The sequence below is a fragment of the Molossus molossus genome, unplaced genomic scaffold (genome assembly GCF_014108415.1).
Source record: "Molossus molossus isolate mMolMol1 unplaced genomic scaffold, mMolMol1.p scaffold_m16_p_20, whole genome shotgun sequence".
NCBI classification, from domain to species: domain Eukaryota; kingdom Metazoa; phylum Chordata; class Mammalia; order Chiroptera; family Molossidae; genus Molossus; species Molossus molossus.
The window spans coordinates 43,099,111-43,170,054 of NW_023425356.1; the positions used below are offsets into that span (position 1 = coordinate 43,099,111).

General features: G+C 46.2%; 3 protein-coding genes and 1 pseudogene across 4 annotated transcripts; 3 read left to right on the plus strand and 1 right to left on the minus strand.

Annotated features, from left to right (window-relative positions):
- The first annotated feature begins 4,020 nt into the window (after positions 1-4,020).
- Positions 4,021-4,926, plus strand: LOC118637957 (transmembrane epididymal protein 1-like). Its single transcript, XM_036273660.1, has one exon. The coding sequence runs from the start codon at positions 4,021-4,023 to the stop codon at positions 4,924-4,926; it is 906 nt and encodes a 301-aa protein (XP_036129553.1).
- Positions 4,927-12,130: 7,204 nt separating this feature from the next.
- TEDDM1 (transmembrane epididymal protein 1) lies at positions 12,131-13,036 on the plus strand. Its single transcript, XM_036273658.1, has one exon. The coding sequence runs from the start codon at positions 12,131-12,133 to the stop codon at positions 13,034-13,036; it is 906 nt and encodes a 301-aa protein (XP_036129551.1).
- Positions 13,037-21,226: 8,190 nt separating this feature from the next.
- GLUL (glutamate-ammonia ligase) lies at positions 21,227-30,229 on the plus strand. 2 transcript variants are annotated; one of them, XM_036272130.1, is made up of 7 exons: positions 21,227-21,356; positions 23,815-23,993; positions 25,450-25,611; positions 27,004-27,150; positions 27,510-27,637; positions 27,837-28,036; positions 28,588-30,229. In XM_036272130.1, the coding sequence occupies exons 2-7, from the start codon at positions 23,828-23,830 to the stop codon at positions 28,904-28,906; spliced, it is 1,122 nt and encodes a 373-aa protein (XP_036128023.1). In that variant the 5' UTR covers positions 21,227-21,356; positions 23,815-23,827; the 3' UTR covers positions 28,907-30,229. The 2 variants fall into 2 exon arrangements, with proteins under 2 accessions (XP_036128023.1, XP_036128024.1); XM_036272131.1 differs by lacking the exon at positions 21,227-21,356 and adding an exon at positions 22,331-22,438.
- A 19,153-nt stretch (positions 30,230-49,382) lies between these two features.
- Positions 49,383-50,461, minus strand: LOC118637786 (annotated as a pseudogene).
- Between the last annotated feature and the right edge of the window lie 20,483 nt (positions 50,462-70,944).

Consider the following 70,944-nt stretch of genomic DNA (forward strand, 5'->3'; position numbering starts at 1 on the left):
GATAGCATGAGTCTTCAAGGATTTCCACTGCTCTCCTTCTGGAAACAACCATTTGTGTGCAAATAGTCTTGTCCGGAGTCCTGGGTGTGGACTAAGATCGTTATTAACAATATCAGCTACCATTTCCTGAGTTCCCACTGTATGCCAAGGATTGCACTGCTTTTACATGGGTTACTCTTCGAATCCTCACAGTAAGCCTCTGAGGTAATACTACTATTGACCCTATACTACTTATGGGAAAATGGGGCTTGGAGATATTAAGTTACTGGACTGAGATCTTACAAGTATTGAATGGCAGAGAAGCTGACAAGGCTGAGATTCTGCCCACAGCTGAGTATTCCGAGAGCCCATATTACTCACCACCTCATCCTGTTGTTTCTCAGGATACCTCAACATGTCCTAGTCTTTCTTAGCAGGAAGAAGACACACTGACCACTGACTGCTGCACTAGATGGTTCTGGTCTGAATGAGGTAGCAGTGATTTTTATTAACTTTACATATATAAAAATTCATTTATTTGAGGAACAAAATAGAGGTCGTCACATAAACCGTTGGAGCTATGAGAACCCAAGGACAGCCTGGCCTATGTGACATGCCTACATGGATGTCAACGTTCCAAGATTTAGCAGGATGGTTTCTGAAGTTCTACAAAGCTAGAGCCAGAGGGGTAAGGAAAGTTGGAGAACACAGAAACACGGTAATGGGTCACCAATCTCAAGTTCCTATAAACTTCAACTCTAGCAGACATTTCTTTGTTCCAGTGGAAATTTTAATTCTAGTCAATCTAAGTTACTCATTCCTATAAAAATATGTTAAAAGGAGAAACTAGAGTCAGGACCAAAAAGGGAACATGGAAGTCTAAACTAAAATGTTAAAAATAAGTCCAGATGAATCAACGGTTACAATAAATTTAAGCATCATACATTTCCCCTGTCAAAATAACACAGATTTTCCAAACAGGTTAAAATACAAAGTCAAGCTATATGCTGATTCTAAGGCATATGCTTAAACAACTGAACACAGAAAGGTTGAAAACACATCTTCCCAGGAACTCAGTGCCCACAGACTCAAGACTGTCTGCCAGTTCTGCTAATCATTCACCCCGTTTGGCTTCCTTCTTGGCTACTTTGGGGTGGGTGATTCCTATCTTCAAAGTCAAGATCAGGATGTCCATATTTCAATGAACAACATGTAGCGCTGATGTCTGGCCAAGGTGGGGGCTTGAGTATCCCAGATGGGACCTTAAGTGCAGCCACTTGTCCTCATCTGTGCAACTTTCAACCTGGCATTGCTGTTGGGTCAGTGCTACTGTACTCTCTCCTCCTACAGCCACTAGCTCACAGATGCCCAGAATGGTCAAGAGGTGGAGATCAATGTGGTGTCAGGAGGTAAACACTATTTGCTTGCCCCTTAGACCCACAGCTATGACATCTGAAGGAAACATTGCTAGTGACCCAAAACAGCCACTATGACTCCTCCAGTCCATTCTAGGTAGAATGGGGCTACTCAGAAACATGCACAGGCTCTTTGTGATGGTAAATACTTAGTGGAGCAATGGACTTTGCTGTACCAAGGGCCACCTCCCCTCGGAGCGGCTCAGCGATTTCCTAGAACAAAGGCAAGGGCCAAAGAGAGTACCGGAGCTTTTTCCTCCATGGTTAACTCCATCACAGGGTTGTACTCATGGCTTCCCTTTGTACCTGCCGTCCTGTGAGCATTCAACTCTAAAAGTTTCTGTTTTGGCCACTAGCTAAAAAGGAAAAAATTGGGGGTAACAAAATCACTCCTTTCTAAGCAATAACCCCCATGTTTTCTTCCCTTCCTCCTCTCCTCCCCCACTCTTTCTCTTCCTTTCCTTCTCCTCTCCTCCATCTCTTTAGAGAACACAGATGCCAAAACTCTTTCTTTTCTCTAATAGAGAAATGGAATCTCTGCTAATCTCTAGGGAGATATTGGACTGGATTCCTGGTCTCTCAATTGCCAGTCATTTTCCCCATTTCCCAGCCATGCCTTCCTAAAGCTGAAGTTCTACAGCAGAATGTTAACAGCGATTAACGTCAGGTTTGAATTATAGGTGCTTATTTTTCTCTAATTTTTGCCTGCGGATTTTTCCAAATTTTTCTGCAAAGGCTATGTACTGATTTTGCATTAGCTCAGGTGAACTAGCTGCTATAATAAATAAATGTAAAATTTTCTGTTGCTTAACCAAAAAACGTTTATTTCTTGACCATATGTAGTCCAAAATGAGTGTTCCTGAAGAGTGTATGCACCTTCTAGAAGGAGCAATCCAGGAAACCTGTTCCTTCCATTATGGGCTCCTCTATCTTCAACAACATATGACTTTCAGATAAGTTGTGAAGTTCTGTGTAAAGCCAAAGGAAAGGAAAATAGAAGAGAGTACATGGGGGACAATTATATGACGTAATATATGTATATCACTTCCATTCATACTCCATTAGCTAGAATTCAGTTGCAAGGCTACATCTTCACTGTAGGCATGGTGGGGAATGTAGTTGATCAGCACGCAGAAGAAGGAAAGGAAATGAATACAGAAAATTGCTAGTCAATCTATGCCACACTTGTGTAAGAAAAAGAAAATACAGTTGAAGTTAAAATGGAATAAGGAAGGCAAGTCTTTCTTTAAAGCTATCTTAAGCTCTCTCTCTTACAGCATTTTCATACTCAAATCCCCACTGTCCCACTGATAAGAGGTGGCCTTCATCCTCAAGGGTATGAATAGATTGGGTTTTTTAGACATAAGTGGGTGTAGGAAAGGGAGATGCATGGATAAGCCTGAAGGCTCAGAGGCAGTGCAGTGACCTGGGTGTAAACACTCCTCCTCCCCACTGGGGGCACTATCAGCATATGGGTGCTGCCTCTCGGTCCCACAGCATTGCTTGTACAATGAGGACGGAGGAGTATAAAGACTGAGTGATGTCACCATGGTTCATGTTGAGTGATGAACTTCCTCTCCGCTGAGCACAGTTATCAGATCCAGAGAAACTCCTATTTCATGTACTTCCTACAATATACCCAGAACCTTTTGTGTGCAGAGAGCATACTTCAAATTCCCTGTACCTTGTTCTCTACCATCCCCTCTAAATGAAAACTCTTGCCTTAGATACAGTCCCTCGGACGCAGCGGGCTGTCATATAGTGCTTAGAACACTTTCTACAAGGGCAAACGATACTTAAGGAGAAAATAAAGCTGATGAGCTAATTCACATTAAATATAAGTAACCTACTAAATCTACTTGTCTCAACATTTCTGCATTTTAATAAGAAATTATACTTTAACATCCCATAATTGATCTCAAAGGCGACTTTTCAGGCTCACCTATTGTCCAGTAGAGAGAGAGAGATTTGGAGGCAGGAGTAGGGCTTTCTTGGCGGTGCCCCAAATCTGTCTGTTACAGAAAAATGAAAAGGTCAGGTAGGTACTTAAGATGTGTATGTGTGAGCTCATCCCAAACGTTTATAAACTTTTATGTTCAGGAAGAATATATTTGCTTACACTTTGTGAACAGAGATATGAGTAAGGATTCTTAACAGATACATAAATGTTTGTGAGTAACCCAGGTCTTTTCTGGTTAATCTCCATGTTCATGCACCTCTCCATGCTCCACTGAGCACTGGAGCAGAGCAGATGAGCCCAAGCCATGGAAGTGAGGGACAACTGCAACTAGAAACATCTCAAAGGCTCAAACACTGAGCTCATGAGAACACACATTCTCACAGGTACATACCAGGAAATATTCATCTTCCTTCTTTGGCAGAAGTCACTTAGTTCCCAGTGTAACAGAATGGAATGTAACAATGAGACTACCTCATCAAAAGCGTAGGCTCCTCTCCAGAACTTTCCATTCTGTCTGGGAGCAGTGGGCAGAGAGAGATGATAAAAGTAGGTAGAACTTAGCTCTTTATATACAACCCAAAACTTGATAGGGTCCTCAAAAGCGAGGAGGGCAGAGAGGTTCTAAGTTCTGTTCTTCACTCCTTAATCAGAAAAATTTGTAATTTCATGGGAAAGTTCAATGGTCATTTATACCCAGGGCTATATCTTTTCTCCTATGGACTATATCAGGCAACAGTGGTCTTTAAGGCCATTATAGTCAATGACTCTCTCCTGTGTCCTTCATGTCCTTTCAAGAATAAGGGAATGTGGGCCAGGCTGTGGGGAATATCCTATGGAGGTTGGGTGAAGGTGGTGACTGGCTCTATCCTAACGGTTTATGTGGTCATCTGTCTTGACGACGGGATGGTGCTGATGAACAGGAAGCAGCTATCAAGATTTATGTACCCCAAAGAGTGGCAGCATCTCACCATGTTCATCCTCCTCACCCTCAATGGCTGCGTGGATGTCACGAGCAAGAACTTGCTGCGTCAGAGGTGTGTGATCCTAGAAAAAGGTACCCTGCTCCTGATCTACTGCGTGCTCCTGATGCTCTTGGTGTCACATGTTCAAGGTTCAACAGGGGTGGAGCAGCGGGTTCATTCTCTACTCATCGTGGTGGTGTTCCAGTTGATGCTGGTGTTGGCTGTTGAGCTGTGGGCTCCTAACGCATTTCTCCTCTCGCTGATCGAGACCTTTCTGTTTCTGATGATGGGCTCCTGGCTGATGCAGGCGGGCTTTATTCTGTACAGACCAGTCACCGGCTACCCATGGCAGGATGACGACGTCCGTGACATCGTGTTTGTCACTGTCTTCTTCTGCTGGCATGTGATGATCAATGCTTTGTGCCTGTTGGGAATCTATGGCATCTCTTCCTTTTGGCATCGTTGTTACAGTCCCAGCTTGAAGATGACGGGCTCCAAAGAAGCTCCATATCACGCAAGCCCTGAAGGCCCCGTCTACAAATTGCTGCCGAAAGTGGAGCGCTCAGAGAAAGATGAGCAGGTTCCTCTCCTTCCAGAGAGCTCACCTTGACACAGGGCCTAGGATGCCTGGCACTTGTCCATCCCCTCTTCCTCCTTGTGGGTTCTCAGACATGTACATTGTACCCTCTTTGTCCCCAGTGAAGGTAACGGCCATGAAGAGAGCAGTCGGTTTCCATCAGTGGGACATCTCCTGTCTTTGAACCTCTAATCACTGAGGAGATGAGGAGAGAGGGGGCTGAGAAAGGGATGCTGATAGGACTGGTGTGGTGGGGAAAGAGGACCAGGGGAATAGATAAGAGCGGGGGGGAGTCATGGGAGCCAGGGAAGCGATCCAAATCGGCCTGTGAATGGAGGAAAGTAGAGTCCGGCAGTCACGCAGTCGCCAGCTTCGTCGCCGGGCTTCTACTCAAGGAATAAAGACTTCTTTCTCACACGTCAAAACTGCGATAATAGGTGTTTTTGTTTGCCCACTAGAGGAACACCACCTTATGCAAACAGAGATGCTATAATTCTCCCACCTGGTTACAGCAGGTGCCCCATGCTGCCGATACATTCTCTGTCCTGTTCCTGTTGTCTCCCAGGGAGTTTTGCCTTCCCCACTAAATGCAGTCTCCTTAAGAGGAGAGAACCTGTCATAGCCTAGTCACCCCATTTGCTCTGCATGTTCCAGAGGAATATAACACTGTCCTCTACACATAAGGATTAAATTGTTTTACCAACTTTCATAATACACTATAAATAATCAATAATTAAAACTGTGGTATAGGAGCAAGCAAGTACCACTGGCCCATAAATCAACATGGTGCCATGTAATAGACACTTCAGAAACAGAAATATAGTGTAGAATTAAAAACATGTTAAGAAAGGGCTTCTCCCAATCAGAAAGAATATATATACCCCTATGTTCATAACAGCATTATTTACAATTACTAAGATCTGGAAACAGCCCAAGTGTCCATCAGTAGATGAGTGGATAAAAAAGCTGTGGTACATATGCACAATGGAGTACTATGCAGCTGTAAGAAAAAAAGATCTCTTATCCTTTGAGATGACATGGAGGGACCTGGAGAGTTTTATGCTAAGCAAAATAAGCCAGTCAGAGAAAGACAAGTATCACATGATCTCACTTATTTGTGGAATATAACGAACAAAATAAAGTGATGTACAAAATAGACCCAGAGACATAGAAGTAGGGTTCAGACTGACAAACTTTAGAGGAAGGGGTGGGGGAGATGGGGGAGGGAAGAGATAAACCAAAGAATTTATGCATATAAGCATAACCAATGGACAGAGGCAACAATGCTGGGGGGGGGGTGTCAATGAGGGGAAAAAGGAAAAACATCTGTAACAAAAATAAATTAATAAAATAAAATAAATAAGTAAATAAATAAGTGCATATATCCTTCAAGCAAACAACTCCACGTCTTGCTACCTGCAGTGGATATGTGTCATGTGAGCCTAACTACATCTTAAACAGCCTCCCAACATTTCGATCAGTTTCCGTATTACCAGGCGTTGCCTTCCTGGTAGATTTTTGTTTTTAAGCTCCGGCCTCCCTTGGAGCTAGCTGGGTACAGGCATGTTACCAATTAGACACACCCACTCAGGACTTCAACTCAGAAGAGAGCAACGCAAAGAAATGAGCTCTGCCTGGGGTTTCTATTCTGCCTCAAGAGTCCTGGCAGTGATGTCAACCTCTGTTTCTCATCATCAACCTGGTCTGCCCCACAGTTCTGGGGTCAGTGCCAGAAGCAGCAGCGAAGCCCATTTGACAGTAAAGTTCTGGGCATTGGTCCTTCAAATTTAAGCTGGAATCTTTTTCTCCAGCCCCTAATGATGCTGTGAACTAACCCATTTAGTTTAATAAATTCCTTTCTCTTCAAGTAGCCAGAATGGAGTCTTGTTGTCTGTAGCTGAGAACTCAAATATATTATCCATTCTGGAAGTACTCGCGCTCCTACACAAAGCGTGTACAAGAATGGTCACCGAAGCATTGCTTCCATAAAGAACTCTCCATAATACCTGTTTGCCGATAGGGGAATGGTTGAATAAATTATGGAGTACTAGGCAGGAATTGAAAAGACAAGGGAGGTCGGTATGTCCTGACGTAAAAAGATCTCCAAGAGGAAGTGGAAAAAGCTAAATGCAGAAAATACGGGCATATAGGATCCAGGGTTCAGAGGTAGGCGTGTTCTTGTTAGTTTCCTAAGGCCTTGTGTTTTCTCCTCACACCTGTCAAGGATGCTTAGGGCTGTAGGGCAACCAGGAGACAGGGTATATTGATGAGTGCAGAGACTTATTGGGGGTGGAGGGATTGAGCAAAAGAGAAAAGAAAGTTCTCACGGACATGGACCCCAGTGTGGTGATTTCAAGGGGAGAGGGGTGGTGGAGGTGGAAGAGGGGATAGAGGAGAGAAAGGATGATGGGGAAAAAATTAAATAAATGAAACATTTTAACCCACAACTAATGTGACCGTATCATTTAGCATTCGAACCTGGACACTTGAAAGGGAAAAGAGGCAAAATGAATTCTTTTACCTCAACGAGAGGTGAAAACCAAACCCCTTATGGTTGGTTACACGACCTGTAGCTGAAAAAGAGACATGCTGTACAGCTTTAGTTTGTCCCCCAAACCCATCTTTCGCCTCCTTGCTGCTCTCTCTCCCAGGAGACTACCCTGGTCTGCAGCTCATCACTGGGCTCCTCAGTCCTCTGGCTCCAGGTACTGCTGAGCCCCAGCAGAAGGATGGAGTAGAGAGTGAATTTAGGGTTTTTATTCTCTTAGCCCCCGTCTCTGGGGTCACCCTAGGCTGGCCGTTCCCCAACACCATGACACCATCAGTTTTAGTTTCCTAGGCTGTCATAACAAGTCACCACAGACTCGATGGCTTAAAACAACAGACATTTGTTCTCTCGCAGCATGGAAGCCAGCATTCCAGAACCAAGGTGTGAGCAGTGTTGGTCCCTTCACGCGGCTCTCAGGTGGGAGCGCCCGTGTTTCTCTCCCGGTGTCTGATCACTGCGGGCCCTCCGCAGCATTGCCTGGCTGACGGATGCATCACTCCGGCCTCTGCCTCCACCCTCCACTGTCCTCCCCTCTGCGTGCCTCCGTGTCTCAAACCCCCGCTGCCTCCCTCTTATAAAGTCACGTCGTTGGACGTAGGGCCCACTCTAAATCCAAAATGACCTCATCTCGAGGTCCTTAGCTTAATGATGTCTGCAAAGACCCTTGTGCCAAATAAGGTCACATTCACAGGTTTCAGGGTTAAGACTTGAAAATATCTTTTTAGAGACCATCACTCATCCCACTACACGGTCCTTGCCCACACCAGGAACTTCTGTCCCATGTCCCTTGGGGTCTAGAGGCGGTTACAGCTCCAACTGTGACTCAACTGTCCCTTGTGGTCACTTTACATCCAGCCCACGTCAACGTAAAAAGTGCCTTTTTAAGCTATCCTTGAATGATCCCAATTTGAGTTGCCAACTATTTCCTATTGGGACCGTCTCTGAAACACTAGTAATTGCACAGGAGGCCAGAGATTTAAACAGAATTTACCCCCCGATTCTTGGAACAATGACAAGAAAAAACTTTTATAATTGAATTCCACAAAAGTGGACACACAGTATAAGAGACTAATTTGTAAACAGGTGGGTAATAAATCAAGGGGTTCTTTCAAATTCAACGAAGATGACCAAAGGAGTGATTCATTCATTCAAAAATCCTAAACAGCTACTTTTTTCCAGGTACCGTATAGGGATTAGCAATACATTCATGAGAAACACACAAAGACATACAAAATTATACTGCAACTTATAGTAATGAATGAATGAAAAGGAAAATCGTAAGGTCTTTGGGGATAAGAACTATGTGATATAATTTTTATAGGCTCTGCTGCATTCAGAATTCATAGAATTTGGTAAATTCGTGTGTACTAAGTTCCCGAGGACCTTCTTGATATTCTAGAATATCAAGCCAGAGAGGTGGCGAGGGGGTAGGTCTGAAGGGAGCCTCGCTGGGGAACAGCCAGCTCACGGAGGACCTCCATGGGCTCCTGTGGTTACGTTTTCCCTCCGAAACAGCTTCCCAGGCGCTCAGTGCCCACAGACTCAGGACTGTCTGCCAGCTCTGCTAATCATTCACCCCCTTTGGCTTCCTTCTTGGCTACTTGTGGGCAGCGTCTGGTTGGGGGTGGGTGATTCCTATCTTCAAAGTTGAGATCAGGATGTTCATGTTTCAGTGAACATGTAGCATTGGTGTCTGGCCAAGGTGAGGGCCTGAGCATCCCAGATGGAACCTTAAGTGGGGCTATTTGTCCTCAGCCGTGCGACTTCCAACCTGGCATCGCTGTTGGGTCAGTGTTGCTGTACTCTCCTCCCCTGGCCACTGGTAACCAACTCGTGGCTACCAGGAACAACTGGGGAGGTGAGTGGGGGGCTAGAGTAAGTTCTGCTGCCCCCACTTCACTTGGACCACAACCTCAAAGTGCCAGAGGCAACATCAGGGGTGAGCACATGTAGCCCTTCTTGAGGCCTACAGACCACATGCTCTCTAGCCCAGCCCTGCTGATACCTAAGGAGCAATGGATCAGACCCTATGCTTCTCCTATAGCAAATCTTAGAACAAGAGAGAATCCCTGGGGTTCTCTCCTCCCAACTCACAAAAATCTGCCAGTTTACCCTGGCTGGTTTGGTTCAGCAGTTAGAGCATCGGCCTGTGGACCAAAGGTTCATGGGTTCGATTCCCGGTCAAGGGCACATACCTGGGTTTGATCCCTGGCCCGTCAGGGTTGTGCAGAAGGCAACCAATTGATGTGTCTCTCTCACATCAATGTTTCTCTTTGTCTCTTTCTCTCCTTCCTTCCCTTCTACTCCATCTAAAAATCAGTGGAAAAATATCCTCAGATGAAGATTCACAAACAGACAAACAAATCTGTCACTTTGAATCTCCTTTCTCTAAGCATTGGGCTTTATAGTGCACTCCAAGTGTTTTGAAAGTTCACCAAAAGGGAAAAACAGACAGGAGAAAAATATGCTCACTTCTGTACAACAGTATGCATGGCCTTTTAGTTTCACCTTAACAGAAAGTTCAACACTCCTTTTTTTCAGATAAGGGGTGTGCCATTCAGCAAATCAAGGGAGCACTGGGGTTAGCACCCAGGTTCCCGACTTGCAGTCAACGCCTTTGCCTCCCTCACGCTGTCTTCACAAACTTTGTTCTGTACCCCAGTGGTGACCACAGTCACCTCCAGACTGTAGGATCACGAATGATTTTTATGTTCTTCTCGTGCCTAGATATTCTCTCTGGTTTTTCTACAATGACTACACATTGACTAAAACACTTAAAATTCCATTTTAAAATGAAGTAAATTCCTTCAGAAAGCAGAATTAAGCGTTGTCTTTTTTACTTGCCTTCACACTCAAATCCCCAGCCCCACCAAACCTCTCAGTAGCAAGAAACAATCTCAATCATTGCCATCCTCAAGGGCAGAGAGATTTAATTTTTCTGGAATGAAGTGGAAGAGCAGGTATTTGCGCCGTAAGCGCTGTGTGACGGGTGTGAATTCTCCTCCACTCCACCAGGGGCGCTGTCAGCATACAGGTGCTACCTGTCTGCTGCACAGCGTTGCTTATACTGTGAGGATAGATGCTTTTGCAGGAGGCCGTGATGTCAGCGTGGTTCATGTTGAGGGATAACTTTCTCTCCCCTCAGCACTCCCAGAGAAACTCCCATTCTTTGTACTTCCTGTAATACAGCCAGAACCGTTTGTGGGCCCAGGGCATGTCTCGTATTCCCTGTACTCTGTTCTCTACCATCCTCTGCTGTAGACTCATCTGGCTGTTACCCAATACCTAGGACTCTGTCTTCCAAGGAACATCAGACACTAGTAATGAATAAATGAAGCTGATGGGCTAATTCACATCAAAATGCAAATGGCCAACACCAGGTCCCTGCAGTCATCCCTCTTAACAGTATCTGCACTGTAAGAGTTACACCTTAATACCTCGTGCCAGTTAGGGAGGCGTCGTGGCAGCAGAGGGACATGGAATATGAATGTCTCTGGTTATTAGACCTTACACATCTGTAGTGAAGAAGTCTCTGGAATTGTTGCTTACCTGCTGTATGATGGGCCTGAGGTCATTTCAGGTCAGTGTGGCAGCAGCCAGGAAGAAGCATGTGACATAAAGGAAGGGAAGTGCAGGGACAAACCCAAACCCATGAGGACCCGTGTCTGCCTCTCACCACCTCATTCTTCAGTGGCGGTGACCCACAGATGAAGCCGGTGCCCTTCACACTAAGAGAAGCAAAGGGAGCCACAGGCCTGGCTGGTGGCCATGCCAAGGAGGCGCGCCAGCAGATGAGCAACCGAATGCATGAGCTACAGTGGTACTGGCACCTGTATCTTCGAAGTGTGCTTCGGTTGCGGCCTCACTCCCATCTTCAGATTCTTGGGTAAATTTCTCCTGTAGCCAGCTCAACCTGGAACCACGTAGGGGAGGGAATTCTGGAAGACATGGCCCAAGCTCAGGTTTATGTACTACAAAACCACCGCTGTCCCTAACATCATACCAAAAGGTCGCTTCTTAGATCCGGTAGAGAAGTTGAGGTGGGAGCAGGGGGTGGGGCAAAGATGCGAAGAGGTAAGGGGAGGAAGTAAAGGGAGCTTTCTTGGTCATTTTCAAGGAAATGTCTATAAGAGAACAGAAAAACCAGGTAGATGATACGTTTGTATTATGTGGTTATGTATATCCAAATGTTTATAAATATATGTGTCCAGAAAGAAAACCTGACAATTGCACCCAAGTTATGTCAGAAGGGTGCTGAGGAATACTCAAGGGTTTGTGAGTGTCAGACTTCCTACTGTCCACCCCACTGTCCTCTCTCCTGCTGCTGCGCGAGCTGGGCAGCACAAGGGGAAGGAAGCCATGGGAGAAAGGAACAGCATGACCTCAAGCGTGCTCCTCCAGGGCCATAGAAGGGAGCCCCTAAAAACACATTCATTAACTTTCCTCTTTGGCAGAAGCCAGTTCCCAATGTACCAGAATGGAATGGAACAATGAGGCTTTACGCCACCAAAGGTGTAGGCTTGATTCAAGAAGTATTTCCTCTCTGTGGGAGTGCGGTGAGTGGGGTAAGATGATAAAAGTTGGTGGAAGGCAATTCTTCCCAAAGCCCAGACCTTGGGGTGGCCCCAGAAGGTGTGGACGTGCCTGAGTTTTGTTCTTCTCTCCTTTGTTAGAGAGATCTGCAGTTCAATGGGAAACTTTATCGGTCACATGTACCCAGGACTGTTTCTATTATCGTATGGGCTGTACCAGGCAATAGTGGTATCCAAAGCAGTGATATTCAGTGACTCTCTCCGGAATCCTTCATGTCCTCCAAGAAATAAGGGAAGATGTGCCAAGCTGTGGGAAATACCCTATGGAGGTCTGTTGAAAATAGTGATGGGCTCCATCTTGATAGCTTATGAGATCAACTGCGTTAAAGACGGGTTGATACTGATGAACAGGGAATTTCCACCAAGGTTTATGCATCCTAAAGAGTGGCAGCATCTCACCATGTTCATCCTCCTCACCCTCAATGGCTGCGTGGATGTCACGAGCAAGAACTTGCTGCCTCAGAGGTGTGTGATCCTAGAGAAAGGTACCCTGGTCCTGAGCTTCTATGTGCTCCTGATGCTCCTGGTGTCACACGTTCAAGGTTCGGCAGGGGTGGAGCTGGAGATTCATCTGCTATTCATCTTGGTGGTGTTCCTGCTGATGCTGGTGTTGGCTGCCGAGCTGTGGGCTCCTAACGCACTTCTCCTCTCAATGATCGAGACCTTTCTGTTTCTGATGATGGGCTCCTGGCTGATGCAGGCGGGCTTTATTCTGTACAGACCAGTCACCGGCTACCCATGGCAGGATGATGACATCAGCGACATCATGTTTATTACTACCTTCTTCTGCTGGCATGTGATGATCAATGCTTTATGCCTGTTGGGAATCTATGGCATCTCTTCCTTTTGGCATCGTTGTTACAGTCCCAGCTTGAAGATGACGGGCTCCAAAGAAGCTTCATATCACGCAAGCACTGAAGGCCCCGTCTACAAATTGCTGCCGAAAGTGGAGCGCTCAGAGAAAGATGAGCAGGTTCCTCTCCTTCCAGAGAGCTCACCTTGACACAGGGCCTAGGATGCCTGGCACTTGTCCATCCCCTCTTCCTCCTTGTGGGTTCTCAGACATGTACATTGTACCCTCTTTGGTCCCCAGTGAAGGTAACGGCCATGAAGGAGAGTAGCTGGTCTCCACCTGCTGATACATCTCTAATTGCTGCGGAAACGAGAGCGGCTGAGAAAGAGATGCTGAACGGATTGGGGTGGTGCAGGGTAGAGGACCCAGGGAACAGATCAAAGTGGGAACAGATCAAAGTGGGAGACAAGCCATGGGGTGAGAGAAGGCAGTAGAAGCGAGGCCTTTGGAGGGAAGCGAGGAAAGTCCAGCAGTCATTCTATTTACCAGCTACTTCTGCAGGCGCACGTGACTGCCTTTTGCCTGAGGGAAGAATGATTTCTTACTATTCGAAACTAGAATCATTCAAGTCTCATCCTGATAACGAGTGGGTACCTGCTTGTTCACCACCATGTGGCACTAGTATAAACAGAAATTAGCACTGAATTATACAGGTTGAAAATGTGCTCTTTTTGCCGCTCGCCCCCCCAAAAAAAATTTTAAGGGTTGGCTTAATCTCAAATTCAAGTTAATAAAGTGAGACTTTATTAATGCTTTAATATAGTAACATTTCAGACAACACTTAGCCAGTTCACCATCACTACCTTGGCACATGCAATTTACTAGATCCTATCCAAGAGTCTTGTCCCCCCCAGAAAACCATCCCCCAATCACATGGGCATCACGTATCTGGTACCCTGCCTTAGACCCACCTGCACCCTCATTCCATTGAGCACCCTCAAGGAGGCCTTCTCCACTCTCACTGACTCCTCGTTCTGGAACTCTTAGGCACGTATACTAAACCCACCTTGTTAGTTTGTTCACACAGCTGATACACTTGGTTTTCTGTTTCTGAAATCCTTCCCCTTGGGGAGGCCCTTCCTCACCACGTAAAGTACAGGCTTCTGTAGGCCATGTTAAGTGACATACTTTCCTATGTGCGAGCCAACGGTGTGCATAGGCAATGTTTAATAAAGGTGTGTCTGCTTCCAGCATCTCCGCCTCCCCATTCTTTCGGAAACTATTGCCAGGCAGGCCTGAAGTTCCGGGAAAGTTTGGAAAACACCACTCATCCTAAAGCCTAGGTCATCCCCTTAGTAATAGGTCCACTCTCTTCCTCATGCTTGGGATAACAAGACCCACCATCCTGTTTCTGAAATGTTTACTGTGTTCATTGTTCTTTAATTCTCCAAGCATTTCTACAAGGAACCTCCGGAGAACAGACTCAACAGGTTGACTTGCCCAAGTCTCACAGCTAATAGAGGCAAGACAAGTGCAGGTGTGTCTGACCCACGCCAGTGACTGTGCCCTCTCGGTCACAGTGATTTTGTTGATGGCAATGCAGAAGGGAGTGATCCTCAAAATGAAACTGTTGAGAGAAAAGAGAAAATTAGAGCGAGCAGCACAGTGTAAATCAGCAGTTCTCAACCTTCCTGATGCCGCGACCCTTTGAGACAGTTCCTCAGATTGTTTGTGGGTGGATCTGCATGTGGGCGGACCCCCTGGAGACGGGTAGAGACGCCGTGTCTTGGTTCCTAAGACCATTGGAAATATGTGTTTTCCGATGGTCTTAGGCGACCCCTGTGAAAGGGTCGTTCGACCCCCAAAGGGGTCGCAACCCACAGGTTGAGAACCGCTGGTGTAAATACTCTAGATCTCCCTAAAAGGCATGTCTGTGTCACACTTTCTGTCCACCACCCAGCCTTGCCCCCCAGGGTGCCCTTGAGAGAGAGAGAGTCTGGCTGACTCTCCGCTTCTGGCTGGATCTCAAACTTCTGGGCTCAGATCTGAGTGAGGACTGATGGTAAGGCTTTTTGTGACCGAGTTTTCTGATCCTTGCCATTTCCCCTTAACTGTGGTTACTGGACTTTCCTCAATGACCTGTCTTGGCAGGGACCTCCTCCCTCTTCACTTCTCCACATTGATGGGAGAAGGCGAAAAACCACGTGTTGCTTGCTGCCTATTTCTAGTCATTTGAGGCCTAATTTAAAAAATAAATAAACAAACTTCTGGTAATCAATTGATACCCCCATGATAATACCTCTTAAATATCCAATACAGGCAATAAATTTACCTGTTATTTACTATATTTGAGATGTAAGAGAGAGGCCTTCCCCTGAAGGCCAGTCAAGAAAACAACTTCGCACTCTTCAGCTTGAAGGGAGACGTGTAATTCTCACGCAATGCCACCAGAGGGCACTACATCCACACCACCCCAGCTAAGCCTTGCGCTCTCCAACCCGGTAAACAAGTCTCTAAAGAACCGTGTAAAAGTGGGGGGAGAGTAAAAGAGGTCAGGAAAAATACAGAACCAGTCTAAGTATTAATAGTCCAGGCATCCAAAAAACATACCCCAAGGCTGTTTGTTTCCCATGAAAATTTGGCATGTGAATGTAAAACACACAGGGATTCAAAGTGACTAAAGGGATGGGGATGAGGGAGAAAGGACCTTGGACCCAGTTGAGGATATCTTTGTGAAAAGTACCCACTAAAAAGGGCATGCTGTGATCCAAGTAATGTTTTGACCATAATGCTAAATCTCCTAAACTTTCTCATAAGCTTCAACAACGCTCCCATCAATCTAGAGAACAAAGAGATAGACCCAGTGAGAATAAGAAACCAATGTGGCCCTGGCCAGTTTGGCTCAGCGGTTAGAGCGTCGGCCTGCGGTCCAGAGAGACCCGGGTTCGGTTCCCGCTAAGGGTTCCCGCTAAGAGCACGTACCTCGGTTGCAGTTTGTCCCCGGCCCTGGTTGGTCGTGCGGGTGGCAGCCACTCGATGTGTCCCTTCCACATCGATGTTTCCCTCTCTCTCTCTTCCTCTCTCTCCCTCCCACTCTATCTGTACAAAAAAAAGGAAAAATGTCCTCGGGTGAGGATAAAAAAAAGAGAAAAAAAAGAAACCAATGTGACCTGTGAATAACCCATCTTCACAAAACAGTAAAACTAGGGGCCGATTATTGAATATGAAGTATGATTTCCAAAGATTCTTTTAAATAGAACCTGCCATGAAGCATTTGTGTTTCTGGTAACCTAATTGTTCACAAAGAATATATTGAATGTCCACTAAAACTCACAGTATAGAATTTATTTTATTTTTAATATTTTTAATTGATTTTAGAGAGAGAGGAAGGGAGAGGGAGAGAGAAATAGAAACATCCATGAGGGAGAACAGCTACTGGCCGCCCCCCACAGGCCCTCCACTGGGGATCGGGCCCACAACCTGGGCATGTGCCCTGACCGGGAATTGAACCAGCGATTTCTTGGGGCATGGGTCGATGCTCAACTACTGAGCCACACCAGCTGGGCACACCGTGTATGGGTAAACTGGTTGGTCCCTGACTCGGGATTTTCCTACAGTAGATTTCAGTGTTTTAGAGGTCGTGGTCCAGTGATGCATTGTCCACAGCCTGACATTTAGAAAGGGAAAGAGTGAGACTCTCAGCGGGTAACACACTGGAAGCACACAGGCGTGAAGTGTTGCACTGAGCTGAGTTCAGCAAGCTACTGCGAGTTATCGAGGCCTCATCTTGAAGACAGAATAATGGGAAGATCTAATTTCAGAATTGCACAGCTTTAATTTTCTCAGTAGGACTTATTTTCTCATGTTGTTAGCGAAAATGAACCTAATTCTTACCAACTCTTCAAGCAGTTTCCTAATGGAGACAAGATTCGGGGTAGAGCTCAAGCAGACCCAAACCTTCAGCCAGGATGTGCAGTTTGGGAAAGGGAGTTTTTCCCTCCATTCGAATGATTTCAAGGGGCCTTCAACAAAACTCAAATAGGCCCCTGTGTCAAATAGACACAGCTGAGATTTGAACTTCTTATTTCCTAACCTGAGCTTAAGAATGCCAAACGATCAGAGAGAATACAAAGAACAATTTCTCTGTGTTCGGTGTTAGGCACTGAGCTGATGTAAAACCCGGTCCCTCCTCCTTTAATTATGTAGTGAAATTTGCAAGCTTGGCCAGCTGCAGTTTCTTCCCTAAATCTGGGTGTAGCGTAATGACATTAACTTCCAAGACGGCTCCTTTTCTTCTTTTTGATTTCTGTTTCAAGGTTCTACGATGGTTTATTCTTTGGAAAATAATTGGTATTGGTTTATTTAAAAACAAAAATAGTTTACAATTTGGGGTTGGGTTTCCAGGGTGGTTCTGAAGCCTGGCACTCAGCTATGTCTTGAGCCCGATTAAAGGGTTTTGTGGAATGCCTATTGAGACCATTCAGAGATAGGGAAAACTCCATTTTTCAAACTATATGTTATGGCTGAAGGTCTGGGTCTGTTGGAGTGCTTCCCCAAATCTTGTTTCTAAGGACTGCAAGGCAACCACGCGGGCCCTGGGAAGGTACCTCAAACCGCCAGAGTCCAACCTGCAGAGAGAATGAGGCCTTCAGCAGAGAGAGGTTGAGAGGTGAACTGACAGGTAAACCCACTCAAGACAAGCCGTTTATTTCAGGCAACAGAGCAACATTGAAAAAAATCCTTTTAGTCCTTTAGCCGTTTCTTAGATTTGGAACAAAATCTTTACCTAAAATGTGGCTCTCCCACTCCCCACCCCTTGGACATAGCAACTCTATGCTGAGACAAAAACCTGACTTCAAAGGACATGTAATAGAACCCTATGGGCTTTGATACTGAGTGTACCAAGAGATAGGAGAGTTCATGGGTTCAAGCATTCTAATGCTCTTTTTATGGAGGGGGTGGGGAACCGAGTGGGTGGCAGTTTGGGGAAGAAGAGGAAGGAGAACAAAAGGCAGCAGACACAGCAAAGCCAAACTGGATGAAACAGGCTGTTCAACTTTTTTATTATCCTTACCCGAGGACATTTTTGGTTCAGATAGAGTGGGTGGGAGGGAGGGAGAGGGAGAGGGAGAGAAAAACATCGATGTGAAAAGGACGCATGGACCGGCTTCCACCCACACGACCAACCAGGGCCGGGGACAAACTGCAACCAAGGTACGTGCCCTTAGCGGGAACCGAACCCGGGTCCCTCTGGACCGCAGATCGACGCTCTAACCGCTGAACAAACCGGTCAGGGCTAGACTGTTCTACTTTTAACTTCTCCAAAAGTACAGTCTGAGTTTCTGGGGACGAACCAGGTATTAACAGGACTTTTTTTTCCTGCTTTTTCTTCCCCTGTAGACTTTTAAGATTCCCTGATCAGTCCTTGGACTCATTTGAGGCTGGTTTATTTGGGTTGGTTTACGTAGGTGTAGGGTGGACTGAGGAGGACGGGGCCTCTTGTGCCCTCCTGAAAGACCTAGCAGTCATGGATTATGTTGCTAGGCCTGACAAAGTAGGTCCCTGGTCACATGAATGGCTCAAAGCAAATCCATTTCCATTCTTGGAAAAGCAGCTCAAAGCACATGTTCTCTTGGAGCTGCTGTCATTTCTGTATGGTCAACAAACATCACTTATTGAACACACACCCTGTATGTTATTGGGAGATACAAGACGAATAAGCTACTCCATGAGGTTAAGATACTTAGCAAGGGAAACAGGCACCCACAGGGCAAAATATACTATAAGCTAAACAAAAACTGCAGTTGTTCTACTATACCATTTTCTGTTGTGTTTGCCATCCTCACCGGAGGTGCTGGGTGGAGGTCATGAGTCAGTAGAAGGCTCGGGTTCATGCTTAGGCAGGCTGGCATCTGGAAATCAACATCTTTTAAACAAGAACATCACCTTTCACTTCCTCCTCTGCCCCCTCCTCAACCACTTAAACTGAAGACTTTACAGAAGGAAATGGAGTGAAGACAGCTCACTGTTACCAGGTCTAAGCCTACTCTCGTAAGACTAACCGTGGAGCATCACAGAGTTAGAAAATTGTACCTAATGGGTTATTATGGGGAAATAAATAATCTAGTCTCTTCAGATTATTTTACCCTGTAATAATCATATCAGTGTTTTTTAAACACTATGTTCCAGGTACTATCCTAATTTACTTGCATATGCTGACACAATTAATCCCTACAATATTTTACTTACTTATTTATTTATTTTTTATCCTCACCCGAGGACATTTTTTCGTTTTTGTTCAGATAGAGTGGGAGGGAGAGAGAGGAAGAGAGAGAGAGAGAGAGAAACATCAACGTGAAAGGGACACATTAAGTGGCCGCCACCCACAAGACCCCAACCAGGGCTGGGGACAAACTGCAACGGAGGTACATGCCCTTAGCAGGAACCGAACCCAGGACTCTCTGGTCTGTGGGCTGACGCTCTAATCACTGAGCAAACTGGCCAGGGAATTTAATCCCTACAATATTCTGTAGGCAAGGAAACTGAGTCTTCATGTGGCTAAGTAACTTGGCCAACACAAAGCTGGTAAGAGGTCTTGAACCTGGGTTTGTCTGACCTGAAGCCCAGCATTCAGCAACCACATCATAAGACTCCAAAATGCAGCACTGAAACTTAACATGGAGTCCCTTACACTCCCAAGGCACTTGACCTGGTCCAGAATGTCACCTGTCCAAAACACACCAAACGCCCTTTTGAGATGCATGCAGCCTCTGTCATTTTAAAGCGCTAGAGTTAGACACACTCTTCAAGGGGAGAGATGTTGACCAAAGAAGCCAAGTTACATGTGTGTGGTCACAGGCAACATTTCTTTTCCATATTTGTGGTACAAAAAATAACCAGAAGAGGAAACTTCTTCCCTCCCTCTTCCAAAGGCACTGAAAACATGACTTCTTGGTCTTCAAATAGAAAAACCTCAAAGTCCCAAACACTGGAGCTCCTGATAGACGCAACAAAGGCCAGATACCATCAGATGGATCTCAGGGAATAAAAATAGAGAATGATTAAGTACTAGAATCGGTGTATATATGTCAGTATCTACATGTACTGTATATGTACATGTAGATATACACACACACTATTGTGCATCTGTTGACAAGCATCCATTTCGCGATTGTGTTCTCCTATACATTTTCTCAACCATCACAGCAACGCTGAGAGGAGGAAGGGTACTGAATCTTATTTTCCAGATTTTAAAAAACAGGTGCCATAAATTACCTGAAAAGCAAAACCGCGGAGGATTTGTTTAAGGAATCCTAAATTTTCCACCCACCCTGGGGGCATGAAAGAGCTCCCTTTCCTTTCAGCGGCCCTTGGGGAAGTTTGCACACAGAATTTCCAGTCTGGTGGGCAGCTCTAAAGGTCCTCTCTTGAATACCGTATTTGCAGACAAGAAAACTTGGGCCCAGAGAGACCGAGAGACTTGCTTTAGGTGTAACAGAAGGGAAATCAGACAGGTCTCCTGACTCTGCTTCTATTGCCCTCGGGTTCCTCTCTAAGGATGACAGTACAGACGCTGCACGTTGACTATAAATGTGAGACCGCAGGCTTCTGGTCACCTCCCCAGACCCACCAGGAACGGGCTCATCCAGGCCTACCCCGGCAGCCCCTCTGAGCCGAGCTCTCCGCAGGTCCAGGGCTCTCTGGCCCCCGAGCCCTGGGCTCCTCTCAACTTGACTCAGCACGGAGAAGGGGGCTGGGGCTGGGGGTTTCTCTAACAACAAAAAACAAATTTATGTTGTAGTGGGTCAAAATTTCCTCAGGGAGCTATGGGGTCTGCAGTAGGACCTCCTGGAAGACAGGGCTCTTTTGCAACACGATCCAGCCTGAAGGCTGCAGGGGCGGAGGCTGAGGGCGGATTGCCCAGAGCTTCCAGAGTCGGGCGGGGCTGCAGGGACGCCCCGCAGTGGCCAGCGAAGGCCAAGGCAAGCAGGGTCCTTCCCGGCAGGAACTCGCCCTCCTCACGCAACCCGCCCTCCTTTCCGCCCCTCCCCTCCCCTCCCCTCCCCTTCCCCCCTCCACCCGCGACCCCTTCCCTCCCCTCCCCTCCCTTCCCCCCCCGCTACCTCTCCCCTCTTCCCGCCCCTCCCCTCCCCTCCACCCCTTCCCCCGCCGCTCCCCTCCCCCACCCCACAACCCCTCCCCCGCGCTCCTCCCCCACGGCCCTTTTCCTTTCTTTCTTTCCTGGCGCGCTCGGCCCCTCCCCGGCGGCGCCCGCTCGGCCTGTCGCCCAATGGCCGCGGTGCCCGGGCGCGCATCAGCCGATCCGCCCCGGCTGCCGGCCACTGGGAACCAATCGGGGCGCTGGGGACGACCCCGGCCGCCGATAAAAGGCGCGGGGCGGCGGACGGCCCCGCAGAGCCGAGGATGGGAGGAGATCGGAGCGTCTGAGCCGCACTCGCAGCCTCCTCGCTTCTCCGCTCCGCGCCTCGCTCTCACGGCCTGCCCGCCCTGCTGCCCGCTCGCCCCCCAGGTAAGCGGCGCGCGGGCCCCGGGGTCGGGGCCGCGGCGCGGGCTCGGAGCTCGGCCCCTCCCTCGTCGCGGCCCGCGTCTGCCCCTCGGCCTGCGGGCCGGGGCCGCTCTGGCTCCCAGCGGGTCTGGGCTGGCGACGGGGGCGCGCGGCGGCGCCAGGCTCGGAGGAGGGCGGGACTTGTTTTGAGGCCCGTCTGGCGGCCTGCGGCCCCAAGCGCCGCCCCTGGAGGTCGCTCGGCGGCGTGGGGCGCTGTGGCGGAGTCGCCGGCAGGCCCCTGCGGGGGCGCGTCCGCTCCGCGGGGGCGGCCTGGCGATCGCCGCGGTCGTGGTGACCTAGTGATCTCCAGCGGCGAGTGGCCTCGTTAGTGCGCCCAGCTCCGGCCGCGGTCCCGGGGGCCCGCCACTGTGACTGAACAATGGGGACCCCGGGCCGCGGCGTGGCGGCGGGCGCGGCCGTGGAGAGGCCTGGCCTGGCCGGGTGGAGGCGGCGTCGGCGCGCTGTCTCTCCCGCCGACGCCCCGCGGCCCCCCACCTTGGCCCTCGGAGGGCGATGGCCCCCTCGGCCAGGCCTTGAGATCTGGACGGGCACCCGCGGGACGGGGCACAAACTTTCGGGACATTTCAGTGGGAAAGGGCTGCTCTCAAAGTGGATTATTCCAACTGCCATGGGGGTGCCAATGGGGGATCCCCCCCCAGCCGCAAATCCGCGAAGAAGACAGCGAAAGAAGAAGGGAACCCGCAGTCGCCGGTCTCGGAGTCTCCCTCCACTTGCTGCTATGGCTTTGTCGCCTACTCGGTGAACTCGGGGGAGAAATCTCGAGTCAAGACCTTGAGCCACCAGCCCGCGTGTCCCGGCACGAGCACATCCCGGTGTGATCCCGATCGCTTTCCGACTCTCTCGCCCTCTCCTTGTTCGATTCCCTCTCCGTATTCCGTTCCCTCGCCGTGTCCGACTCCCTCGCCCCTCAATCTCCGGTGCGTGTACCAGCGAGAGCTGGACAAGGAGGACCGGCACGAACGCCACTGCAAAAGGAGAAGGGCCAAAGAGTGCACCCCCACCGACATGCATGACCTGTGGCTGGGGTGAGTGGGGAGGCAGGGAGGAGGATACGAGCCAGCAGCAGCTGCAGAGACCGAGCAAAACTGCAGAGTCCCATTTTCCTCCCCACCGGGTCAACGAGGCCCGCGGTGGCACCTGTTGATAGCAAACAACTAGGCTGTTGGCGACCAGCTTCGTCTCACGGAACTGAGCAGAAGATCTGGCACCGATGCTTTTGGGAGCAATTGTGGCCTGGATGTCTAGGAGGAAAGCTGGAGGCTGGGTTGTACCTTTTAGTGGGAGCTGGAGGGATCAGGATTGTTCCTTCTGGACTTAATAGGCAGGTGTGGGGGTGAGGGTGGGATTTGACCCACCAAGCCTTCTAGAGGTGGTAGGCAGAGGGCAGCTGGACAGGCAGTTCCTCTTCCCCAAGGGAAGGGCGAAGCTATTGGAAGAAGAAGCAGTTTTCAGCTGGGTAAACATGGACGGTTGCCCATAGAAACTTTGTCATTATGCTTCAGAGTTGCCCAAGTCATAGGAGGAGAACAATATGTTCCCTTTCCAGCCACCCTGGGCCACTGGCGGGCGGGAGGAGGGAGGGCAGAATCGTCTCTTCTTAGGTTTTGTGGCTTCAGAGTGTCTTTTTGAGATTTTGTGGTGGCTTGCAGTTTCTAGCATGCCTCAGCGTTCGAAACGCCACATCTTTTTCATGTAGAAGTGGGGATTTCCTAATTCCTTGAAAAGCTCTCTAGAGTGGAATCTCAGAATGTCATTCCCAAACTTACCTTCTGAAGAGAATTTTGGCTCCAAGTGATGGAAATGATGGCACTGGGCATCTTGAATCCAACTCGGATCAGTTATTTTTACATCTTAGTGTTATAATGACTGCAGCTCTTTTAGAAAGCCACCAGCCTTTTAAATCTAGCTATCCCTCTTGTTTTATCTTAACCTACCATCTCAATGTGAGTTTTTTTTCCCCTTGAGATTTGGGGGAATGTTCAGTTAGGGTTTTTTTGTTGATGTGCCCACTAGGATGCCAGGCAAAGGGAAGACTCACCCAAAGACCTTAGCAGCCAAGCCTTTTTGTGGCTGGATTTTTGAAGGACCATACCTGTTCTGTAAACTTGTGTTTCTTTTTTTTTTGGTTTCTTTTTTCCCCTACTGTCTTAGTATAAAAAAATAAAATAAAACAATCCTCAAGATTCTAGCTTGAGGAAGCTTATAAGGAGAGACTTTTTGTCTAATATACGACTTTAATTCCCCTGAAAACAGAGTAAATAAGTACACCTTTGAGTGTGTGATTTCCAAAGGGAAGGGGTCACCACTCTCACTGTGACTTGCTTTCCCTGTCCTTATTGAGTGATTCCTTCAGAGGGTCATTTTGGAACTGCTGTTGTTAAGTTTTTGTTTTTCTCACCAGAACATCTTCCACCATGACCACCTCGGCGAGTTCCCACTTGAACAAAGGCATCAAGCAGGTGTACATGTCCCTGCCTCAGGGTGATAAAGTCCAAGCTATGTATATCTGGATTGACGGTACTGGAGAAGGACTGCGATGCAAGACCCGGACCCTGGACAGTGAGCCCAAGTGTATAGAAGGTGAGAGACAGCAGGGTGGGGAGTAGATGCCCAGTGGGAGCCGCATCAGGGTGGGCAGCAGCCTGAGACCAGGCCGTTAGATTTGGCCTCTTCATTATTCTCTTTGGAAAGCTTTTTCTAAGGCAGGGCTTTTTAGACTTCATTCTGTCAACATTAAGCTCCTACACTGCCTCAAAGCACGACAACAATGGACCCCTTTATTCATATGGAATCTTGCATGTAAGTCAGTATGTAGAAGACAGAAGAGAAGTCTGGGAGAAGGGGTCTAGAGACTTCTAGGGTAACCTTACTTAGTTGGCTTAGACACCCCCAGGAACCCAATTTGTAAACCACTGTTCTAACCTGACCGAGACACCTACTTTACAAACTCTCTAAATACTGTTTTGAACTCATATCACCGTGGTTCTAGATGCAAAGAAAACACCCTAAAGCGGTTTCTTAGTAGGACAAGCCATTCATTTGTTTTTAGTTGATACCACTTTTGGGAATGTTTCAGTCATCTGATTGCTTGTTCCACTAGCAGTTATTATATCAGTTGTAACCTTCACTGGTCTAGATCAAACCATAGCCCTCTTCTGAAGAGGCATCAGGGGAGAAAAAACTGTCACCTCTTACCTACTTTTAGGATAGCTTCCTCTTCTAACTTCACATTTGAGTGAATGAATGAATGAACATAATATGAAGCATACCTGGTGCACCTGCTATGTGGCAGGCATTAGACAGGCAATGGGCATACCAGGTAAGAGTTTGGTCTCTACCTTTGGAGAACTCCGTCTGCTGGAGAGAAGAAGAAACCAGCCTTTAAAACATGGTGGGTCAAGTGGATAAGTGATGTAGAAGCATCCTGCTGGGCATCTGGTCTGGTGAGGGAATCAAGAATCTTGGTTTCTCCTATTTAAATCTGTTAAATGATGACTGGCTCACTGCTGATGTCAGACTATTTCAGTTTGTCTCCTTGGGGTCTTATTTAGGGAGGAAACATCATTCTTGTGATAGTTGTTTCTTTTAAGTTGTTCCTTTGAAGCAAAGATCTTACTAGAAACTCAGAAAGGACTGCAGGGCTATGTGCACATGTCAAGTTCTGCATAGTAATAGTGGCAGTCATGTGTTGCTGACTTTCAGGAAAAGAGAGTGTAGATCGCTGGTTCTCAACCTTCCTAATGCCGCGACCCTTTAATACAGTTCCTTACGTTGTGGTGACCCCCAGCCATAAAATTATTTTTGTTGCTACTTCATTACTGTAATTTTGCTACTGTTATGAATTGCCATTGGAAGTAGTGTTTTCGGATGGTCTTAGGTGACCCCTGTAAAAGGGTCATTCGACCCCCAAAAGGGTTGCCACCCAGAGGTTGAGAACAGCTGGTGTAGATCTTCAAAGGTGGAAAGGTGACTGAGGGGCTGTGTGCAACCTGGAAAACTGCCTTTTTAACTTAATTTTTCTCTCTTTTTACCCCAGAGTTGCCAGAGTGGAATTTTGATGGCTCGAGTACTTTACAGTCTGAAGGCTCCAACAGTGACATGTATCTTGTCCCTGCTGCCATGTTTCGGGACCCTTTCCGCAAGGACCCCAACAAGCTGGTGTTCTGTGAAGTCTTAAAGTACAACCGCAAACCTGCAGGTGTGTATGAGATAGATGTGGGTGACCCCACCCCAATTCGTGAATGCCATAAAGGAGAGGGAGAGGATACTGCAGAATTAGTCATGGCGGACTAGACTTCTCAGAACTGTTTCAGGAGTCTGGTGGATGGGATGGGCATCTCTCTACCTTGAACTTCCTCATTCAAAGCGGTAAAGTGGCCCTCCTCCCATGGTTCCTGTTGGTTGCAGACAGTTGAATTCTTCTAAATCTGTTTGCTGGTTGGAGTCCTCCATGACACAGTCCTCCTGTCTGCCTGTAGATTTTAAGAACATGGTTCTGAAGCTAGAATGTTGGGTTTGTACTCTGGATCTGCCATTTACTGGCTATGAACTTGGCAAGTTATCACCCAGCCTTCATTTCCCCAGTTTTAAAGTGAGGAAATCACAAAATCCATCTCATAAAGTTGTTTGGAGGATGAAATGAGTCAATACGTGCAAAGAATTAAGAACAGTTTGACATCGACTAGTGGTTGCTACTTCGTTCCGGACAGCTTGTTTTCTTCTCTGTCCACTGACCAAAATACGAGCATCTTGGTTCATTGAGAACACGTTTGCCTCAAGGTTTACTATCACTGCACCTTTGGGTTTTGCCTGGCACGCCTGTTGCTCTGTGTTCTCAGCCATTCATCTTTTTAAACTCAGCTGAAATCTCACTTCTGTGAAGTCTCTTGCTGCACTTTGCCAGTGAGACTTTTTGGCAAGTCACTGGGTGACTCTGGACCTCAGTTGCCTTTGGTTTGAGAGGCACATCATATCGTGGTAAAGGCTGAGCTCCGCTGCCAAGACAGTCATGGGTTTCCTGGCTTCGCCGCCTGCTTTGTAACCTGAGCAGACGCCTCACTAACATCTCTGAGCCTCATTTTCTCACTTGTGTACGTGGAGACTTAGGGTTTTTCTTTTGCACCAGCCAGTACTGTATAACTCAGCACTTCATCTTCTCACCTGGAATGTCGGGCTCCTAATACATAAAGATTCTCTCAATAAAAACTGTAGCTTTGGCTCTACATGCCCAGGAAGCTAGGACTAAGCCAGCTGTCTTGTGAGCAGAGGGTGTCCGTGCCTGGCCTTCGGTACTTAGTTGGTGGCCAGCGTGCTGATAAGGTGCACACTTGCTCTTTCCTGGACCCACTGTCATGTGACCTGATTGCAACTGGAGTTTTTCGGGAATCTCCCTACAAGTGTTTAATTACAGCTTCTCCCATTTTCCTCTTTGATGATGATGGGACCCAGAAAGGTTTACAGGGGGTCCGTTTAGCTTGTACTCAACACAGGCTGCATGGATTTGGAAGAATTTTTCTTTTCCCCATCAGCACCAAGACTATATTTGCCCATATGTCTCTAAAGGCTTGTTGACTTTTTTTTTCTCCCCTAGAGACCAATTTAAGATATACCTGTAAACGGATAATGGACATGGTGAGCAGTCAGCACCCCTGGTTTGGAATGGAGCAGGAGTATACTCTCATGGGCACAGATGGGCACCCTTTTGGTTGGCCTTCCAATGGCTTCCCAGGCCCCCAAGGTAAGTCCCCTCGGTGAGAGGCAAACCTGCTCCTTCTCCCCAGCTGCTTAGTTGGTGAGGAGATGGCCAACTCCTTGTGGATCAAAAAGCCACGGGAGTGTCCCTGAGACTGGAGACTGGCTGGAATAACACCCTCGCATCACCCAGATCCAAACGTAGATGTTTAGCCATTGAGGGAAAACCTTTGGCTCCACTGAGGTTCCGGCCCAGAGGAGCCCCTCCCTGACCTCCGGGGAAGGCGCCACAGTGGTTTCACAGAGCCGATCTTAGAGCTTTCTGATGTGACCTTGGCCACGCATCTGCGGTGGGAAGGGATGATCTGGATTTCCTTTTGACATTTCGTCTTGACACCCCTGCAGGCCCGTACTACTGCGGCGTGGGAGCAGACAGAGCCTACGGCAGGGATATTGTGGAGGCTCACTACCGGGCCTGCTTGTACGCCGGCATCAAGATCGCGGGGACAAATGCCGAAGTCATGCCTGCCCAGGTAATGGCCCTAGTCCACTGCTTTTCCCACCAGTAGGCAGATGGGCACTTTCGGTAGCAAGAGCTGCTGATGCTCCCCTCCTTTAAACCCAGAATCTAAGAGGTGGGAGGGCTGGAGGTGAGGCGGGAGCGGGTTTCAGAGCTTCTGAGTGGGGTGAGCTGTTGGCTTTATTTTCAAGGCCAACCTTCTTGTTCTTTAGTGGGAATTCCAGATAGGACCCTGTGAAGGAATCGACATGGGAGATCATCTCTGGGTGGCCCGTTTCATCTTGCACCGAGTGTGTGAGGACTTCGGAGTGATAGCGACCTTTGATCCCAAGCCTATCCCCGGGAACTGGAATGGTGCGGGCTGCCACACCAACTTCAGCACCAAGGCCATGCGGGAGGAGAACGGTCTGAAGTGAGTGCCTTCTGCTGGGCCACCTTACTCTGCAAGAATACCTGCCAGGGATTGAGTGTATTGGGGACGAGTAAGCCAGACTTCTCAGTTCGGAACTTAGCTTTTGCCACTTGGCCTCAAAAATTGTCTGCTAATCCTATCATTCTGCTCCTATTCGCAAAGTGCCAAAAATAGTCCAGGAATAGATTTCAAGGGTGGCGATAGGGAAAAGTTGACACAGATTAATGGCATTTGAAAATCTCTCGTAACAACTAAATTAGTAACGGTACAAGCATGGGAATGGATTTAATGCTTATGGGTGGGAGAGAGTCTTTGCTTAGGATCTTTTCATTCAACAAACATCATCCGCTGCGTGTCTGACACTATTCTGAGCACTGGGACATGCCAGTAACAAGGCAGTATTTGCTCTGCTGGAACCATGTTGAGGTGAATCTGAAACAGGAAAAAGTCTTTGCTAGATAAGCCACTCCATTCTTGAATCCATACCTTTCCTGTCCTTGAAGGACAGATCTGGGGACAGGTTGGACCCTCATCTTCTCTGTTTCCTCTAGGTACATTGAGGAGTCCATCGAGAGGATGAGCAAGCGGCACCAGTACCACATCCGAGCCTACGATCCCAAGGGGGGCCGGGACAACGCCAGGCGCCTTACTGGATTCCACGAAACCTCCAACATCAACGACTTTTCTGCTGGCGTGGCCAACCGGAGTGCTAGCATCCGCATTCCCCGGGCTGTGGGCCAGGAGAAGAAGGGTTACTTTGAAGACCGGCGCCCCTCTGCCAACTGTGACCCCTTCGCCGTGACAGAAGCCCTCATCCGCACGTGTCTTCTCAACGAAACTGGCGATGAGCCCTTCCAGTACAAGAACTGAGCGGACTAGACTCGCAGCCGTCCAGCCCCTTCTGATTAACTCTTCGTCCCGCTCTCGCCCCTCTCAACTGTCATAACAGCTGTAACTCACAGGGCAGAATATCAAGGTCTTTTTTTATTCCTTGTGCCCCGTTAATAGCTCTTGCTTTCTTTGGCCAGGTTAGAGGGGTCAAGTTCTTAATCTCTTCACACACACACCCTTTTTTCCCCTATCACTGAAGCTTTCTCTAGTGTGTTAGTGGGGAGGGGGTGGGGGAACATAACCACTGCTTCACTTAATCAGGTGTTTGTCCAACAGGCGTAGCTATCCGGACAGAGCATAGTGTTTGTGAAGGGAGGGAGAGGACCTTTTTCTTCAAGGTAGCTGAAGGGGGCGGGGGTGCTCAGCTTATAATGTGGTTAGGTTAGATACTCCCTCTTGGTGGGAAGTTCCATTTCTGCAAAGGTCATAACCAGTTTTCTAATTAAAGTGACAATTCGGAAAGCATGGGAGTCAGGCAGGAAGGTGCCCTCTCACCCTGGGGTGCCCCCTGGCCTGGGGCTAAGGCCCTCACTGGAAGACAAGCTCAGCATAAAGGGGTGGGGTCCCTACCTGAGCAGAAAAAGTTCTCATTGCTTGGTCCTCCATTTATAACACAAATCAGAGTAGTATTTTTATATTTAAATGCAAAAACAAAAAAATTATATATATGGGTGTGCGGATAAGTGTGCTTTTTCTGAAGGAGAAAAACCATCCTGGTCACTGGGAGCCAGATTTGAGGCGAGTGGTCGGGTTAGCAACAAGGCTCTCCTTTTTTGGGGTGGGGGTGAGGGTGGTGGTGCCTGACAAGTTGGCTGTTAGGGTCTGTTAGACCCTCACTACCATTTAAGGGTTTCTGTGCCCTGCCCGCCCTTCTGGAGGGGTGCACACTGGTCAGCTCACAGGAGGAAGCGGTGGTCACGGCAGTCACCCGAGCCCGTGGCGTTGGTTGAAAGACACACGTATGCACAGGGGTTTAGAAATATGAGTTGGCTGGTCAACTTGAGCATGTATGTTACTGACATGGAGGTATTGGGTTATTTCCTGGGGGACTAGCATGTCACTAAAGCAGGCCTTTTGATATATTAAAAAAATTTTTTAAAAGCAAAACAAGTTTAGATTTTAATCATATTTGTAGGGATTTGAAAGTCTGTCTTACAGAATTGCTTGTCTGCTTCCACTGTCCCCATCTCTGCTTCGGGCAGGGGGACAGGACGAGGGTTAAACGTAATTTTGTATCCTGGTGTCTCTTCTGTGGGTGAAATATTCCTTTCGTTAAGATTCTGAGGAGTTTTTTTTTTTTTTTTCTTTTATAATAAAAAACAAACCCCACCTTCATCCCGACGTTTTCCCGACTGTTCCTGGCTGTGTTTGTGTTGGGGTGGCAGGCCAGCCGTGGCTTGCTTGCCATGATCACGTCTCAGCGCCACGTGCAGTGTGTTCGGAGTCAGATAACTCCTCGTTGTAAACAAACTGTTAACTGCCCTGCGCAGCTTTAAATCAACCTAACAGTTCTAAGATGTCCTCTGGCTTGATTCTTGTAAAATCCCTGTGTGCCATTTCATTCCCTCTCCTACCAAAAATGGGGAGTGTTTTTCCCCTCAAGAGGCTAACTGGGCTCTGGTTTACCTGTTCTGGGAATTAAAAATCTTGAGTCATTCCTGACCAGCTCTTCCCTGTACTTCGGGTATTTGGCATCTCTGGATTAAGGCATCCCTCAGCCCTAGAGTTTTATAATAGGATACAACCCACTCCCAACCCCTGTGTTCCAGAGCTGTGACCTACCGTGCTGTAACATTGTTTTGATTACCCGTCTGCCTCAATTTTATAGCAGCCTGAAGTATTTGTGTTATTAACTGGTCTCGAGTTCATCTTCTGCCCAGCTGCCAGTGATTCATCTAAATAGCAAATATTGACCACGTTGCTACCCTGGTTAAAGCCTCCCGAGGCTGGGTGTGCTCAGGGCCGGCCAGCACAGATATGCCCTGGGCATGCCTTGCCCTTCACTGGACTAGTGAGCTGCGTGTGAGCCCCCAAAAGCTCCATGTGGACACCTCTGTGCCCTTGCTCTTGGCCCCTTTACCTGGAAGTTTTCCACCATATCCAGGCTTATTTCTGCCTTAGTTCATTTCTACACCAGGCTGGGTAGGAGCCCCCTCCTGCTCCATAGTGTACACACAACTTCTAGCAAAAACATTTATTCGTCCAACACTTTAACCTAAGGTTTCAGGTATTGTGTGCAGTAGTAGTTACTGTTTTAATTATTTTTCTTGATTTTTTTCCCATCACCATTTATTCCCCCTATACCCTCTTCCACCCCCCCTCCTCCACCCACTCCCCTCCCTGCTGCAATCCCCACACTTGTCCATACTACTGTTTTTTAAAAGATAGTATCCTCAGTCAGTTTGGAGGCAACTTGGGACTGTTACAGCAAATTACAGTTCTCTGGGCAGATGTGTATTTTGTTGTAATCTTATGTATTTTTTAGATGTTTCTAGGCAGGTTAGCTCCTGGCATAATTTGATGGGTGGTCTTACCTATTAGTAGGTGCAAACTGGGACCATTTTCAGCAAACTGTTTCAGCACGATTATTGAGTGATCCGTATCAGTGTTTTCCTGGTTGCGCTGATAAATCATGTGGTGGTTCTTATTGCAACCGAAGCTCTTTCTCCTCCTCTTAGCTGACACTGGCTTCCCTCCGCTGGGGCAGCCCTGCAGTCCTTGGTGGGGTGTATTCTGCACAGCGCAAGCACTAGACTCCGGCAATGACTTGAGCACTTGGGTTTTTTGTTCATTGTAACCAATTCCCTGACAAAGACTACATGACAAAGAGTTCTAAATCAATATGATCACAATTTAGGTGGACACAATTAGGGTGTTTCCTTCTCTACCCTCTTGCCTAGAATTAGGTTTACCGACAGGTCACAGTACAATTCCCTTGTATTTTAAAGGTGTTTTTCTTTATAGCTCATTTAACTGACACTGGGTTACAGGATAACTTTATCAGTGAGATAAAACAATGACAGCCAACCCTTCAGCCTTAAAGAGCCAGAGGCCAATTTTCACAAAGGAGCTCTCCATTTTAAACATGTTTCCTTAATTCCATCCTGCCAGTCGTTGGATAAGAGTTAAATGATGACAGCACAAGCTAACAGGAATGGCAGGGAGCTAAAAGGATTCCAAGGAGTTCCTGGGATGGTTACTGCTGGGGGCCATGTCACAAGTCAGATCTGTGTTCCTGGGTAGAAGGGCGCACTAGTGGATAAAAGTTCCCAAGCAGATACTTGGTGCTGGGGCTTCAGCAATCTCACCAAGGGCTGCACTGAGATAATTCCAGCTACTGCTTGGCCCTTATACCAGTAAGGTGCAAAGTCCGCAAAGTAACTTGCTATCCCGAAGAAAGCTCATCACTCAACAGAATTTTCTGACAACTTCATGAAGGCAGGGATCCTGTTTTTCATTCTCGGGGCTGTGTCCCCAGACCTGCCATGGTGCCTGCAGTACTTATTTAATGAATTGTTTTTCAGTATCAGTTTTGTGAGCCTACAACTAACTCTCTTGGGTGGTGTCAAACCCTCATGAGGTCTTAGTGGTTTGGCTGTGTTTTAACCCGTCATGGCACTAAGCAAAGTTCTGTGTTGCTGAGCTTCCAACCCCTCTGCTGGCTTGGTTAATTTTGGCTGAAGGTGGGCTGCCAAGAGCCTCGTGTTGCTTTATGAGTTATAACGGACATAAAATGGCAATTCATCATGTAATTCCAGAGGCTTCTGGTAAATTGCTACTGTCAATAGTTTGAGCTGATCAAGCCCTTCCATTTTACAGCCTTTAGTTCAATCACCAACCACTCATTAAAAAAAAAGTCATACTTGATTTTATATTAGACATATGCTCATACACATATGCACAATATAAACATATTTAGGTGCATGCATATATGTACACATTAAGTACACAATACAGGTATCCTACTAGAACCTTTCGTCAAAGATATAGTATCTTATAAAGGAGAAAGGAACTTAGGAATATCTCTTCCAGAAGCTGTACACAAAAAGAACTCACTGGGCCGAGAACCTGTCACTAGGAGTAAGAAGGCGGGGCATAGAAGCTATTGATATTGTTAAAGCATGGTTCTACTGCCAACCTTTTCTAATTCTGCCCTCTGCGGGGCTTTATAGACGAGAGGTTCTTGGGCATCAGCAACTATTTGTCTATAATTCATTTCCCAGAGCCCCTCTGATACAAGGGTGTGGGTGGTGTCTTAGTCCTTGGTAGAGGCAGTCCCCATGCAATTCCTATTATTTGAAGAATTGCTTTCAGAGGGCCTGGGAACTCAGCAAGTTGTCCCCTTTCTCATGGGTCTCAGATGGAGTTATTCGCATTGTCTTGAGATTGTAACTTGTCACAGCTTGCCAGCTCCCCTGCTATGTGGCCTAGTCCGAGGATCTGTTGATTCCCCTCCAGCGGGCACACACACACTCACTAAATCTGAACTCTGCGTGGAAGCCTTCCTGCATCGGGCTTTCAATAAAAATTCAGAGTGACGGCTCCTCTGTGACTATTTTATTGCTCTATAGACATTACATGGAAGAGATATTCAAGATACTCCAATTTAATGAAGTGGGAGCCAACCGGGCACTGCTTTTGGTGTTTTGGTGCAAGCATATGGATGAAGAGATGGAGTGAATGGAAATTCTCTTCTTCTTCATGTCTCTCCTCCTCCTACAGCTGAAAGAGTGTCATTGGCATAGCAAGCAGTAAGGGACTTCAGGTCTTTTGCTTGGCACACTAGTTATCCTCAAGTAATTTTGTGAGCTGTTTTTACTCAAATAATACTATAGAACCGTATTGTACTGGTAGAGGGGAGGAAAAAAGGTTTTTTTATGGAAGAAGTGAACCCTTGTCTGGTCTCTCTAGAATGAAATTTTTAATATATTAGGAGCTATTTCTTAGGAGTGTACAGTAGGAGAATCCACTTCTCCAGGGCTTCCTTCACGAGAGAGGACCACAAAATAAATGTAATGGGATTTTCTTCCCCAAACAACCTACCACCGGACTCATTCCTAGGTGGGCTTAGGATTCAGAACTGCCAACCTGTTAACCTTTTTATATAAACACATTATAGCCTAGCCCACTTAAAGCACTTAGTCAAGTAAGCCTTCAGTAAATGTTTGTTGAATTAAATTGTCAGAGAGAGGTCACTACCAGTATCACTGGCTAAAGGAAGTTTATAGAAACCTGGGGTGGGGTGGGGGAGGAGCAGTTATTCACATGCATTAATATTAGATGTTAGTAGTTAGTGTATGAGCTACCCCACTCCTGCAGTTAATCCAAAATCCCTTGGCCTGGAAAGTGGCTCTTTTGCTTGATCCCAAATGCAGGGCCTTTGGGGATGATCATCCCAATTGTTATTACCTGAAAGTAGTTGATTCTTGCAGGGTCCTCCCTCCCCTTGGGAGGGAACAGTTGGGAACATATTTAGGCTAGTTGGCATTATATGATTTACTTCTACAGAAATTTACATCATCCTTACAGAAACAGCCTGAGATAATTTATGACCATCCCTGAAATTCCTTCCAGACTTAAAATTCTATGTTGTGAACCATCATGGCCAGCAGTGAATGGAAGCAGTAGAGGGTTGAATGGAGGATAGAAATGCTCTTCCAATGTACGATTACTTATTTGTCATCTAGGTTCACAGCTGAATTCAGAAAGTCATGTAAGTTGGAGAAGTATAAAATAAATGAACAAGCCATAATTTTTTTTTTCTTTAAATCCTCACCAGAGGATATTATTCCCTTTATCTTCAGATAAAGTGGGAGGGAGAGAGAGGAGGAGAGAGAGAAACATCGGTGTGAGAGAGACACATCCACTGATTGCCTCCCGCACGACCCTAACCAGGGCTGGGGACTGAGCCGCAACCAAGGTACATGCCCTTGACCAGAATCAAACCTGTGACTCTTTGGTCCATGGGCTGATGCTCTAACCACTGAGAAAACTCGCCAGGGCAACAAAGCATATCTTAATGCAGCATTTCTTTGGGGGAAAGAAGACTTATGAGGCAACATTTTAGTATGAGTAGTAATAAGAATATTTAACCATAAAGTGATATTAATGTTGGTTACTTCTTTTCCTTTCTCCAGCCAAAAAAGCAGGAGGGTGCTCTGGGAGCCATCTGGAGAGCCTGGAGCAGTTAAGAAAGAAGCAATGTGTACAGGGAACAACAAAAAAAAACCCTAATGTGTGTTTATGCTTATAAAATCAGTTCTCAGACTGGACTTCCACAGGCCTTCGGAAGCCAGTGCAATGTCTGCATTCACATTAGCTCACTGCAAGTCCAAGCCTGCGCGCTCCTCTGTGAGATGCCTCCCTTCCATCAAAGATGCTCTTGATAGTCATTGTCACCACATTTCACCTGAATTAAAATGTTTGGAGAAGATATACACAAACAATGTGATTGATTCCCTCCTCACCCTAGGCTAAACTTTCCTTAAAAAAAAAAGCCTTTATGGATCAGTCCTTCTTCTGATACTCAAGAAAGACAGGCAAGTCCTCAGCAGAAAGAATATAAACCGAGAAACCTCAACAATCTCTATGTTCTTGCCACAGCAATTCCAGAAGGAAATGCTAAGAGGGCCACATTAATATTTCTCCCTTAATAATCAGGATCCGCAGCCAGGGACATCACCTGGTGACAATGTTAAAAATAAGTCACTTCTCGAAGTTAGAAAATATTCATATGGCCCTGCCCTTTTGTCTACACAACGATTGAAAAACCAATAAACTACTTCCAGGGGCTACTAAATGCATGAGAATGTTGCAAAGTTTTTAGGAGAGATGCTGACTGAGGATTTCAGGGGGGTAGTGACAGAGGGCGGAAGGAATGGAAGATTCTGACTCTAGTCCTCACATTATGTAACTATTGAGTCTCTCTTTCCCAACACCCACTCCCTTCCTTGCCTTTGACATGTTTTCTCTTTGCCTTTGAAGAGATTGGAAAGCTCCGCCACCTGACGGAGTTAGTCTCAAGAGAGACTTAGATACCCTTGGTGCACTTGGAACTCGCAAGCCCGCTCCTGCTGATCCGCCCTGCAGAGTCCAACAAAGCTGAGAGGTGCCAAGCACCAGGTGTTTTCTTTTCACTCTGGGTTTTGCCCAGCCTGGCATGGCAGGCAGCAGTTATTTTGCTTTCATAAGCCGTATTATATAACTAAGATCTTGAACAGTGACACTGAGCCAACTTAGAGGTCACAACAGAGTGGGAAGGGAAGAACAATCAAAGAAATGGAGAGAAAATAAGGAAAGAGAGCAAGAAGGGAGAAAGGAGAAGGGAGACAAAAAAAATGGAGGAGAGAGTGGAGACAGAGGGAGACCATTTAATTTGTACTACCTTTTCGTAGTCTCCAGTGACAGGATATGTGACCTGAAAAGTTCTTAACCCTTCATGTTAACTGGGCAAGGGGACAGCCTTTAAAAGTTCACGATCTGTGGAGGAGCTCGCTGAGAGCCAGCTGCCTACAGGCATCACCCTGGGGCCCATTGGTGTCCCTGTTGGAGACTACAGCTGCCTGGCGTGGTGCAGTACTAAGTGTTCCTAGTGGAAAACGAACAAGCATGGCATTGTGTCCATTCACCCAGGCTCCATGCTGACTATGAGCTGGTGAATAAGGAAGCCCTAAAGGGAAGCCTTTTTCTTCTTTTGTATCTCAGACGGTGATAGCTCACTGTAGCCCACTTCCAGGAAGTTGGATATTCACCAGGAGCAGATGCCAAAGACAGGTGTTTTGTTTTTATTTTGTTTGGGGCAGGCAGCAAAAGTTATGCTGAGTAACTGAGTTTGTTTTTGCCAGTAATATATTTAGCACAGGTTTACTGTAGGAATTTCACAAGCCAATAGCATCTAGGATAATATTGCTTAACAAGCAAAATAAAGAAATAACATATTCCAAGCAAATGACAGATAAATCACATGATTGCTGTAGGCCGGGGAGGTGAAGAAACAGAGTCCATACCTATTTAATATGATGTGTACCTTTTTATGCGTGGAGGCACTCAGGAGAACCAGTGTTCAACCAAGAACTGATTTCCAACTGCCAGCACAAAAGTAAAAGTCCTCTGTTGCTAGAGCACGTTGCCAGGGAACAAAGACTCCAGTATTGGTAGGCAGGCTGATCTCTTTCTAGGGGTTTCAGGTGAGGTTTATTACCACCATGCAGAAGGAATGTGTCACCAAGACAGGAAACAATGCCCCAAGGGTCTTTGGAGAGTTTTCGTTTAGGGAAGAGTCGCCTGCCCAAGCTGAAAGTCTCAAATATTCCTCACAAACCTCAGTTATTTGTAGCTTAAATGTCCCCTTGCCATAGTTGCTTCTCCATGTGTTCTTACAGATAAGCCCCAGTGAACCCCGCAGCTGGGCTGCTGACTGCTTATCAATGACAGCAGATGTAGAATGATGATTGACATGACTTCATTCTTACTTAACAGCGAGTGGGATAATGATATCCTGACACAACTCACTTCACACGTATATCAAAGCAACGCTGGGTTCTTTGTTCCCTAGCAACGTGCTCTAGCAACATGCTCTAGCAACACAGGACTTTTACTTTTTTAGCGCTGACAGCTGAAAATCAGCTCTTGGTTGGACGCCGACTCTTCCTGAGTGCATCCTGGTATGAAAAGCATGGACCCCAAGAAGAAAGAATCATTCGATGTGAACCCCGAGTAGGAATTTATCGGCTGAAATGGACTCTTCATGGTCAACCGAGGGCCCACATTTTATAAATAATGAATGTAGGGACTGTTTGCTGAGAGGGACTTCTCACGTGCTCGGTATACAGGGGAGAACCTCTGCCTGACCTTCTCTCCCCGCCCTGTGCCCTCCTACTTTAGTCTGAGTCAACCAATCACTGCAGGGAAGCCTTAGTTTTGTCTTTCGACCAATGGATTGAGACCTACCCCGTCCTATCAGAACTGCACAACTATATCCTCATTTGCATCTAAACCGACCAATCAGAACTGCTCCATAACGACCATTCAGAACGGCATGATTCAGACCAATCAGAAACGGATGAATTTGGAAACTATATTAGCATAAAATTGGACCAATTGGAAACTTGGGTGGGAGGGAACCTCCTCTATAATAGGCAGCGTCCCCTTTGTCTCCTCAGACGAACTTTTGATGTTTAGGGGAAAGTGTGTCCTTTGCCTGGTTCGCAAACTGTTTCATCTGACGGGTCCCTCCTTTTCTATACTAGTTACTAGAGTAACAGAACCCGCTCTTTCGCTGTAACTTTTTGTGACACGGCCTGAGCTTTATTCTAGAACCTGTGCTCTCTTTCTGCCTGCTCCTTCGCCTTGACCTCAGATTCCTACCGCGGGGAAGCCGGTTCTCTCTACCTCCCTCGGGGCAGCTTCTTGGCGCCTCGGCTTTCTCCCTTATAAAGTGGAATCTCCCAGTTTATGTTTTTAATGAAAACGCGTTGGGAAGCGACTTCACGCAGGGTGGACGGGGCGGGAAAGGGAAGATCCCGAAGGGCTAGGGACATGTCCTGTCCAGGTAGCTTCCCTTCGTGCTCTGAAAGGCCTGAAATGAAGGATGACTGGGTCCCCATCGGAAGGAGCTGCCCCAGGGGCTAATGCAACCAGGTGGATCAAGCCGGAGAACGAGCAGCCTGCATTTTCCGTTAGTCCCAGCCTCCTGGGCCTCCCACGTCCAAGTGCCTGGAGCTAGAAGGCCACCTGTGGCATCCTCGAGATAACCGAGGAGCAGAAGGAAAAGAGGCTCACGGAACGGAAGGAACATGGAAACGAAGGGGGATCCCCTCAGAAAGATGCTTTTTAGAACTGGCAGTGGCCGCTGCTATCCAGCGAGTGTACCCCTTGCCCGCATAAGTTTTGCTTTTCAAAAGGCAAAGGACTTAAAATTTGTCTTTTCCTCAAACATTCCAACCCTGGAAAAGATGTTCCTCTCAAGTTCCAGCCCAACCAAAGAATTCTGTGTTCCCAGCGCCACTCTTCCCACAACTGCTCTAAGGGGAAAAAACGGAACCTGTAGATGGGGGACCACAGTGGAGACCTAACTACAGAATCTCCAGAGGAGGGCGAGGCGGAATGTGTATTTTTAAGAGCCGTCTCAAAGGATTCTTTCCAATAAAGTTTAGGAAATACCTATTGGCTTCAGAGTACCGAGCAAAGCCCTGATGTTTCATTCCGAGGACCTGGGTTCACTCTCCATCTGGCACCGACTTAACCTCATCAAGAGTAACTTTCGATAATTGGAGAGTGGGGACCATAATACCCCAAGCTGCTGGAGGGAGCTTGTTGCTACAAAGCCTAGCCTCCTCCCTCATGCATTAGGGCTATCTTGGACCATACCATGAATTGATGGATTACCCAGTACTGATTCCATCAAGCCCCTCCTCCCTATTTTTCTCAATCCAGCCAGAGCTTCAGAACTCAGCCTTTAGCACAGGTGTCTCATATCTACGCTGCTCTACAGATCCCTCAATATGGACCAATTTATTCCTTCCTTTCCCACACCTGACCCCTCCACTGTGCTCTCTGGAATGGTTGGCTTGTAATCTGCGGACTCCCTATATTGTCCTAACTTATTCCCTCCATCTCATTGCCGTCATGACAAGGTTTTCCCTTCATGGCCAGCTGGATACGAGTCCAGAGCATTGCGATTCCCAGGTATCTGAGTTCTTGGTCCCTCCGTAATTCCCAAATCTCACCTTTTCAACCTCTTTCATTGGCTCCTTCTCCCTGGACTGGCTCTAATCTCCACATTTTGGAGAGTTTCTAGGGTTCCGTTTAGACTTTTTTTTTTTAATGTGCATCTCCCCCCAGATAACCCTCAGTTTATGTATTATCTCTAGTCCAGATCTCTCCCTTGAGCTCTAGACTTCTTGATCAAACTACATACTTGATAACCTCACCTGGCTGTCTAAAAGTATGTCCAATACGGAGCCCTTTATTTCAGAACACTCTTCCCCCCCATTTCTCTAGTTCCATCCACTGTTGCCCCAAACCTAGCAATTAATTTTGATGTTCCTCCTTTTCATTTGGGGCATTGCTGTGGCCTAGAGCAGGCTGCCCCAAGATATTCCACAAGGCGTATTGATTAGAGTTCAAATATGAGAAGCGTAGGGGCTGGAAGAGTTCTCTTGACTCTCCTCTGTCTCTCTAAATACAGAAAAACAAGCTCCATGTGAAAAGTGACCTCCTTGCTTCTGAGAGCTGAGAGACAACATTATCACAAGTTATAAAATCCAGCCAAAAAAGCCTTATAAACAAACCTTGCAAAGCCTTTACTCATTTACTACCTAAGCCAAATCTTGCTTAGATTCCTTTCTAATGAGCACTGACTTTCTTTGTCCTGTTAATTTCTCACACATTTTTTGTTTTTGTCTAAAAAGTAGAAAAAGATGTCGTTTGATCATTTCTTTGAGCCTCATGTTATGATCTGAGCATCATATTGTGATTTTTCTCCTGTTAATCTAGTCTGTGTCAAATGTATTATTTCCAACTAGTCCAGCCGTAAGACCTAAAAAAGTGTAGAAGAATTCTTTAACTCCCCGATAGCATGCTTTCTCCTCATCTTGTTCATCAGGAAATCCTTTGTTTTATTTACAAATATATTTTGAATCTTTCCATTTAAATCCATCTCCACAGTCACATTCCTACTTCGTCACTATCATCTCGCTTCTATTTTAGCCTTGCAAATGGTCTTCTCGTCTGTTCTAAGCTCTAATTAATGATTCCCAGCAGCAAGGAGAGCAGTGTTTTTTTAAACCGAAATCAGATTGTCTCATCTCTTCTAAAACTTTTTAATGGAAAACCATTGTTGTAATGAAATTTAAGCTCCATTCATTGTCTGTTAGGCCCAGCGTTGATCTGGATGGACCCTCCCCACCTTTACAACGTCATCTCAGACCTGAGTGCCTTACTTCTGTGCTCAGTCCCACGGTCTGTGACCTCTGAGTGTGCTGTTTCCTCAGTTAGAAAAGGATCCTCCTCAAGTTCTAGGCTGAGCTCTCTGATTCCCATAAGGCTCAACGGTCACCTTCTCAAAGCCTTTCCTAGTCATACTGTCTAAACCCTCTGCTTTGTCCTGTTTTATTCTATCACATCAATCTTACAACTTCCGTCATGAGTATAATTAGCAAAACATTACCATGCTTGTCTATTTGTGTGTTTATTATCTATATTCCTTAAACAATTATTGTTTTCAATCTGGTGTGCTAGAAAGATATGGAATTAGGTGGAAAACCTAGGTTAATTTTAGGTTCTATTACTTACTATTTTGTGATCTTGGCAATTTCCTTTCTCTGTCTGCCTTTTTTCTCATCAGTAGAATGAGATTAACGGAGCACAGAGAGTTGTTGTTAGTATTAATGAGATAACATCCATAAAGTGCTAACTAGCTGTTTTCTACTAATACATATTGGGCATGATATTTATAAGATGTTCACATACACAAAATTATATGCCAAGTAAAAGCATTTTAAGAATTATTGAAGACATCTCTGTAGAAAGTTTTCGTTTTTTTTTTTTTCCTACAGTTTCTCACCCATTTTTATGGCATGAATCAAAGATATGCTCTTGCAAACCAGTTGAGTGGACAGACACAAAGCCCCTCATTCTTGGAGAACAGACTTGAGGGAAGGCAGGCTAAGCTTTGAACCCACACAGGGAAAGCTTGCTAGCCCAACAAGCCCAGTGAGGTACAGGAAGGGCGTTTAAGGAGAGCTGGTGGAGACAAGGTAACATTTTAAAGTAGATCCATGCAGGCACTGGATTTATGAGGCTCAGAAATGGGACTGGCCATTGGTGCTCGTGTTGTTTAGTGATTTGTTCAAAAGTTTGTATTACTTTCTTTACTCCTAGGAGCTAAGCTCCAAAGATAGACATTCTCCTTTCTATTTCATTTAAAATCTGACTTTCTCCCACCTTCTTCAGGCCATGTCTATGGGGAAGATAACTTTTGCATAGAAAGAAAAATAAACACTTCAAAACAGAAGTCTGGGTTTGGACACTGGTTCTGTCTGATACGGCACAGAAGGATGTTCTAAACCTCTCCGGCAGGTTGGAATCGCTGGCAGCCTCTCTGACAATGGTAGAGCAAGTGAATTGGGAGTACTGTGGGGAGGGCATTTGGGAAATCATTATTTGACAAGCACATATCCTTTTGATCCATCAAGTCTTCTAGGAATACATATGGGCATACAAACGTGCATTGCTTCATTGTTTACATTAGCAAACTATTGGAAACCATTGGTTAGATAACTGGCCCATTCATAAAAATTATGCAGCTCTTCACAATGAGATCTGTGTGTACTGACAGGGAAATTGGAGCTATATTGTTTTTAAAAAGTGCAAAAAAGCATATTTTAGTGTGTGTGTGTGTGTAAGTACACACACTCAGAGACACACATTGTTATCTGGTTGAATTCATACAATATTCCTGGAAAGATTTACAAGTACCGATGGTAGTCACTTAAGACAAGAGTAGGAATTATTTGTGATTATTTTCTCTACAGTTTGGAGTTTAAAGAAAAAAAATCATGCATTTATGATCTTTTTTTTTTTTTTTTTAAACTACACTTTTTAGCACCATTGCATTACATCTGTGATGGCACTGAGTCAGTGAGGGAGAAATGTCTAATCCTATTCCCTTTGGGCAAATCACTTAATGCTGCTGAGATTTTTCATCACCTATAACATGGCTGTAATGATGTACAGCCCTCAGGACCAAGTGAGGCCACTCTGCAGATATGCCAGGGCATGGCGTATGGAACACAGCAGATGTCAACAAAGCGTTCGTCTCCCTTTCTGTCCCCCCACCATCAGCACGTCATCCTTCATGGCTTGGGTTTTCTGTCTTAGGCCAGGAAAGTTGCTGTGGATGCCACAGCTATTTAAATCAACTGACCTTTCCTGCTAAGGCCACCTCTATCTTAGGGGACAGGGATGACTAAGGTTGCTGACGACATGTGCTGGGAGGTGGGGCAGGGGTGGGGCGGTGCCTTCGTCAGGTCCATGTGACCTACTGGCTCTCCGGCTCTGCACATTTCTCTGCTAGAGATGTCTGCCAGCCGGACTGGTAATCTCAGAAGATAGAAATAGCAGGCCTCCTGGTTCCAACTCCCATTCTCTCCTTGGCCTGAAGTCTCTTTCCACTGTTGCCAGAGTTTTAATTTCCTTCGTTGCGTTGGCCACCTCAAGCCCTCTCCTGAAGGTGATAGAACTTGATCAGAGCATCAGGGCTGGGCTGGTGAAACACATAAGAGCTGTCATTATCTCCTTAGGAGACAGAGTGTCATTGTCCCATCTGCTTCCTTCAAACCAAGTGACCCCACCAAAGGAAATGTGATTTAACCCCTTACCACAATCTCCATTGCTCTCTTTGCCCCCACCCCGTCGTATAATCTAAAGAAAAGCAGTATGCTCACTAACTCCGGAGGGCTGACCCACTCACGCACACTGCTCCAGCCTACCAGAAAACCCCTCCTGAATTAAGCTAATCTTGCTCAAGGTCGAACACCTGAAACAGTTTTCACACAGCTTTACCCAAATGCTGCTAATGTACGAGAAACAATTTATCCAGATCTTTTTAATCCTCATGGCTTCCATTTCTAAAAAGCTTTTACAAAGTGTTAATTTTATGTATCAACTAGGCTGGGCCATAATGCCCAGACACTTGGTCAAACATTATTCTGGATGTTTCTGTTTCTATGAAGGCGTTTTTTGGTGAGATTAATATTTACATTGGGGGACTTGGAGAATGTAAAGCACTTAACCCTTAATGTAGGCTGGCGTCATTCACTATGTTGAAGGCCTTAATGAAACATAGATTGACTCCCCCTGAGTGAGGCTCGAACCTGAGGCTCTTCCCTGAATCTCCAGCCTGCTGATCCACCCCATCAGCTTCCACACTCGCCAAACTTCCAATCACATGAGTCAATTCCTTAAAATAGATCGTCTCTTTTTCCTTCAATACGTTTATATCTATTTATTTATGATTTGTATTTACAATTTTGTCCTATGAGAAAAAAACCCTGATTAGTTTTTTATCAACATCTTATCAAAGTCAAAAACAAGGAAAAGAAGGCACTGAAAACCCAGGAAAACATATTAAATGTTAAAATTAAATGATGGAATTATAGTTGATTTCCCTAACATTTTTAAATGTTTAATAATGAGAATGCATTTTATAATAAAAACATTTAAAGCTAGTCTTCGGTGGTTTGGCTCAGGGGTTAGAGCACTGGCCCAAGGACCAGAGTCGTGGGTTCGATTCCGGTCAAGGGCACTACCTTGGTTGTGGTTTGGTCCCTGGTCCTGGTCGGGGTTGTGCGGGAGGCAACCAATAGATGTGTGTCTCTCACATCAATGTTTCTCTCTCTCTCTTTCCCTCCCACTCTATCTGAAGATAAGTGGAAAAGTATCTTTGGGCGAGGATTTAAAAAAACGAACAAAAAAAGAACATTTAAAGTTAATTTCTTAACGAGGAGGTTTATGTTAGGACAAATAGAATTTTTAAGTAAAAACAAATTTAAAAGTAAAAACCAAAAAACAATAGTGTGCTTGCTATAGAAATATAGCTTCATAGCCCAGGCCTCTTTCAACCAGCTCCTGCCACTAAGACCCTCTATCTAGGAGTCTTGCTATTGCTCAGGTGTATTCCCTGAGAGGAGGGCTGAGTGTCTCCCCAAATTCAGATGTGACCAGCAGTGCAAGGACCAGCTAGCTACCTACCACGCTTGAGCTGTGTGCATTCAATCGCAGCTAGTTCTCATCCGAGTCTCACAACTCCTCTGCGTGAGAGGTGTGTAATGTACATGTATGTCATTGACTTACGGTTTTTCAGCTTTACAGTGTTGCAAATTGTGTGTTCATTAGAACCTGTACTGTTTTTAATTTGGATCTTGTCCTGGGCTAGGGACAATCAGTACCATACTGTCTCGTGATGCTGGACAGCAGCAGCCAGCGCGGCTCCCAGACACAAGAGTAAACAAGCCACACTCTACGGTGCGCGGTGCTACCCATTGTTGGATGTTGTTTTGTGTTTTTGTATTCCATCATGTGTTCAGTATGCCATCCATGCCTCCTGCTTCTGCTGAGGAGAAGAAGAAGACGAAGAAGAAGGCAATGCTTATTTTGCTTAAGGTCACACAGCTAGTTAAGGGGCAGAAGCAGTATTTGAACTCGGATCTCCTCACTGCTGCCCCAGAGCTTTTGCCTCCACATCCTGGCTGTCTTTCCTAGCATCCCAGGAGGTGTGGGAGAGGGTAACACCTAGAGTCTGGTTCATTCTAGATCAGCTTTTATATCAGAGGAAGTGGGAAGTGAAAAAATGCTTATGAATAAACATTTTCATACCATTTCCTGGGGCTTATCATCCCCACCTCCCCAAGTCTCCATAAATTTCACATTAAACCTCTTGCTCCAAACTGAGAGACAGGAAGACAAGCCCAGTCCCCCCTTGAACACAGCAGAGGCTGCTGCCCCTGACCTCCTCTGGCTAGCACCTCAGCCCTTTCCTGACCTCCAGGGGGAGCATCTCCCCTTTATTCTCTGTCATTTTCCCCCCGACACCAAGGAACCATCCCTGTCACCTACCTCCATCAGAGCAGGAATGAGGTGAGGACATCCTGTTGACATTAAAGGGAGGTGGCAGGCACGAGAGGTGGGGATAGTGGAGGGGGTAGCTAGGGAGAGTTGAGAAAAAGCTGCTGAGTGGATCAAAAAGCACAGACTCTCTGGAGCCAGATTATGTGGGTTCAAGTCCAGGCTCTGCCCCTTCAGTGTTTCTGTGTGGCTCAAGCCAATGGCTTTGCCCTTGTAGGGTTGATGTAAAAATGAAATGAATTAGTGCATGGGAATGTAAAGTTCCTGGTATGTGCGCTCAGTGTTTGCTTTTATGATCCCCAAACTAGCCGAGTGACTTGGGCAACTCACTTCCTCTCTCCGACCTTCAGTTTTCTTGTTTATAAAGTACGAGTTTTAGATTAGGTAACCCAAATTTCTTTCTCATTTCCAAGTTCTAGATTTCTGACCTCGTCTTAATCATTGGAAAATACTCTCAAGTTTCTGTCGAGGGATAGCTCTATGTAGTGTCATTTAAATGATCCCAACACCCTCGTCACTTAGTGTTTACCATTATAACTTTGTCTTTGGACATCACAAATGTGTTGATTTTTAAAATTATCTAGTTGAAGTTCAAAGTATCTGAGAGCCCTGGCCGGTTTGGCTCAGGGGTTGGAGCGTCGGCCCACGGACCAGAGAGACCCGGGTTCAGTTCCCGCTGGGGGCACATGCCTCAGTTGCAGTTTGTCCCCAGCCTGGGTTGGGGTCGTGTGGGTGGCAACCGGTTGGTGTATCTCTCTTGCATCAATGTTTCTCTCTCTCTCCCTCCCGCTCTGTCTGATGAGGGATGTAAAAAAAAAAAAAATCTGGCAGATCATAAAAGCAAAGAAGATGGAAGGATCCTAACAACAAAAAGGGACAACGGGCACCCTGGGAGGTGGGGTGGCAGAGGGCATGGCTGCAGCCTGCCATGATCTAAAATTCCCACTGTTTGCCCCTTCAGTCCTATGGCTACTTCTTTCGCCCAGACAGATCTACCTTCCTCCTTTCCTCATCTCCACATTATTGTTCAGTTACTACCTTGTTTTTCCCTTCCTTTCACTGCTAGACTTTAGTAAAGGATGGTCCACCCCAGCCCCCTGCGCGGCCTGGCCGCCTGGCCGCGTCCCCATTCTCCCTGGCTCTCTGAGGAGCTCCACCAATCAGTCCTTCCCCAAATGCTCCTGCTTCTCTTGCATCTTCTTCCGTCTCCTTTTGACTTTGAAACGACCTCTAACTTTAGTTTAGCTGACTTTTGGCCAAGCCCAGGCCTAAGGAGTGGTCAGGCTCAGGGAGTCTCATCGGAAGGGATTTGGTCCATCTGACTGCCTTGGAAAATAGAACCCGTGAGAGTTTAGACATCAGTAGCGCATTTGGAGGGTGTGTGCCATTCTTTTCCCTTCTCCTAAAATCCCCTTCCCACCTCCAAAGTGTCTTCTTCCCTTGCCTGCCTTTGAAACAAATGTTTAGGGAGCTGCCCAGGCAGGTTCTAAACCAGCAGCTGCCCAAAGCCCCACCCACCCCCTGCAGCATTTGCACTTGCTGCTGCTATAAGTAGAATGGGATCTACCGCGCCCAGCCCCGGAGTCAAGTTGCAGAGGCTCAGTTCTGCCCTATGTTTTTGCTGCAGGGAGATTTTAAGCCCCATGGATTCCCTGGCTCCTTTCCACGTTTCCCTGTGAAAGCCCCGTGGATTCCCTGGCTCCATTCCAGGGTTCCCTGTGCCTTTGAGGGCTCTGTTTGATGGCCAGGTGTAGCTGGTCCATGCTCTGGGCCTGGTGGGCCCAGGGGATCTGGGAGTAGAGCAGCAATTTTACATGTTCAAAGCCAGGATAGGCTAAGACCTTTTCAGGCCTCTCTGTTCTTTCCCAAGGCTGAGCCTCTCTAGACCCCATGTGTTCGTTAGTCTGCCTTCGTCAGCATGGACCTGACTGTGGACTTAACCCCAGAGAGGTTTATTTTTCTCACACACAAAGAGAGGTAGTCGCCAGAGCTATGTAGCAGTATCAGGATGTACCAACTACCTTAAATGTTTGTGCTTCACCATCTTTAGTCAGTGGCTGTTCTCTGGTCTAAAGGTGGCTTTTGCATCTCCCAGCATTATTTTTTGTTCCAGGCAAGAAAAAGGGATGAATGGTGACGGGCAAAAGGCCAAAATGGCACTAAACCAGCTGTGTTGGCCCCTTTAACAAACTTTCCTGCAAATAACCTCTGCTTGCATCTCATTGGCCAGCACCATGTCACCTGGCTGCCCCTATGTGCAGAGGCTGTGAGGGTTTTAACTGAGGGACTTGAACAACTAAGGTCAAGTCAGGCTTCTATTAGTGGAAAGGGTGGGGGGACATGGATACATTGTAGTTAAGTAGCCCTCTCTGCCATAATTGGGACTCCTCCCACAGCACCCCAACCAAGTTCACAAGTGTTTCCAAGTCCCAACTCGACCACTGTAGATCATCCAGCTCTCTCCATACTTGGACAATACAGCGGAGTAGTCAGGACTCCAGACTCCAGAGTTAGAAACATGGATTCAAATCCCTGTCCTGTATTCACTAGCTTTCTGGGTTTGGCCCAGTTACTCAGGGCCCCAGTTGTCACACCTGTAAAGTAGGGATAGTAATTGTTTCTACTTCTAGGATTGTGGTCAGGGTTAAGTGATTTAATAAATACAGGGTATCCCTCCCCCAAAGGATGTATACACACAATTGTAGAGTCTATTGCATTTTGCAAATGAAATGTTTTAATAAACACTGCCTTTCTAATTATTCAAAGTGTGTATACATCTTTTGGGACACCCTATATATATCCCATGGTACATAATAACACAACAAATGTTAGCTATCATTATTCAATTGCTGTACAGATCATACTGAAATATATTCTTTAAAAGAGTTTTTTTTATATATATATATTTTGTTCAGATAGAGTGGGGGGGGGGAGAGGGAGAAACATCGACGTGAAAGGGACACATTGAGTGGTTGCCACCCTCACGACCCAAACAGGGCCGGGGCAAACTGCAACCGAGGTATGTGCCCTTAGCAGAAACCGAACCTGGGTCTCTCTAGACCGCAGGCCGACACTCTAACCGCTGAGCCAAACCGGCCAGGGCAAGAATTTTTTTTTTCTTTATTGATTTTAGAGGTGAAGAGAGAGGGAGAGGTAGAAACATCAATGAAAGAGAACATCAATTGGCCGCTTCCTGCATGCCCCCCACTAGGGATCAGGCCCACAGCCCGGGCATGTACCCTGACCAGGAATCAAATCGATGACCTCTTGGTGCATGGGTTAATGCTCAACCACTGAGCCACACCAGCCGGGCCTGAAATATAGACTAACACATCATTGAAGAGATTGTGAGCCCACTGAGCGAAGTTGCTTTATCTTCTCTACTGCTTTTAAGTATGAAAGCAACTATTTTAACTAAACAAGCGATCCATAAATTCACTTGCCTTGCAAAAATGTAAAGCATTACAGAAAAGGCTAAAGGCCCTATCCTTTCTCCATCCCTTTTCCCAGTCCCTGGAAGTGAACATTACCTTTATCACTTTTTGTTTTTTTCCTTCAAACCTTCTTCTATACATTTCATATATGTATTCATGGAAGAGATAACGTTTTTTTAAAAAAAAACTACACTTGTATCATATTGTATGGATCATTTTTCAACTTCCGTTCCCCCCAAATTCCATCATATATCTTGGCAATCTATTCTTTTATTAGATGTAGCTTTCCCAAGTTATCTTTTATTTTTTTTCCAAATTGCTTCCTGGTATTTCCTAATATGGATATATAATACTTTATTTATTTATTTATTTATTTATTTATTTATTTATTTTGCCTTTGCCAAAATACGATTTTATTTTGAAAGTCATTTGAAAGACACTAAGACTCAACAGATGTAGATTCCAAATTCATATTCTGTCCAACCCCCACCAGTGGTCTCTGTCACTTCAAAAAGTTGCTTTCTTTGGTAATTCCTATTTTTAGCTTTCTGGAGAAGAGACCTTTTCCCATAAGCCATCTTCATTTTTTTTTTTTTCTTTTTGTAGAGTGGAGCTTTATTTCCAGGAAATAGTGTATTTTTTGGAGATGGATATTTTTTAATAAACATCAAGGTTCTAATATGTTCAACAAAGGGGGGGGGGTGCTCAGCCAGAGGTGAAGTGGAAAGGTTCTCTAGTATTTGCTTATCATCTGGCTGCAACCAGAAATCCACATGTGGAAATGGCATCCAGGAATACGGTCCTACACGAAGTTGTTCTGTCTCTGCATCGTAATACTAATCATTGGTCCCCCTTTGAAAGCTCGGGCAGCCGCAGCAACTCTGGACCCGATCTTGGAAGGAAGCTCTGTAAATCTCGGCAGTTTTAACGTTGACAGCAACGCCATCAATGATTGGAAAGTGGTTTTCATTTTCTTCCCGGTCATTTAATTCCGTCACACACAGTGTCATTAAGTGAATGTCATCTTCTTGTCTGTCAAATTCACGAAGAAGTTGATGAGTAAGGTTTTGTGACAACTGCCTATCGTCACCGAAGCTGCCCACGAGGTGTACTTCCAGCCTTCCACCTTGAGTGTGGTCAGAAAAGGATTTTAATGGAGTTCATGATCAAGGGGACCTCAGCTTTGGTGTCGGTTCCATCACAATGTGTCAAGCAGGTAGCCCCATTACCTGAGGCATCAGGACCACAATGTGACAAGTGGTGGCATCATCAGAACCCAGAATGGAGATGGAGCCATCCTTTGGGGAGGTCAGTGCAAGCCCTCTTTGCTGAACATACAGAAGGCCCTGGGGTCCCACTTGTTGAACAGACTGACCTCTGAGAAGTCTCTTTCCTCCAGAAGCTGGTGGGCTCGGACGAGGTCCCCGGCGGTCTGAGGCAGCCGCACTCACCGCCCTTCGACCAGCAGCGGCATCGCAGAGGCGGCCACCCGGGCAGGCCCAGGGAGGCGACAGCCTCCCCAGCGGCGGGCCGCCCTCCGCCCTATAATACTATTTATTTAGTTAATCCCCTATTCATCAACACATAGTTCATTTCCACTTTAGGCTATTGCAAAACAATGATGCAATGGTTATCCTTATACAGATGCCTCTTTTATGCACGTAGTTACATAAAATGCAACTTCTGGGTTTTAGCATGCAGGCATTTTGAGTCTTTACTCCCCCTCTGGAGGTTTTTGTTTTTAATCTGAAATTCAGATCTACCTTTGGCTCTAGCCCAGTCTAAGCTAGAAAAATGTTAAATTATACACTTCACCAAGATTTACACAGGGAATTTGCTCTATCCTGAGGCCTCCTTAGACAATTTTCTCTGTTAGCCTAATTAGACTCAACAGAAGGAATTTTTTCTCTCTCTCTCCTGTTATACTCTGATCCTTTTCTACCCCTAAGAGCCAGGGAGAATGAACCTAATTCCTATTTCACAAGATGTGCCCAGCCTGTATCAGACTGAAATTCCTGCTTCCTCCCCCACCATTCCCATTTAAAAATTTTCTGGGTTTTTGTGCAGATAAATGAGATAATCTTTGTGAAAGTAATGAGTTCTTTTCAAGGCTGGAATGTAAGTATGGCAACAATATGTTCTAAATTTTTTAGGACAGATTAGTTTTCTATCTGATAAACTCTTCTGTTAAGTTTTTGAATATGTAATACATTCACATGCTTAAAACTTCAAAAGTACACAGTGAAAGTCCTGCTCCCACCCATACCCCTCATCTTTTCAGTCCCTGACCCCTTTCCATGCCCCCAGGGGTCCACTTTAACTTCTTGGGTATCAGTCAATGCTTTCTCTATTCAAGTACTTGCATAGGTAAAAATTCTGGTTTTTCTACTATGTGCTGCCCCATCGCCACTGTTTCTCACTTCTTTTAATTCACGTTCTCTCGAAGATATTTCCATATGAGAACATAAAGTGCTTCCCAATGATTACTTTTGACTCTGTTATGGAAAAATTTAAACTTAGTATATAGAAAATTCAGCCTCTCATAACCTTCATCCAGCTTCAACAATTATAATTTGCCAATTTTTAATCGAGTCCTCTAAACATTTTGTTGTACTGTTTTAAAGCAAATTCTTGCCAGAATGATTCCATATATATTTTTCTGTATTTTTAATGGATATATAGGAACTCTGATGTGAAGATATGCACCATACTTTTAACTTTGCTCCACTGATGGATATTTAAATCACTTTTATAGCAGAGATATGTTAATAAAAAGGAATTGCTATATATGTATTCATAAATATATATACATACATAGATATACATATATAGATACACACATACATGTACACGAGCGGTGTAGGTTTTTTACAATTTAAAAACTTTATAGAATCACGAATCAAAAAAGGAAATCCTTTGTCAGACTATGGCTTTAATTTGGAATTCATAAAATATAGTCACTGCAGGCCCTGAGCAGTAACCTTGGAGACTATACTCTGGGAAGCCAGGGGCAGGCTTCTTTTTCCTTTTTTCTTTTCTCAAGTTGCTGCAGAAGTTTTGCCTTTAAGTGCCTGCCTTTGTCAATGATATCTTTCTCACAAACAGATTTCTGGAATCCTGTCTGTTCTGTTCTCCTTGCAAGACCTTTCTCAGTTTACCCAGAATTTCCTCCAGAGTTTCTGTCTCAGCTCTGTTGACATATTGGGCTGGATACTGTTTGCTTTGAGGGCTATCCTGCGCATTGTAGGTTGTGTAGCATCATTCCAAGTCTCTCCCCACGAGATGCCAGCAGCCCTCTCCACTCCCACTTCTATTTTGATCATCAAAAATGTCTCCAGGCATTGCCAAATGTCCCCTGGGGAGCAATCTACCCACCTTGAGAATTATCGCTTCTGCCTTAGAGCAAAAAGAGGAGAAATGGACAAGATGGCAAGAAGCAAACAGATGCATTTCATTGTCTACTGTCCAAACAAGAACAGTGAGACTGAATTATGCTTCTGTTTCATTTTCCATTCCAGAGCCAGTTGCTTGTTTGTTTAACTAAGTTCTAATTTACTAGTTTAAACAGTTAGATAACGGGAAGTAGAAGCTGAAGGTGAAGGAATGAATGTGCTAATTCCTCTTTCCAGCCAGTGATCATGGTTGATAGTTCTTAGAAGTGATAGATCCCAAGTATTTATCTTTTTACCTCTGACAAGTCGTATTTTATGTATTTATGTTGTGATACAATGCCTGTTTTCCACTGAATGTCTCAATGTGAACTCAATGAAGCTGAAATATTTTTTATGTGACTTGAATTTTTATCCAAGTTCTGATTAATTTCTGCACCGAAAGGTCTGTGTTCTAGTCTCTGTGGCTCCCAGAATGTGGATTTTATTTTACTTTTAAAAATTTTTTACTTTTATTTTTGATTTGTGCCCCTAGTGGGAACTGAACCCGGGACTCTCTAGTCCGCAGGCCGACACTCCAACCGCTGAGTCAAACCGGCCAGGGCGTGGATTTGATTTTAGAATTGGCCACTGAGTGAGTGGAAGAGGAGTCTGAAGGAGTCTCCTTTATCCTCCTTTCTGAGAAACAACTAGTGTTCTTCGGAAATGGAAGAATGGAACTGAATTTTCCCAGCCACAGTATAAACTAAGCATGCTGTCAGATGCCTAGAAACCCTGCCTAGGTACCAAGGGTCAGTCCACTCGCCTCCTCTTCTAAGAGGTCCCTCATACTTGCTAAGCTAGACTGGGTTTTCACGTCCTCGGCCCAACAGTGTTTTCACAACTCTACTGACATGAAGTGAGGACATGTGTTCCCCTTTAATCGGGCCCCTCCCTTTGACTGTGAGCATTTTAAGGGCATGAACCCACTTATATGTATCCCTATAATCCCTATCTTACCTGGCTAGTTGCCGAGTAAATCTTAGTTTAGTTTGAATTGGTTAAATAATTGAACCCTTTCCTCTCAAACCTTCTGACTGCTTGAGAAATATCTATTACTTATTCCTTTTGGAGTTTATACCTTTGGAATATTCCTTCTATGCCCAGAGAAAAACATGACGGTGTTACATTCAGTGAAAGATCAATTTCACCACCACCATCATCATTCTTTTTAAAAAATCCTTACCCAAGGATATACTTATTGACTTTAGAGAGAGGGGAAGGGAAAGAGAGAGAGAAACACCAATGTGAGAGTGAACATCAATTGGTTGCCTTTCATATGTGCACTGACCAGGGATCAACCCCACAACCTAGGTACATGCCCTGACCTAGAATCGAACCTGCAACCTCTTGGTATATGGGACAATGCTCCAACCAATTGAGCTGCACTGGCCAGGGCTCATCATCATTCTTAATAAATAGCTCTCATGTACCAGACATTTTATACATAACCTCATCTGATATTTTGTAATTACATTACGAAGTAGGCATTCTTATATCCATTTTTCAGATGCGTTAGAAAGCTGAAGCTCGGAGATGTTGAGAAACTTACCCAAGTCTGCCCAGCTAATAAGTGGGCAAGCTGGAATACAAACTCAGATATGATGTGTAAATAGCCGCTTGTCCTCCTGTGTCATCCCACTACCTGACAGAGGAGCGTTTCTGGGGAAGCTCCAATGTGGAGTAAAAGCTTTGGTCAAAGACAGTCTTATTTTCTTCCCTAGCAGGACATTTAAGACCTTGGTAGTCTCTGATTTCCTCTTCACAGGAGAGAATCCATTTCCTATTAGGGCTGGAAGGACATGGGTCTCCTGCCTGGAGAATCCGTTTGTTCATAGTGACAGGGGAGTCCCCTGGAAAGATCATCTGGGGCAGTAAGAACCTTGTGCATGTTCCAATCTCATTTCCTCCTGTCCTGAAGGCCATGGCTCTGGCATTGTGCAAGGATCAGTTTGGAAGGGAGTATCTGAGTCAAAGTCGGCCAAGAACCTCAAAGTCCTACCTTCTTCATGCTTACTGCTCAGTCACCGCAATTCTTTTTGTAGTGGGTCTTTCTTTCTTCTCTCTCTCTCTCTCTCTCTCTCTCTCTCTCTCTCTCTCTCTCTCTCTCTCTCTCTCTCTCGCTCCTGGTCTGTCTTGGATAGGATAACTAAGTAACTTGTTCAAGCTAAGGCAATTTTGAGAAGAGGGCACTATTAATCATTGCACTGGGATATCAGACAGAGCTCATCTGGAAATACCAGGATGCATGGTTTCTCTGTTTTGGAAGTCCTATTTCCAAAACACATCAGAAACCCAGAGGTGAATGTCTCTGACGGCCTTAAGCGCAGAGACTACATCCGTACAGCCTGGCTGGGAAACCTCATAAGGTGGTAAAAATTGATGGGGCCTTTTCCAAACTGCATGACCTTGGGTAAGCCACTCGACCTCACTAAAATCAGTCTTCTCATGTATACAATGGGCACAGTGGTGTTTATCTCAAGGGGCTTACATGGAATAAATATGTACTATGCACGGTGCATAGTAGTCCCCTTCTCAACTGAGTTGGGGGCTCTGGTGGCTGGTTAGGGTGGTGGGGGGACCACTGGATATTTGGTTCAAGTTCAAGAGAATGCTGGAAACCCCGAGAGGTGATCTGAGCTTCCGGTTCCGGTGATGTGAGGATTCTTGGCCCATTCTCAGTTAATGGAAGTGACGTCCACTCATGTCATGGGTGGAAGAACACCCATCCCCCGCTGGGAATGAGGAGGAGACAAGAAGAAAGAGCTCCAAGATGTGCTGCTTGTACTGCCCGGGGCGCAGGGTAGTGAAGGGCTGGGGGAAGCCCGACCCAATCCCACCTGGTGACAAGGTGGAGAGGACGTGGGATTAATTTTGGTTTCTGTGTTTGCAGTTTCCATCAGAATGACGAAGATAAGGAGCTGAGATCGAACTGCGACTCGAGCTCAGGGCAGGAAAAGGCCTCAGTGGTGACTTTTTACCTGTTTCTTTGGCCCTGGCACTAGGCTTGCAGTCTCCTGATTGGCCATGATCCTTCAGACATTCAAGCTCAGGGCATTCTCAGGACTAGTTGGAGCTTAGGAGAGGCTGGCCCGGGGTTTCCTGCTGAAACGGACCCCACCTTAGGTTCCTGGTCTTGAGGAAGGAGTGAGGGGGCCCTGCTCGCCTGAGACCTGCTAGTTTGTTTAGAAGGCACGACTGTTGAGGCCAATGCTAGAAGATGGGCCATGTGACATCTGTTCCCTGACACTGTTGAGAACAAACACCATGTAAATAATAGTCACGGATTCCATCCACAGGGACAAGGACTCAGGTTACAGGCTTTGGAACAGCCCAGCACACTGCCGGGCCTTGGCTGGTGCCCAGGGCAGGGGGATTATCACACACTCTGCTCCTCTTCCCGGCTGGCCGTTGAGCCCCTTCTCGAGGCCGGGAGCGTCTGTCTTTAGCACTCTCGGCTCCTCTGCTCCTCCAACGGGACAGGAGCGAGTGTGCTGAAATGCTAGAAGGCACACGGCTGGGGTGATTTCTGGCCTGGGCTGAACGTAAGTCCTAGAAAGAATGTTTGTGACACTGCTTGTCTTCTGAGAATCCATGAGGCGTCGGGACAAGCTGCCTGGCTGTGCTCCTCACTCATTTGCACAGCAGGCTGGGGGACCACACATAAGAGAACAAAACAGACTTCGCATTTTTGCTTTTGTGCATTTTATTCTAGCAAGGGGAAGACAGGTAATCGATTATAGGCATAATAATAAGTAAAATGTTTAATGTTAGAAGATGTTAAATGCTATGGAAAAAAGAAACAGCGGACAGAGAGCTGGGGGGGTTTCAGTACTGGACAGTGTGGTCAGACTTGATGCCCTCGAGAAGGAGACTTCGAAGATGGGAAGGAGGCGGGTAACAGGTCTAACAGCTTACATCTGAGTGAAGAGGAAACTGCAAAGGGGCAAAGATGGGCAGGTGCCTGGCATGCTCCGGGGACAGCGAGAGGTCAGCGTAGCGGGAGCAGAGGAGTGTGGTCGAGGGGGTCAGAGAAGTGTGAGTGTGGGGGAGGCACTGAGCCCACAGAGCCTTGAAGCCGTTGTAAAGACCTTGGCTTTTACTTTGAGTGAAATAAGAAGTCACGTCCGAATGTTTAAGAGGTGGCATGACCCGAGATGTTCAGATCTCTGGGACGGTGGCAGTGTGCCACATAACAATAGACAGAGACACTAGGATGAACACTAAACACCCTTGGAGGACATCTAGCTCAAAATTAGGTGACAAGGTATCCTCACAGACCCCCAAATAAAAGTGGACAGAAACAAACCCTCCGAACCACACTACCTGTATGGCGTGAGCTCAAACCCCAGGCCTCTCCAGACCCCTACCCAGATGGTCCCTTCAGGATAGCATCCCGCGGCCCAGATTGTTCCCAGTTCGTACCTATCCTGTCCCATTGTCCCACGCTGCTGTTTCCTGCTAGTTTACTTGATAGATGGGATTGAATCAGATAATGTTGGTGATGGTTTAAGGAACTGTTTAGACGTGATCAACACACATTTTCACAAACGCTTTTTAAGCCGTGACTTAGAGAAGCAAAGCATGATGGGAACATCCGGCAGGACACAGGTTGGATTCCCAGTCAGGGAGCATACAGAAGGCAGTCAATCCATGTTCCTCTCTGTATATCGTTCTTCCTTCCTCTCTAAGCATATCCTTGTATTAAAAACAAAAGCAAACAGCCCTGGCCGGTTTGGCTCAGCAGTTAGAGCGTCGGCCTGCGGTCCAGAGAGACCCAGGTTCGGTTCTGCTAGGGGCACATACCTTTGTTGCAGTTTGTCCTCGGCCCTGGTTGCGGGTGGCAGTCACTCGATGTGTCCCTTCACATCGATGTTTCTCTCTTTCTCTCTCTCTCCCTCTCTATCTGAACAAAAAATGGAAAAAAATGTCCTCGGGTGAGGATAACAAAATAAATAAATAAAATCAAAAACAAAAAGAAACAAACAAAAATTCTATTAAAAACCACTAACACATCTTTATTTGCCCAGGGATTTAGAATATCAAAGCTCTCGACGTCCTTTAGAAGGCTTCACAGAGACCCTGTGAGGCTAAGTACTCTGACCACTGCGTCTTCCAGAAGAGGAAACAGAGGCTCAGAGAGGCAGGCAGAAAATCGAAGGTGGATCTAGGATCCAACTCAGGTCTTTCTCACTCTGAAGGTAACTCTTCTCTCGTGATACACACAGCTGAAACAGTACAACGCGACCCCGCTCCATCTGTAGCCAGACGCCAAGAAATATGTGCACATGGGACAAAGTTCCACTGAAGCAGCAGATACTTAGTTTTTTTGGGGGAAGGATGCTTTGCTTCATTTGTAGACAACTTGCCTTTGACACATCTTACGTGCGTACGTGTGCATGTGTGTGTGTGTCGGGTGCCGGGAGGCTGTTATTCCAGAAGCAGTTGAAGGACCAGGATGGAAAAATATTCTCACAAAGAAAAACATTCCCTTTTCACCAGTTCTCAGAAATGCCTCCCGCCACTGCCAGGCTCCCAGGTCTCCTCTGTAAAGGGTTGAGACGGAAAGGAGCTTTGCCGTGAAGTTCAAACAGCTGCCCACTCACATTTTTCTAGCCCACAGGCTGTTTCTCTACCCAGCAAACATCGTCCTGCGTCCCTACCACAGATCTCCTGTGGCTGTAACAACACCCTGAAGACGCATCGCAGACAGTTCAGGAGTTCACAGGCTCATTAATTCCTCGTGTGCCACCTGTGTTCTTTCTGGACAGGCTCAACATTCCCCAGGCCCCGAGAACAGGCTGCGGGGGGATTGTGCCAAAGTGACTTAAAGCTAAAGTTCCATGTTGTCGTTCCCTTTCATCTGGATCTGTAACTCCTAGGAATCTTGCCACGTCGCGTGCCCTCCCTCAGTCTCCTGGGGCCACAGATAGACCCAGGGTTCCGAGGACGACAGGGGAGGATAGTGACGAAGAAGCAGACAGAAGACTAAAACTAGCCAGACTCCCCAGCCCCAACCTCCCTCTTCCTTTCCTGTCCCTGGAGCTTGAGCCCACTGTACAAACACACAGAATCTGCCTTGTTATGTAACTTTCCTGGTCTCTGAGCTGGGTGACTCAGCGTGAGGTGGTGCCCTATGCTTTCCCCGCCTAGGGCAGCATGCGAGCTAGTGCCAGGTCAGTGGCCAACTGGAATGGAAAACAGGGGCTGCTAATGGGGTACAGCTGAGCAGTCTTCATTCCCCATGGTGTCTGCTGAGGCCGGGAGGCCCATGGGAACCATCCCAAGGGCTGTTGTGAACTAGCCCATGGGTGGAATTCTTCATCACTCTGCTCACTTCCTGTTTCCTCCTCTTCTCTCCTTTGGCTGAGGATCACAGAACGTTCATATTTGGTTCTCCTTTGCCCTGAGGCTGCCGCTTTCTGGGTCCCTGTTATGAACGGAATGTTTGTGTCTCCCCAAATTAATATGGTGAAGCCCTAACCTCCAGTGTAATGGTAATAGGAGAGGGGACCCTTGGGAGGTTTAGATGAAGTTCTGAAGGTGTTGCCTCTAGACGGGATTAGTGTCCTTACAAGAAGAGGAAGAGACGAGCGCCCCCCTCCGCCCCCCGTTAGGATACAGCAGGTCGGTGGCCATCTGTAAGCCAGGAAGAAGAGGGTGCACTGGAACCTCCCCAGACTGGCACTCTGATCTCGGACTTCTAGCCTCCAGACTGAGAGAAAGTATATTTCTGTTTAAGCCACAAAAGCTATGGTATTTGTTCATAGCAGCCCAAGCTAAGACAGTCCCACTGACCCGAGTCTTCACCTCCGGATTCTTGTAAGGCTCAGGCAGACAGTGATGCTGGGGCAGGAGATGTGCCCTTGGGTGTGGCTCAGCCTAGAACCAAACTCTATCCTCTGCCCCAGGTCCTGGCCATGTTTGGGTCCATGTTGGCTACAGTCCATTTTGCTTGCATTTTGCTCTCCAGCTAAACCCCTTTGGGGCTCTAAGCATGCTGTGTTTGTGAATTAATGCTACTTACCACCAACAGGGGCCGTCTAGGGGTTTGAATGTTTCAGCAGGTGTGTGCTCTCTTCGGCTAGAAGTCCAGAGGCATGGGCAATGGCCACGCAGGCCGTCTCCCTCAGGGAATCCTAGTAGCAAACGTCATCAACCGACCCACTGAGCCAACCTCAGCGGGTGGGCACAGCGGGGCTCACCGCGTCACATCTCTGGGCAGCTTCCCTTAGACCAGCGGTTCTCAACCTTTGGGGGTCAAACGACCCATAACAGTAGCAAAATTAGTTATGAAGTAGAAACAAAAATAATTTCATGGTTGGGGGTCACCACAACACGAGGAACTGTGTGAAAGGGTCGCGGCATCAGGAAGGTGGAGAGCCACTGCCTGAGACTCTAAGGCTCAGAGCCGAGAGCACCGGACAGAGAGCCACAGCTTCTGGGTGTCCACCTGCTAAGCGCAGGGCCTGACCTGCAGCCTTGTATCTGTTAGTTAAGCCTCTCTGGCTCTCACATTCTCCAGGGACTTTAGGGGGACTATGGCTTTCAAACTTCAGTGGGGAATCAGAATTCTCTAAGCCTTTGTGAAAGGTTCTTGGACCTGCTGAATCACTTTGGAAGGAGAGGGGGGCCTCCCCAAGCAAAGTTGCAGATGTACCAGCATCCTTGATGACTCAGCAATTCCACTGCTAGGGAGTTAATCCCTACAAGAGACACACGTGAAAATGCTCATGGTGGTATTGTTTTGTATGGCAAAACCCTGAAACGAGCAATCCAAATGTACCTCGATGATAGAAAGAGAAATAAACCGCGAAGTAGATAATAATGGCGAACCATATAGCAGTGGAAATGAATAAACCATAGCTGTGCTTCAACATAGAAGTAACTGACCACCAGAGGAGCGAAGGAAGGGTCCAGGGCTCTTTACCCGAAAGACAAGCTCGCAAGACAGAAGTTCGAAGGCAGGTCTGGTGCCACGTGCCGAAGTGCGTGTGTGAGAGCAGAGGTGAAGGGTTGGTGGGGGCGGTCGTTTGAATTCATGTGGCTTTGAAACACATCATATTAGGCTCTCCCCCTACTGATTACATTCCTCATGATCAAATTGCTCGTAAGAACTAAGGGAGTGGCCCGGGTCTGTGTGGCTCAGTTGGTTGCAGTGTTGTCTCATGCCCCGAAGGGTAGTGGAATCAATTCCTGGTCAAGGCATATACTTAGGTTGTGGGTTCGATCACCAGTTGGGGGTGGGGGTGTGGCAGGCAACCAATCGATATTTCTTTCTCTCTTTCTCTCTCCCTCTCCCTTCTTCTCTCTAAAACCAACTAAAACAACTAAGAGAGAGAGTTTGTTCCTAGAAGAAACCAATCTGAAATGAAATGTTCTGTTTTGGGCGTTTGGTCTATTTTAAGAGTCAGAACCAGGAACAACACTGACAGCTGAATGCATCCTTGGTCCTCACAGTGTACCCCAAACGGAAACCAGCATCCGGGTGTTGCTCCGTGAGCTTTACTGTCGGAGTAAAATCGCACTGCCGTCCGGCTGCGGCTGACCGTGCCGGCGACCTACAGAGCCCCACCTCCAGGCTCTCTTCTAGTCCTCTGCTACCCCAGGCTCTTTCCGCAGCTTTGACGCTCCCTGTTGTCCCAACAGTCTTCTCCTGGCTCCTTCAAAGGATGGCTCTTGTTCCTTCTTCAGGTCTCAGCTCAGATGTCACCAACTCAGAGAAACCTCGGTGGACCTGAGTTGCCCCCAGCCCCTCATTTATTTTGCTTACTACCCTGTTTATTTCCTTCATCGCACTTACAACAGTCTCAATTATTTTGTTTACTTGATTATTGCTGGCTCCTCCATTAATGTGAGTTCCTTCTGGTTAAGGACCTTATCTGTCTTGACTCTACTCTAGTCTCATCCTTCAGCAAATATTTGTAGAATGAATGGATGGAAATGTAAAAGGACTCCTTAAGGCAAGGGTTCCCAAACGTCCCCCATGTAAGGAAATCAGCTAGAAGGCTTTTACAGTCACGATTGCTCAACTTCACTCCCAGAATTCCTGATTCTGAATGTCTAGGCGGAGGCATTTGTAACAACTTCCCAAGGGCTACTGATGCTGCTGGTCCAGGGATCACAGTTTGGGCGACATCGCACAAGATTTGTACCCCATTAAATAAAGTACATTGCTGAAGTCACAGGGAGGAGCCTGGTATGGGGATCAAGCTGAGAGAGAGCAGAAGTCAAGATGATTGACCTCAAAGGAACAGGCAAGGACTCAAGGACGATGGTCAGATTTCCTTTTATTCAGAGATCCTGGGCTTCTGAGATAAAAGGCTACTTTTTCCGCCCTGGCCGGTTTGGCTTGGCGGTTGGAGTGTCGGCCTGTGGACCAGCGAGTCCCGGGTTCAGTTCCCGCTAGGGGCCCGTACCAAAAAAAAAAAGAAAAAGAAAAGGCTGCTTTTCCAATGAGAAGGCCGTGGGAGACAACAGGTCTTTCCTTCCTCAGCTGCCAGAGTAAGCAGAGCTCAAGAATGGTTCTTAGGCCCCAAACCGAACATCCATCACGTTCATGGGCTGCAGTGGTGCCTTGTGTTCAAAATCAGTTCCGGCTTCAATAATCCCCAAAGATCTAAACCAGAGGACAACAGAGGAATTATCTTCCCCCAAAGAGAGTGCTTCTCCAAGTGCATTCTGAAGAATATCTGTTCTGGAGAGGCAGTCACACCACGACAAAGGAGTCTCAGGGTCACATGAAATGAGAGGCTGCTGAAAGAAGCCACACCCCTCTGAGAAATCTCGCAGGCAAGCAATCGGGTTAAGACTGAGCTCCGTCGCCCTGGCCGGTTTGGCCCAGCAGTTAGAGCATCGGCCCGCGGACCAGAGAGACCCGGGTTCGGTTCCCGCTCAGGGTGCGTACCTTGGTTGCAGTTTGTCCCAGTTTGTCCCCGGCCCCCGGTTGGGGTTGTGTGGGTGGCAACCACTCGATGTAGAGACACATTGATGTTTCTCTCTCTCTTCTTCCATCTCTCTCTCCCACTCTATTTGAAGATAAATGCAAAAAAAAAAAAAAAAAGTCCTCGGGTGAGAATTAAAAAAATAAAAAGATTAAGCTCAGTCTTTGTAACAGGAGAAAGAACGTTTCAGCGTCTAACACATTCTGTGGCATGTATTTAGAAAGCTTTGGGTGTCTTTTCTCTTAAAAGGGAAGCATTTTTGCCCCAGGATGGAAACTTCACGTGGGCATATAAGAACAGTCTGATTCACACACAAACCAGGCAGCCTGGCCCTCAGTCCCCAGGCAGGCAGGAGAGGAAGTATCCAGACCTTTCCATTCCCCTTCCCTTCCAGATGTGAAGCTGCCTGGGGGTATGACCTTAGTTGCTGCCTGGGTGGAGCTCGGGGGCTGCCCTTTAATGGGGCAGTTGACGAGGAGGAAGCTCTGGGGGTAGGTGATAGGCAGCCAGGAAAGTGCTAGCCTAGAGAACGTCAAGTGGAATTTTCCTCTGGAAATCCTTCTGGACTAAGTGGATTTGAGCCTTGCACCCCTGGTTGCCTAGATCCATGGCTAAGGGATTTGGTCCTCATTTTCCAGTAATGATTAACACCGCTATAGTCACTGAAGTTTGGGGACAATTTGTGTAACTGTAGTGATGGAGACAAGGGGGAAGCCCTTCCCCAAGCCCCTCAGCAGAACCGGCTTTCCATGTCTGACTGTCCATGAGAGAGGAGGAACCCTGAAATAGTCCTGTGTTTGCAAGGATTGTTCTGCCTTCAAACACTTCTCAGTATCTTCTTATAGTCGTTTAACAAAACACCTATTTTGGGCTCATGGATGATGTTTTCATGAGTCATTCTAGTGAAACTTCAGAAATGGTGTTTTTTTTGTTTTTTTTTAAATGAGGAAGCAGAGGCCAAGAAGCCCAAATCTTTTGGAGCAGCAGCAGGGAAATAGTGTCTTCAATCCTAACCCATCGGAGACCTCTGATGCCTCCTGGCAAGTTGTCTGGGCCCCACATTTCACTTAGAAACAAGTTGCATGTGATAACCAGGTGAGGTCAGAGCTCCGGGACCCTGGGGTGGAATGGTTCATAGAACCATCTCCCCTACCCCCACCACCCAGTTCCCAAAGCATGGCTTTGTTTTTGTTTCCAAAAGCTTTGCTCTTCCCTCCCTCCCTCCCTCCCTCCGTCCCTCCCTTTCTCCCTCCCTCCCTCCCTCCCTTCTGTCCTTCCTCCTTTCCTCCTTCCCTCACTTCCGTCCTTCCTTCCTTCCTTCCTCCTTTCCTTTCATTGAGAGAAAGGAAAGGAGAACGAAAGTCTTCATTTGAGAGAGGTAACAGTAGAGAGCCATCAGAATACCTCTGGGAGTAAGGGGAGAGCTTCCTTTTCTATGACACAGTAGAAGTCACAGAACATCAAAACGAGGAGAGGCCTCAGGGATTGTGTTGACCCACCGCTCAAGGAAGTTGGCAGCCCGAAGGCTAAACTCTTGCTCAGGACTGTTCATCACAGCCCCGCCTCTTTCTGCTACTGCAGTTAGAAGTGGGAGCAGCGGAGGGAATTCCACGAGGCCCGCCCGAGCTCTCTGAAGCATGGCGTGATCGTTTTCGGAACCCTGAAGCCCGTACCCTCTGGATCGAGCTTAGGACTTAGCCAGCTTGGTTATATTGGTGGGCTGGCTGGGTGGGTTGAGGTAGAGATGAGATGACCAGTCTACAAAGAAAGGCTACTTGTCCTAAAATTAAAGGTATTGAAAACCTGCTTGATGCCTTCTGGGCACTCAGTCAAAATCAATTTGCCAAAGTTAGAATGTTTGAGGCCTCTGTGGTAGAGGAAGAGGGAAACTGAGCCAGGTGTGGACTACTACGGGCTCAGGAACACCCACCATGACTCTGACATCGCTTGAAACCCCTGTATAACCGCATCTTTCGTGAGGCGACGGCCGAGGTCACATTTGGGACTCAGCCATGCTCTGAAGAGTTGTCTCCTACAAAGCATGTAACTCAGGGCTTGTAGCCGAAACAAAACTTCTCAGCTCACTTTAAGGGGTATTTCCTTGTTCATAGTTCAGTGTCACTTGATGCTACTGACACAGAGCAGGGCATTGTCTCTTCTGGGTCATTTTTTCTTTATTCTTGTGACAGAGGGATATTCTACTGTATGGACTTTTTTTATGATTGGCAATGTTATCAGGTATAAATTACTTATTAACCACATTCTTAAAATTAATAATGTAATGAGGGGAACTAACTGTTGACTACCTGTGACTATGCCAGTAAAACTAATTTTGACTGTAGGGTAGAGAGAGAGAGAGAGAGATGAAGAGGGCAAGGATAAAAGCAAGAAAAGGGAAGGGAATATGGAGACAGTTCTGCTAGTGACAGAGTGTGTTGCTGTTGGGGGTCTCTAAAATCTTGGCCGGCTTCTCATAAAATCATGTATGTTGTTTTCTCTGGATCCACAGTAATTCCCTGAGCTATGAAGACGAGTTAGAAAGCACGGGAAAGTGCGTTTTCCACAGTAGAAGTAAGGACACGTGGTTTACGGCCTCAAAGTGAATTCTCATGACTGCACCGACTCACTCTAGATAGAACACAACTTGGCACACTTTGCAGTGACAGCTACAAGCAAAAGCTGCCATCAGGAGATTGCTAAGGCCATACAGGCCACCAAATGCTACGGTTGGCAGGACCGTGGGGTCATCTGTTCCTTTTCCCTGCTCCTTTGGTCTCGGGCAACAAGTGAATTGGGAGGGAGAGAGCTCCTGCCTCTGATTTTTGTCCTAAATATCCTGAAATGAGGATGAGGGCCTGGCCACCCAGGTACTACCAATGTATTCTAGTGCTTAGTTTTAAAGGAACCCATTGCATGGATAAGAGTGATTCATATTATTGACAACACCTGATACCGTGTCTGGGTCCCTGCAGTGCATTTCACCTCATTTACTACAACAGCCCAGATGAGGTGGGCACTTTATTTACAGGACAAGAGACCAGCACATAAAATGAGTAAATAACTTACTCTAGGCCAAGCAGAGCTAGGGCTCAGACCCAAGTGTGCCTGATTTCACATGACAAACTCTTAACAGTACTATTCTATTCCCTACTGGCAAGCACGTCCTATTATGAAATGGTTTTGTTTTATATGCTGAATGATTGGTTTTGATTTAAGGGTCAGAACACATTGAACTCACAAATAATAGGAAGTTCATTATTAAGGTTGACAGATTTAACAAATAAAAATAGAGAGTACCAAGTATTTTTGAATTTCAGATAGATAATTTTGATTATAAATACTTATGCTAAAAGTATATCTCAAATATTGCATAGAACAATCTTAACACTAAAAATCTATTCTTTGTTTTATCTGAAATTCAGATTTGCTGAAGATTGCCTGTTATCTGGCTTCCATATTCATAAGGAATGAAAGCTAGTTGGTGAGTCTAGTCCCTCTGCAGGGCATTTAGTGTTGCTGTTCTATGACTGACCCCCCTCTCCTGGGTACTCTTCCTCTAAGATTTCTGGGGACCTCCTCAGTCCCGCAGTGTCTCAGGGTCTGTGATAGGTAGATCATAGACTACAGTCTATTCTAATGTATTTTTAAATATTTGTATTAGATAGTTGATACATAGCAGAAGAATATATGCAACATATTCTAGTTATCAGTCGCTGAGTCAGAGGTTATAGGCATGTTCAGCATACAAGATCAGGCCTATTGTTTTCCAAAACAATGGTACAGATATTATTCCTTTGTTGGTGTACACGCATTCCCTTTGTTCAGCATCCTTGCCTCACAAGGGGTATTGTCTGACTTTTTAACTTTGGCCTTTGTAGTGGTGTGAAGTGTTCTCTCCCCGTGATTTCAGTTTGCATTTCCCTGATATCGAATGAGGCTGGGCATCTCTCCTCCAAATCATTATCTTTGTGTTATTTTATTTTATTTTTAATTTTATTTTTGTTTCAGATGTTTCTCCTTTTTTACCCCATTGAAACCCTCCTCCCCATCCCCAAGACCCCTTCCCCTGCTTTGTTGTCCATGTCCATTGATTATGCATACATGCATATAAGTTCTGTGGTTTATCTCTTCCCTCCCTCCACCACCCCCTGTTCTGAGGGTTGTCAGTCTGTGCCCTACTTCCATGTTTCTGGGTCTACCCTATTCTTCAGACTGTTATGTTCATTATATTCCATAAATAAGTGAGATCATGGGGTATTTGTCTTTTTCTGCTTGGCTTTTTCACTTAGGATAATACTTTCCAGGTCCCTCCATGTCATCTCAAAGGATAAGAGATCTTCTTTCTTACAGCTGCATAGTACTCCATTGTGTATATGTACCACAGCTTTTTTATCCATTCATCTACTGATGGACACTTGGGCTGTTTCCAGATCTTAGCTATTGTAAATAGTGCTGCTATGAACTTGGGGGTACATATATTCTTTCTGATTGGCGTTTCAGGCTTCTTAGGGTATATTCCTAGAAGTGGGATCACTGGGTCAAATGGAAGTTCAATTTTTAATTTTTTGAGGGAACATCATATTGTTTTCCATAGTGGCTGCACCAGTCTGCATTCCCACCAGCAGTACACTAAAGTCCCCTTTTCTCCACACCCTCGCCAACACTTGTTGTTTGATGATTTGTTGATGGCGGCCATTCTGACAGGTGTGAGGTGATACCTCATTGTTGTTTTAATTTGCATCTCTCTGATGATTAGTGACGTTGAGCGTTTCTTCATATGTCCCTTGGCCATTTATATGTCCTGTTTGGAGAGGTGTCTATTCAGCTCCTCTGCCCATTTTTTAATTGGGTTCTTTGTCTTCCTTTTGTGGAGTTGTATGAGTGCTCTATATATTTTGGAAATTAACCTCTTATCTGATGTATCATTGGCAATGATGTTCTCCCATACAGTGGGTAGCCTTTCCATTATCTTTGTGTTCTTTTAAATGTTTGAATTCCAAGGAGTCCCAAAGTCTACTATTTTAAGGAAGATAGACATAGTGACTCGGGAAAAGATGAAGCAGAGAACTCTCCAGGGACAGAGTGCACATTGGCCCCGAGTGGGCAGAGTGAGGACAGTTCCTTGGGGACAGCACGACCTGGAAACCCCTCACTTGCCAGCCACCACTTAGTCTCCCCCTACCCAGGGGTTGTGAAAAATAATTTCTAGTCAAAGAGACCTGAATTCAAAGTCTAAAGCATTTCCTGGTTATGTGGCAACAAGTTACTTTGTTTCTCTGTCTCAGTTGTCATTATTATTGTCATTATATATTTAAAAATATATATTTTTTATTTTTCAATCACAGTTGGCATACATTATATTAGATTTATCAGGGTGATCACTTTGTAAGTTATATATATATATGTCTAACCACTGTGTTGTACACCTAAACTAATTTAAGTCTGTTTTCTTTTTAGAACTTTTTTTTTCTTTATTGATTGTAGAAAGAGAGAGGAAGGGAGAAGGAGACATAGAAACATCGATGAGAACATCGACTGGCCACCTCCTGCATGCCCCCCACTGGGAATCAGGCCCACACCTGGGCATGTCTCCTGACCGGGAATCAACTGGTGACCTCTTGGTGCATGGGTCGACGCTCAACCACTGAGCCTCACCGGCTGCGCAGTCTCAGTTTTCTTATCTATAAAATTGATATGGGAAAACATGCCTTGCAAAGTTGCTGTAGGAGTAAACAAGATAGCAAATGGAAAAGACTGACAGGTAGGTGCGTGCCCAGGCTTCTTTGTATTAAAGAGCTGATCGGAAGAAAAACACGAGGAGACCAATATTGTGTTCCAAAGCATTAGAATAAATTGTCAGGAATTTTGCACTTAAGATCTTATTTGTGGCAAAGGTCAGCCTAGGGTTTTTCCTAGAATAAAAAAAAGTGAGTTTTGGAGGCAATCTGACTTGATGGCTCCTTTCCAGGCAATACTGGGCTAGCTCATCTGAGAGCTGAGTATCCGATACACCTTACGAGGGGGTTCCGCCACCACCCATGTTCCTGATTTGTGTTTGCAATCTTTTTCTAGTTCAGAGTTCTTCCTGATGTCTTGCTTAGACTCTCTCTTGCTTCACCATAAATTGTGCTGTCTTCTCCCAGTAAGTGAGCACTGCTAGGAGACAGACTATATGCATGAACTACACAGCAACAACCGGTTGCATTGAAAATTCAGCCGGTTGCTTCACTGGCCTGGTTAACTTATCCACTATATTGGCACATTGGGCCAGGCTAGACCTCTCGATTCCCAGGGGAAAACCGAGGCCCAGAGAGGTCTGGAACCTGACTGTGATACTATAGCCAGAGAAGGGGCGAGAGCTGGGTTCCAACTCAAGTTTTCTGAGTCACAAATTTAGAATTTCCCCCCTCATTCACTGAGGATCACCTTTTACTGGGCATGTATCCAAAGACGAATCCTTCAGGTATCTCCAAGGCCCAGATTCCGATGTCCTAGCCCAGGTCAGAAGACCCCGGTCCCCATCTTCAGAACTGCTCGTCTGGAGATTACAGTGACAGCAGAGACTGTATATGCTTTTGAGGGATACCAAGTATCACAGGTGAAGCAGTACAAGTCTCTGGATATTTGTATCCTTTTTTTTTTTTTTTTAATGGAGAGAGGTATTTTCACCCAATTTTTAAAAGGGTGTCCAGGACCTAAAAAAAAGGCTAAGTAATTCATTAATTATTCATTCATTCAGCAAATATTTTTTAAGTGCTTATTGTATAAGAGGTACTCTACTAGGCTCCGAATATAATAGAAATAAAATAGACATGATCCCTCCCTCACAGCACTTCCAAAGTGGAGAGGCAAATGATACATGAATAATAACATGAAATAACACCTATGACAGACTAAAAGAAAAAACAAAAACAAAACAAAAAAACAACAGGTTCAAAACTACTGCTGTAACTAGACTTTGAATTCCTTTCTGGACTTTTTATATTTGAGCTTGCCTCTCTGAAGAAAGTCAGACCTCTCTAGAAAAAGGCTCAGTTTAACTCTCGGTTGTAATTTGAAGGTATGTAGTTAAGTCCCTAAATCCTCTGAGCCCCTCCATTTTAATAGGGTTGTCTCTCGATTAACCCTTCCTCCCCGGGCAGGCAGGGTCATTCCGGCTCTAGAAAGAAAGGCAAGTAGGTCTGTTTGGCCAGGATCCGCTATGGACTCCCCCCCTCGTGGAAGCTCCCCACTGATTCTAGATGCTGTTCGTGGAAGAAGAAAGGATCTGAAAGCCCTGCAAAGACAAACCACCAAGGCCCTGGCCGGTTTGGCTCAGCGGTTAGAGCGTCGGCCTGCGGTCCTGAGAGACCCGGGTTCGGTTCCCGCTAAGGGCATGTGGCTCGGTTGCAGTTTGTCCCCAGCCCTGGTTGGGTCGTACGGGTGGCAGCCACTCGATGTGTCCCTTTCACGTCGATGTTTCTCTCTCTCTCTCTCCCTCCCACTCTATCTAAACAAAATATGGAAAAAATGTCCTCGGTTGAGGATTAAGACAAACCACCAAGAAGCTCTGGTGAATTTTTAAAATCTGTGGATTCTCATAGTGAAGATATTGTTCAGAATTTTATCTCAGATCAGATTTTTTTTTTCTTGCTGAGTGGACTTTTCAGATGTACACATCTGTTGTTTAAAAAGGCAAGTGATCTACAGTCCCCTCCTCCAGCTCTAATCCTTAACAAACTCAGGAACAATGAGACATTGTATAACAGAATTTTTACTATTTCGAGTTGGTGGTGTTCTAAATTTACCTATGGGGGTGGGCACTACAAAGAAGGGATGACCTGTTTTGAAAGTCTTACAACTCAGCAGCAAAGCTGCATTTTGAATCTAGGACACCCGATTTCTGGGTCTCTGCTCTCCAGGCACAAAAGGTCTTGCTCAGATCACACCTGCGTGTGCACACAATGTTATCAGAATGCTGCGGGTCAGTTGATTAGAATTTTCGGTCCTTAGGAAGTCTGGGGAAAGGGTCACACCATCGGCTGAAAGGCCAGTTCTAATGTCGAGAAAACCAGATTGGCAATTAAACAGGAGAGCATGGTTGTAACACTTTGAAGTAACAACACAAACACAAGTAAGTGAAATAAATAAAGAAAAGACCTCGGGGAAGGCTCGGCTATCACATGGACGGTGAATCATGGGAGGTTAATGATGGATGGACGATTCAGGTGTCAGGTCAGTATCTGAGGTTCTGTTGGTTGTTCAAAGGGGGTCTGAATTGGTTTGAACTCAGCTGATGGCTTCTCTTTTCCATTATCTTTTTTCTACCTCTGTCTTCCCCTCCACTCTCCCTTCCATCCATTCACATCTTGGATCTGGTGGGGAGGTGACAACCCCTTTCCTGGAGAGGCTCTTTAGGGATGTGCTTCAGGTCACAATATTCTAGCCTTAGAAATGAGTTCGCTTTTAGAGTCTCCTTTATTTTTATTTAAAAAAAATTTTTTTCTTTATTGATTTTTTTTTTTTTTTTAGAGAGAGGAAGGGAGGAAGGGAGAGGGAGAGAGAGATAGAAACATGGATGAGAGAGAACATCAATTGGCCGCCTC

What these genes read in the sequence shown, in the direction of transcription:
- LOC118637957 (XM_036273660.1), top strand. Translation starts at nt 4,021, where the DNA reads ATGGGAAAGTTCAATGGTCATTTATACCCAGGGCTATATCTTTTCTCC.
- TEDDM1 (XM_036273658.1), top strand. Translation starts at nt 12,131, where the DNA reads ATGGGAAACTTTATCGGTCACATGTACCCAGGACTGTTTCTATTATCG.
- GLUL (XM_036272131.1), top strand. Translation starts at nt 22,419, where the DNA reads ATGCATGACCTGTGGCTGGG. An exon ending in TGAGCCCAAGTGTATAGAAG is followed by an intron (nt 23,994 to 25,449) that starts GTGAGAGACAGC and finishes TTTTTACCCCAG; the next exon opens with AGTTGCCAGAGTGGAATTTT. An exon ending in CGGGAGGAGAACGGTCTGAA is followed by an intron (nt 28,037 to 28,587) that starts GTGAGTGCCTTC and finishes TGTTTCCTCTAG; the next exon opens with GTACATTGAGGAGTCCATCG.